The sequence below is a fragment of the Neltuma alba genome, unplaced genomic scaffold (genome assembly GCF_004799145.2).
Source record: "Neltuma alba isolate B1F8T4 unplaced genomic scaffold, ASM479914v2 tig00004239_pilon, whole genome shotgun sequence".
NCBI lineage: Eukaryota > Viridiplantae > Streptophyta > Magnoliopsida > Fabales > Fabaceae > Neltuma > Neltuma alba.
Window position 1 is genome coordinate 1735 of NW_021633616.1, and position 61566 is coordinate 63300.

A 61566-nucleotide genomic window follows, 5' to 3' on the forward strand; every position below is an offset into this window, starting at 1 on the left:
GATGGAAGCCATCGACTTTCCCTTGTATCAGTCCAATAGGAAAACTGCATCATGTGCATCAATCAAATCAGAAAGACGTCTACAATCATCAACTACGCTCTTCTCTTCTTGGCTAGGTATTGGATGCCCAGGCATTGGTATAGCCATTACAACACCTTCAGCTTCCTGGAAAAAAAAAAAAAAAAGGCATGCCAATATGAGAAAGAATGTTTGGATCAAGCATCAAGGCAGTTTCAGACCTAATCAATTACCACTGCTGGAAAGATCTGTTGAAGACTTCTAACTGCTGCTGTAGCTTTGAATTCGCCACCATTAAGGCAGTGATCCAAAGTATACAGGGATTGCCTCAGCGGGTTAGACATAGCAACCCTCCCATTGTCCAGTAGTGTAATTTTTCTGACACCCCATGCCTGCAACACTCACAAGCTTAACACTTGTAGAAGGAAAAAAAGAATCAAACCAAGATTTACCATACTCACCATGAGCATACGAGCAACCTGACATCCAAGTGTACCTGCTCCAAGAAGAAGACACTTGACAGAAGATAAGGCATTCAAGTTTAAGGAAGGCAAAGCACGCCATCTCATAAGCTTTAAATTCAAATCTGCAGCAGATATTGCCAACCTGTAAAGATACAAGTATGAAAATAGTAATGTAGAAGAAAGATGATACAAGTAGCAGAATAACACAACAAATAACAGGAAAAACAATGCAAATGAGATACCTAGCCGGATCCAAAGATTGAGAAAGGCTAATACGTCTTGGTGTTTTTCTCCCTTTGTTAACTTCCCATCCAACTGCATTAGGTACACTATCTCTCTCCCCCTAAACATACATCCCTTTTAAGTTAGAAATCTAAAAACCTGAAAAAAAAAAAAAGAGGAAAGAAAGAAAGAAAGAAGAAAGATCAAGTCCACCAAACAATTTCAGCAGTTCTACCTTGGGAATCCGTAATCAATGCTTCACCGACAAGGGATAAGTCCATATCTGCAAAACCACGATTCTCTCTATAGCAGATAAACTGAACTCTCTTGAGATTCCACTTTGCAGAAAGAAGTGCTAAGAAATTCCGCAGAGGCCACCCAGGATTATTTGGAAGATGACATGGGTCATAAAATCCAAAGAGGATCTGCGGAAAGAACAAAGTAAATTTCAGTCAAAAGGCATCTATAATTTCACATCCAGAGACCAGAACGAAGCAATTTCACAGAGGAAATACACAATTATCGTAATTCAAGACCTTGCAAGATTCACTCTGACAAGTCTCCCAATCCTTTAGGTGCTTGATAGTGGCGCAGGAGTTTGGATCTATGGTGACAAAAAAGAATGGAACATCTGCCACATACTCTAATTATTAAGTTAATCTCGAAAAGGTTAAGGGAAGCAACCAATAATAAATATTAACAATAAATTAGAGAGATGGTAATTTATGTACCTGCTGTAGACCTTGAGTTACGCCATTCGTTACAAGCTACAGAGAGGGATTCTGCCTGTCATTTTATAATCAAACAAGTCCAACAGTGACTTAAGAGCAGTCATTTAATCATATACGTGAGTGACAATAAATAAATCTAAAGCACCTCTTCGTTGCTCAACCACTGAGAAGCTGGCTTTAAATAGTTGACAATTGCAGGAGGATCCAGCATAAGAGCAGGGAATGCAAACCAGTAGTGGAAGGTCCATTTTTTCAAGTCGGCAAAAGAAATAAGAAGGAATCGTGACAATACTGCAGAGTCCTCCACAGCTTTTCCAGTTTGAATGTCCTCCCAGATCTATTTTTTCCCAAAACGGCAAGCTTACATGAGGATTTAATTTTATCAAGTCAAGAAACATAGTTAAATCTGATAACAATAAGCGGGGGCTCAAGATTTTGATATTAAAATGTTCTCCTTGCAAATAAATTTAATATTCAGAAGCCACTCAAGCTGAAGCATGTGCAAAACGTAGACCCAATCACCCAAATAGCTCGAAGAGTGGAATGGAAGGTCACTGACTTGTTTTAATAATATATCTAATACAACCCTTACACAAAAGCTGCTGAACGGAGACAATAAGGATTAGCAACTGGGTTTAAAAAGACTTTGATCCAATGCCAGGAACTGTTTCATCTCAAGAGCTTAATTTGTCATGCAAAGGCTTGGAATTTGTTTGATCAATACCTTTAACCAATTGGAAATTATTTATTCCTCAATTATCTCCCCCAGTGATATCTTTATAAATATTTACCTTGCTAGCTTCTGCCTTCAAGAGGTTCTTTTTGTCAAGTGCATGGAAGCTTTCTACAGTATTAGTATTGTAAAGTATGCCTGGAACAGAGCACCTGTTCCTGTTGCCGCGGGTAGTATCTGGGGACAATAACGACTCACTTGATTCAGAAGGCAAGGACTCAGCTAAAACAGTTAAGTGATTTGATACTTGAGAATGCGAGCAAGGTGCATAGAATCCTGCAACGAGATAACAGCAATATGAGATCAAAATTGCATTGTGCCGGCAAACTTTATTAACATAGCTCAAATTGCATCTTTAAAACTTGACAAAAAGAATCTGCATTTTCTAAAACAGAAAAAGAAACAGATGCATAAATCCTCAGTCAACGCTAGTTTGGATTTCTTAAAAAAATAAAATAAAAATAAATAAGAAAAAGGTTATACTTTGAACTTGGAAATTAGAATTGGAAAAGTGAAAGGGAAACACAATTATCAGACATGTGCAGTGTTCTTAATTTGTCCTTTCTCAGTTACATAAAGAAAAACCGAAAACTACGTAATCTGAATTAAAAAACAAGTTAAAAGGACAAGGGGGCAAGCAAAGAGAAGAACCATTAATTGGTATTGGAGAATCATCAATGCCAAGTTTGTTGAGCTTTAAAGAAGACAATCTGTGCCAGAAACCTTCATCGACCAAGCTCTGCATCGGTGCGAATTGCAGCAAGGATCCCTCCTGGGGATGCCCCGCCATAGTTGTTTCCTCCTTCTTCCTCTTATTCTTCCAATTTCGAAATTAAGTGAAGTTCCAAACCAGTAAACGGGTTTTGATATGCGCTTACTTGCAAATTTTGAAGTCACAAGTAGTTTTGACGAATTGAAAACTTGATAGGATGAAGCAAGATGGCTTCAGCATCGTCCGGGAATGATTACTCGGTGTTGTTGGGTTTGGATCCGGGTCTTCTTTCCGGGTCTACGCTCCGTTGCTTCTCGTCGTTTATTATTAGGACGATGATCGCTTTACGCCATCACATCTGGCTCATTCAAGGTTAGGACCCCCCAAACCTTGAATTTTAAATTTTAATTTCTTTTTAATACGGATCATTAATTTGAGGGTAAATCCAGTACCTAAATATTTTTTAGATATATCTAACATTTTAAAATATTTATATGGTGTATTCAGTACTCTAAAATGTTTTTTAAATGCTTCCAACACTTTAAATATTTTTGTGCTTTGGTGCTGAATGCATCAAAAAGTAATTTTCAAATTTTAAAATGTTGGATGTATCACAAAATATTTTAAACTATTAGATGTATTTGATAAAATATTTTTGGATGCTGAATGCATCTTAACTTTTAATTTGATCTTATGGTATCAACTAATTTTGAATTAGGTTGTCATAATTTTTTCTTTTTATCATGCTTTTTCTTTATGTTTTTATTTGTTTTTATTTAGGTCCTTACAATTTTTTTTATCAAGTCTTCACAGTTTCACTTAATTTTAACCAAATCTTTAAAGTTTTGTTTATTTTTTATTCTATAAATTTTAATAATATTCTTTTATAATAATTTATTTTCAAATTTTCAAAATTTTGAATTAACATATATTTATATTTATTTTATAATTGTAATTTTTACAAATATAAAATTCGAATTATAACAATAAAATTTTCGAAAAACATAACATAATTGAAATTAATTTATAATTAATTATTTGAATCAGTTGATAATTATTTATTAATTATTTTTATAATTATTTGAAAATTAATTTAAATTTATTATTAATATTTTATATTTCAATATTATTTATTTAATTAATTTAAGTAAATTAATAACTTCAATTAAAAAATACATAAAGGTCATTAAAAATAAGGTGAACTATAAGAACTTGATAAAATGAAATAAAAACCACAAAAACCTAAATAAAAATAAGTGAAAGTATAAAAATGTGATTTAAAAAAAAACCATAAAAACCTACTTCAAAATTAAGTGAAAGTACAATGACCTGCGGATTAATCATCCCTTTAATAAGAGACATGACTTTTTTTTAAAGAATACTTATATCAAATTGACAAATTGTTTATATTCATCATATTAAGTTCTCTAATCATATATGATCATATAGTCTTATTTTTAAAATATTAGGATTTAATAGTATTGAACTATAAATCACATAAAAAAAATACATGGCTATGTATAATTAGAAAACTTGACATAATTGATAAAAAAAAACTTAATATTTTTTCTTTTTTTTAATTGCCGACAATAATACAAATTCTTGAGAAGTTGAAATCCATATGATAGATATTCTTCAGCCTGAAAAATTATAATGAAGATTCTGACACCAAAAAAATAATATGAGAGATTTAATAGACTCAGGTTCAAAGGCATTTGACCAATATGCTATGCATAATAAAAAAATACTACCAAAACGGTGCCTTGTTGAAAATATTTATGGGATGCTACGCCTAAACTTATTTACGCTTAGAATGAGTTCTATTTTACACGCAAATCGTTGACAGCAAGAACAAGTTTCATGTTGTGATACTCATTTTTGCTGTTAATTATTTTATGTAAAATTAAATTTATTCTAAGCATGAATGAGTTTAGGTGCAGCATCCTAATAAATATTTTTAATAATTTAGCATTTCAGTAATATTTTTTTCCATATAATTCAAAGTATCATCAAACTATTCTGGGTTTGAGACTAATTTTTATCAAGTCAGAAGTATTAAAGTTATAACCCTCCTAATAAATACGCTTTTTAAGATTTAAACTTGTGTTCTTCTCTTTTTGCTAATTTTTTTATTGTGCATAGGATATCCATCAAAAAGCCCAAGTTCAAGTTAATTAACAGATAAAATATTGCATACCAAATAATTATAAAAAAGTATAGATATAAAATATTCTTAAAAATACATATGATTTTTATGTCGTATGTTCTTCTTTTTTTCCCCTTTTCTTTTGGGTAATGAATCTTAAGTATGTAAACTATCTTTATCTTGCAGTGTTTTTTTTTTTTTAACCAGATCTTTATCTTGCACAGTTTAATACAATTGGCGGAGCTGATATATAATTTCAACTCAGGTTTATGTACGTAACTCAGCTATTCGCATGCTGTAATCATTTTCGCTTGTTGAACAATTTAGTGAGAATTACAATCAAGTTCTAATAACAATCTAAATAGCTTGTAATGATAAGTTTTTGAGTGAAAAATGATAACTCTGAGACTTGTTTTATAATTTTTTTTGGACTTTATTGTAATTTTTCGAAAAATTTATTTTAATGAATTTTTATTAATTTTCTTTAAAAAAATCTCCAGCCACTGAAAAATAATCAGCCCAACCCAACCCAAACCCACTTTCCATTCGGTTCACAGCCCGTCCCCGGCCCCGGTCTGGTTTTGGATGGCATATTTTCTAATGACAATGATTTTAATATTTTCTTTTGAAAAATAGAATAATCATTTAATTTGTCTCCCAAATCGCCAAAAATTGAAATCAATATGTTAGTTAAACCAATATATAATCTTTTAATAAATAACTAATTTAACTAATTAACTTAATCTTTAAAATTAGTTATATATTTAGCCCTTGTAAGAAAAGAGTATCAATTAATTCTCGGTGACTACGTCCAAGGAACTGAGGTTTCTACTAAAGTTACGAGGATAATTACTCCTAATACACAGACACACACAGACACACACACACACACACACACACATATATATATCAAATTTAAGAGATGCAAACAAACTTTTTGTAGAAGAACGTCAAGAATAATTCAATTTAAATTTCAATATTATTATTGAATAAAAAGCAAAACATGTACGAAAATAAGGACTAAAACGCAAAATCATTTAATTACATCATGAACAACATATAACAACATTATATTCAACACTAGAATGTAATTAACATCCATTATATTACATTGAACTTTTTGGGGGGAAAACTATGATCACTTTACATGTAATTAACATCCATTAGAGGCGCAGGCAAAGGACATCAGTGTTTGGTTTTGGGCTTCTTGACGATCATCACAGTACAGGGAGCGTGATGAGCACAATAGTCACTTACGCTCCCTAACACCGCCCTGGAAAAATTGAATACACCCAAAACCAATATGATCATCATTATATTGCAAGAATTATAGCCATATAGCATTGTCTTCTTAAAAATGGTTTATATAAAATAAAAATACTTGAAAATGGTAGTGCAATAACATCAAGACAAAGCAAACTAAGCGACCATTGTCATAGCCAAGCTAGCTTTTACCACCTTCCTCCATTTTAATTAAAACAATTGCCTTGTTAGAGTTTCAGTCTTGTTTCAAACTAGTTATCCCTTTAATATGTTAACGAGCCATCTTTTTATTAAATCATGGTTACTAATGAAGATAATACTCCCTCCGTCCCATATTATAAGAAACATTATTGGAGCTCATCACGTATATCAAAATATTAGTTAAAATTAGTTAAAGATAATAAATATGTAAAAATTAAAAAAAATTTCACCAAAATGCCCTTATTCATAGGGGAGAGAGAGTATAAGAGAGAAAATAAGAAAATTATTATAATAAAAAAATTATGGAAGAAAGAAAATATGTGATGGAGAAATAATAATTTGAAGAATAAGATAATAAATATATTGAGTATTAAAATAAGTAATTAATGAGGGTAAAATAGGAAATTCACTATAAAAATTTAAGATAATTTGTATATGTTGTTTATATTAAGGGACAAGAAGAAGATTGTTATAACAGGACGAAGAAAGTACTATTTACCTCTTAAATGTAAAAGTAAATACCGATAGAGATTAAAAAAATAACTTAAGTTATTTATAAACTGTCTGTTGGTTAATTATTTACATTGGAAATCATATCATTCATGGAGATCCTCTTTTAATATGCGCAATAAAGAATAATTTAGGATAAAAATTATAAATGCAGGTGATAAAATTGATTGATATCCTACATTTATGATTCAAATAAACCCCTTTAATTAGCTCTTATATCTATGATTAAAGGAAGTAAATGATACTAAAGTTCTTTTTTGGTTTGGATAAGTAGTCGACTGATGATGGTTTAGTTCTTGCTGTACAATAAATTTTCTATCTGTATGCATGATCATAAATAACAATTATTTCGAAACAAAGAAAACAATAATAATCCCGAATACAATGTTAGTCTTTATAGTTTGATTTTCATTTTGATTTCAATTTCTCATGGACAAAATAATCTAAATTTTTATTAAAATTAAAAAAATTAACGTCTCATAATAAAAGAAGCTTGAGTAGCCAAACCCTATAATTTCAAACTATACAGCAACAACAAATGTCTTACTCCAGTGAGCTCACTAACACAATCCATGTATTAATGTGTACATACCTTTTAATAGCCCCATAACCATGACTTCCCACCACCAATAAGGAAGCATGATGTTTGTCCACAGCTTCACAAATCACATTTCTTGGGTCTCCTTCCGTTACTTCTACTTCTACGTCAGTCACCTGTTCATTTTGCTCCACCATAAATACGCACACACAAGCTACTTCAAGCCTCAAGCATTAGATCATTGCGTAGAATTTTCACCATTCACATGAAGAATCATATTTCAATTAATTTTTCTACGCTTATGCATAAATCATTTGAGAATTTTCTGGCAGCTGAGCGATATGGTGTTACTGTTAATTTATTCATGGCTGGTTAGAGACATTCAAAGTGATTCTTAATTAATTACCGATTTCTTGTGGCAAATCTCTTTAGCTTTTTCAACAACTTTGGCGGCCTTCTTCTTCAAATCCCCATCAACAATGGGCAAAACTTCAGCAAATCCTGCCAACAATATATTTGCAGTTTTCTCAGAAAATCAGAATCTAAAAGGAAGGAAACAAAGATAGAATCGACGGAAAAACCAAGTACCAGGACCGGGGATGCCCAGGGCGGAGGTCGCATAAGGTTTGGCATGAACAAGAACAAGCTTAAACAGAGGACTAGGCATGGGCGTGAAGAAATGACAAAGAGTCCAGTTGAGTGCGTAGGCGCTGTGCTCGCTCTCATCGATCGCCACCACCATCACTTGCCTTTCCGGTGTCGTCGCCATGGGAGAAGCTCACCGTCGCAGAGGATCGCACCGGTCAATTACTTCTCGTTGGCTTCTTCGGAACGCTCGCACAATACGCACCACGTGCTGCCGGATTGACGCCCGATGTATTCAGAACAATTAGATTCCGTTGAAATGACTGTGAATAATTATAATTTAGATGTTCCAGAGATATCTACAAGAGTCTGGACATTGGGGAATTCCAGATGCATCGCACAGTGGCATGGGTTCGTGGAACAATCTGGTAGGCGGAAACGACCCGCTAGGACAATCGGGTACCCGAGTCCGTATATATGTGGGCTACGCAAGAGTGGAACCGCCGGATTGACTGGACCGTCGCAATGGGCGGATCCGGTTAGCGCCAAATCGGGGCATTGTCGACTGCTATGTTGATGGGGCGACGAATCACACGGACAAACTTGTAATCGTAGTAGTTTAATAAATAATTATTGAAATACGTAAAATACAATAATTAAGATATACAAATATGCAGCGAAAATCTTCCAAGTTATCGTAAAAGAAAAGAAATTTAGATACTCCTCCGGTCCTTAATATAGGACCCAATTGTTGAGTTGGTTTTGGTCCTAAATATAAGACCCATTTCTTATATTTATCAATTTTCTCTAAATTACCCCCATGGATACTCCTCAACCATAACCAAGTAGAAGAGGAAGATGGGGTATTAAGAAAGATGATTATGGTGTTTTAGGAAAAATGTGTCACATTTCTTATAATTAACTAACTTACCTAACTTCCTTAATCTAATCAAATTAGTTAAATGGGTCTTACATTAAGGACCGGAGGAGTATTTAATAAGCATTATCTGTCATTTTATTTATGATAATAAAATTTTTCATTGTGCTCTTTTTATTTAATCAAAGTATGCCAAACCACCTTGAGTTTGAAATTAATCCTTTTGAACGCTTAAATGTAAAAGATTTTCACTTTTCCCAACGAGTGTCCTTCTTAAAATCTTCAAATAGTTTGTTGGTTTGTTGGATGTATTTTATTTCAGTTATATTATTTTTCAAGGAAGAAAAAACCGGACCGGCTCATCCAGAAAATCAGTGAACCAGTCTGATTTAACCCAAAAAACCGGCCCCCAATCAACCCGGGATGCATTGAAATGAATCGGACTAAATTGGTAAAAACCGAAAAACTGCAGGGTGGACTAGGTTGGCTGGTTCCCCCCCCAAAACTGCTCTCACTGTTCGCCGGAGAAGGAATGGACATCTTATTGTCTGCAAGAAACCATGGACACTGCAGAGATAGGCAGTAGAAGCCGAGGAGATCATGGAGGTTGAGGAAGGGAAATCTTTGTTTGTGCCGCTTTGAGGTATATTAGTAGAAGACTGGAAGAGAAGGAGAAAGATAAGAGAGAGTATAGGATGGATGAATAAAGTATAGAGAAGAAAAATGATACTGACCTTTTGCTATTTCTCCATTTCTCCATTCTATTTGAGGAAGAAATAGAAGTGATCCTTGAGGACGGCAGGAAGTAATTTGAGAAAGAGGTGGAAGAACTGGCGATGCGTGCTCAAGGAGGCAAAATATGCTGCTACAGTGCTACCACCCTAGTCTACTCTGCTTGTTCAATGTCGTATGAGAGAGATGTTGCTTCATGATGTGAGATATAAAGAGAAAAGTGGTCATGGCACGTGGGAGAGAGAAGATAGAGAAAAGGAAAAGAAAAAAAGAAAAAAAATAAAAAAGAAACCCATTTAAAATTAAATATTATTTTTATAATTACAATATGAATATTTTACTAATTTTAATTAAATTATATCATTTTAATTGTTACTGGTCTGACCTCGATCAAACCCATTAATCCTTGAACTAGTATCTTGACCGGTTCAGTATCCGATCCAATTTTTTGTTCCTTGTTATTTTTCTTGAACAGTTTTTTATTGTGAAAAAAAAAGACCATAAATTTCTCTTTAAAAATTTATTTAGAGAATAGTTCTAGGAATAATGTGAAACACTAAAATCCTTTAGGGGAAATAGATAAACATATGACATGATCACGTTGCTATTAATGACCATAAATTTATGCAATTTATAATTTTTCTTATTTGCAATTCATTTTTCTTTATGTCAATTATTTTTTATGTATTATTTTTTTTCTGTGTGCAACCTTTCTTGTTTTTTTACTCATCAAGGGATTCCTGTTATTCGTAATGCTTTTTTTTTTTTTAATTTCTCCTAATTTTCATGAAAGGATTTATGACCAATTTTGTCTTTTTATTTGATCGTCAACATGTTTATTAAAGGAGTTTAAGAAAATTTTGTAATCAATGCATTGGGTACTGATGTACATGGGCAACTTTTGGTTCAACACGCTTATCACAAAGCTCACTGGTCTTGCTCGCTTTATAAGGGTCGAGTTTATTGGGAGTTTGCACAAGGCACCCATGCTTTAGTCTTAGTATTAGAGGGCCCAAGTGAATTTGATAGGAAAAATTTCGTTTAAGGACGGCAGTACAGAATTAATTTTAAAGAGCTCTCAAAACATTTTGAAATTTCAATGCAGGATCAAGGGGGCAAACTGATATTAATTCCATAAAGAAAATGATACTATTGCCCCTTATAATACTTATTGCCCTTCGAAAATGAGACTTATATTTTTAGTGGTGTAAAAGAGAGAACAAAGATGAAAAGGGGGAAGTTGGCATCATTTCCTATCCTCCCCTATGCAGTGCAGTAATGGTGAATGGAGATATTTCACTACGATGAGTTGATAAAACGCAATGGCGGAGCTTCACTTTAAAGGTCCGTCCCTTTGATGTCTGTCGAAGTCGAAGCTAGAGTTAGTGCAAGAAAGAGAAATCGCAAGTGTGCCTTATGGTGTTGCGTCTTCTTTGGAAGTGGCATCATCTTGGCATGGAAGGTAAGATTTTGTTTTCAAAATTTTTATTTTGTTCGTGTGATTTGGTGAGCACAGGTGAGTTGTGATGGCCGAATAACATAGAAATGAGTATTTAAGTGTATGGGTACGTAGGTTAGGAGTGACTTGCAAATCTAACAGTGGTTTTGGTTTTAGAAAGAAATTTTTATCCTCATCTTGTTTTAAGTTGTTAAACATGTGGTGTTTGTGATTTTTGAAAAGTGGGTGAGAATAGGTGCACATTGAGTATAATGCGTTGCTGAAAGAACTTAGATAGGCAGAAATGAAAGGGAAATGGGTGAGTGTGCTGGAGTGGGTGATATGACAGGTAGATGTGCAGGTGAATGTTGAAAATATGTATTCGAATTGTAAATTTACAAATTCAAATTATGTAAGGGAAAAAGCAATTTATTGTTGTGAAAATCCATATTTTTGTTGTCAATGTTCAAATTCCTGATATAAACATACACTATCTTTAATTGCTGAAACTCAATTGAAAGTGATACTTCAATGATGTGTAACAGCAAAGGATAAATGGATAGTAGTAGTGGGAAATAATTATTTTGCATCTTTCATGTTGGAGGGCAATTTGTAAAGACCTCAGAAAGAAAATTCATCTATGAAGGGGGTATCATTAGCAGAAGATTGATTAGAAAAGGAATGACATATGAAGAACTACAATACATGGTCGCTTATGATGTCTGGCCAGGGACTTATGAACATAAAATGAAGTACAAAGTTATCTTTGACCAGGAAACATTCTTAGATTTTGTTGACGATATCAGTTTTGGACAAGTAATTGAGTACATAGATAGCAGTGGCCATGTTTATGTTTGTGAGAATGAGAAAGACTTGACACAAGTGTCACAGTTGGATAGTGCACAAGAGTAAGTTGTTTTCAATTGGTTTTATTAAGATTGTGTGTATATGATAAGAAATTTGTCCAATTTTCATAAACTGAATTGTAATACTCAGAAGTTGAACTTGTTTATACAGGTTAGATGATTTGGTTGGCCCTTGTAAAATGTTAGTATCTCCAATTGAATTGGATTTGGACGCAGATAACATAAATATATCTCCTGTACAAGGTGTGCCAATATTGATAGGAAGTTTAAGTATAGAAATGTTGCCAACCCCAATAGCAGTGATGAATTCTTTAAAGTAGATAGATTTGTTGATGTCAAAAGGACAAACTTTTATTAATGTTAAACATTTTAGAGAGTCATTATAGTATAGCTTTGCACACAAGTTTACATATCGATATGTAAAGAATGATAAGCATAAGATGATTGTGAAGTGTTGTGTGAATGGTTGTCCTTGGGAATTTCAGCATATGATGTAGATGAGAAGAATGAATTCCTAGTTGTGAGAATATTTGGCAGTGAGTACTTGTATTATGCACAAGACAACTTAGTTGCTCCTCATAAGAAGAGGTGCAGACTTACTTCAATAGTCATAGCAGATAAGTTGAGTTCTAGAATAGACGGATCTCCAATTGACATTAGACGGGATTTGGAAAGAGAGTATGGGTTGAGCCTCAACTACTAACAAGCATATAGGGCGAAAGAGAAAGCATTGACACAAATTCATTGTTATCCAAAGGAGTCTTATATATTAGTCCCTTGGATATGTGAAAGGCTAAGGGAAAGTGATCCAGAAACGGTAGCATAGTGGGTTGCCTCGTCAGATAATAGATTTCAAGCTATATTTATTGCATATGGTTGCTGTATAAAAGGATTTTTAGAAAGTGGTAGACCTATATTATATGTGGATGGATGTCACTTGAGTGGTTTATACAAAAGGATGTTATTGGGAGCACAAGTATATGACATGGATAATGAATTATTCCTACTTGCATATGCAATTATTAGAGGTGAGATATTTGATGAGTGGGCATGGTTTTTGGGTAACATAAAGGATATTACGGGATCATTAGAAGTGACAATAGTATCGGATAGGCACAACTCAATAAAAGGTACAGTCTAAGCTGTGTTTAGAGAAGATCGACATGCTTTTTGTTATCGTCATGTGAAGGAGAATTATAGTGCTGATTTTTTAAAAATGATCAGAGGAAAGAGAAAGACCAGCCCACAAACAAAGGAAGTTACACTAAAATTACTTGATTTTGTTGCATATGCAACACTTGATAGAGACTTTGATCATAGTATGGACAAGCTAATGGGATTTTGTTTAGAATTGGGACAATGGCTTCAAAGGAATGGAGACATTGAGCATTGGGCACAAAGCAAATTTTCTTACAAGAGGTGGGATAATATCACCACAAATTTAGCTGAATCCTTTAATGCCTGGCTGCTTCGTGAGAGGAAGCACAACATTGCTATCTTGATACATGAGTATTGGGAAAAATTAGCAAAAAAAATGTATAACAGCAAACTAGCAATGAGGAATTAGACCAATGGTGTGAGATCTAATATAAGGAAAAAGTTGATAGATCATGTGACCAGATAAGAAAGAATGCATCTGTAAGATTATGGAATAAACAATTTTAAGGTCAGATAGGGAAACATAGATGTGCGAGTAAATTTTGTGTTACGTGAATACACTTGCAAAGGTTGGCAAATGTCAAGACTATCTTCCCTACATGCATGTTCTGCAATCAAGAAGGTATATAGTAATATATATGCATATGTGGAGCATTGCTTTTTACTCTCAACCCAAAAAAAAAATTTATGACAGACTCATGATCCTAGTTGAAACCCATGACATTCCTAAGCTAGATTCCCTTCGATATGAAAATTACTCATCCACTATCTTCCTATAACTATTAGTGACAACTGGCCGTGTTGGAAGGCCTAGAGTTAGGAGGATTGAGTCAAAATTCCAGTAGAAGAAACTGTATCATTGCTCAAGATGTGGTGAAGTTGGTCACACTAGAAAGACTTGCGATAACCTGAACCCTGAGTGACTTTGATGCTGAAAATAGTCTTTTTTTTTTTAAAATTTAATACACAGCTACTTTTGTACATAAATGAGCCCACTATGTATTTCTGGAGTTGTTGGGGAAGTAGCTATCACAACAATAAGTTCCTTTGGTAAGTTCACACAGTTGCGAGCAACACAAATCTAGAAGATGCATGAAGTGATTAACATATAATTCAATACCTATTGTTGTATAACAAGGCATGGTGAATTGAACTCTATCATTCTCTTATGGGTGGGGCCACTTTCTTAAATATGTTATGACATGAACCCCACAATCATTATTGAAAAATTAATACATAACAATGTTGGCTCATCTATGTTCGTGATAATGTATGACAAAAAAATTACAATGAACTAAAAACTCACGTATTCTCTTAAACATGAATTGTGGGATACAAGATGATATTATTTGAATCTAGGTTGGCCAAAGCCTCCAGCTTAGGCTTTACTCTCTTTAGTGTTTCAATGAAGTGTGACATTTACACAATTACAAATGACTATCGCACAGGGGACGCTATGGTTGTCCAGAAAAGTAGACGAATAATTATAGTACTTACACATGATTCTACCATCATTTGCTGCCTTCCTAATACTGGATCATATTTCTTCTTCTTCTTTTGGTGCTTCATTATGTCCTCATCACCACGCAGTGAGTCCAACACATAAAACTTTAGTGTGCTCAGTTCAAACACAAGGCAAAACCAATGTAGTGTAAACAAAACAGGTAAAAAATATATTCATATTCAGCAAACTGTACCCCAAGTGTTCTGGGAGTACTTGTTTGAGATGTTTTTTTATTTGCCATGCTTTGTGTTCCTTTACCATTCTTGTTTATTACAACCAAAATTGCACAATAATTTTATTGTCAGTGAAGAAACTGTACTTATTACATGACTAAACAATTTAAAGCACTTACCCATTAGCAGGGGATAGCACTAACCATGGAATTTGTGTTAAATATGTGTCTTTTAACCACAGAAGCATTCTCCTGTTAGTTAGTATTCATTTTATGGGCAATTAAAGTCATGATCTGCAGGTTAATGGAACTTCAAAATTCAAAATCTAGAAACATTTCATATATGCCCCACTTGGATGTAAATTGAACATCGCATGTATTTTGTTGCTTATCCATCTTCTAGGACCCAGTGCTTGTAGGTCTACTCGTCTTGCAAAATATCCAAACATATCTACTATGACCCTACAACAAATATGAAAGTGCAAATATATAGTCAGTATTGCATACTAGTATTATTCACAGGTTATCCTTTCTATAACAATTGAGGATACTTACTCTTCAGCCCCATCTGGTTGACACCACTTAGTACACACTGTATAAAATGTATCCTTGTCACTCATTTTCACCTTTCTAGCATAAGTAAACATGCATGGAGATTTCACTACCAGGACTTTATGTCTATTTGACCTACTTATCAGTAGTTCCACCACTTTTGTCACCATTTTCCCATCTTTGTTCCCTTGTTCAGTTTCTGCCTCCTTTTCTACAGCTTCATTTTCTCTAATATTTTCATCTTTGTCTTCATCTTCATCTTCATCTTCTTCTTGTTCATCATCATGCCATTTCTGACCATTTTGATGTTGTTCTCCTGTCTTTGCAGTCATAACTTCATCATCTTGTGGCTGCTCATCTTTATCCTCATCACTATAGTGTTCTTTTTCTTCTTCTTTATGCTCAACTTTGTCACTTTCATCCTGCTGTTTATCATTGACTTCTTCATTGCCTCCCCGGTTAAGAATTTTGGTTTCCAACTTAACTAATTCATCACAAACAAAACTTTGAATCTTGGCCATTTCATTGTTTAATGTGTTGTTGAAATTAACCCAAAACTCCTTAATGTCTTGCACATTAAAGTGTATGTCATCAAACAGATATTAATTGTGACCAATAGACATTACCACGTTGGTATTACTCACTGGGTGATGGAAAGTTCTACTACTTCCCAGCTGTGTTGATAATTGAACTTCAGCAAAGGTTGGACTGTAAAAAATACGATGTCGACTCTCCTTTTCCACCTCAATTCTACCCTTCACTACCTTATCATCCTAATGTTTAATGGCATCTTTGTCTTTTGGTTCAACTCTCTCCAAAGGGAACCTTTGTAGGACGTATAGCTACAGAGAAAAAAAGCATTGCTCAAAAATTAAATTAGACAATACATCAACAATTTAATTGTCAAACCATATCCAATATCATTTCTTTTGTAAACAAATATGCAAGTACCAATAAAAAGTAGATGCACCCTCTGATAACTCTAGAGCCCTCTTACTACTCTTATTGCACCATTTTATTTCTTTACTGAGTTTATCAAGCATAAACGAAGCCTAGTCAAATTTTTGCCAATTCTTTTCTATGCAGGCCATTACCTTTAGCACCTTCTTACTCACACTTGCACTTCCCGTGGAACTAAGAAGAGTTCCCAGTGTGAAAAGAACAAAATAGAATTTAAACATTCCATCTTCTTCCTCGTTCATTATCTTTTCCCCAATTTGAGAATATGTCAATGGAATATAGTCCTTTTTCAACTCATTTACTTGATCCTTGAAGCCATCCAACTTCACTTTAGAGCTCTTATTTGGTAACCCAAGTACTCTCCTCACATCTTTAGCTGTTGCCTTCTTTGTCTTCCCCCTTATGGTCATTTGTTTACTTGGAGGATCATATGCATGAATCAACTCCAAACATAAATCTCTAGAGATCTTATTCAAAGTAATACTAAGAAGATGCCTAAACCCCATTTCTTCTACCTTGTGCTTTAAATTTTCTTTCCCATTTATAAACTCAACCACTTTCTTGAATTTCGTGGGGGAGCAACGGGTAGAAAATAGGAACACATACTTCTCCTTCTTCTTCTTCTCTTGTATCAGCTCTAGCTCCTTTTTCTTGTACGGCTCCCTCTCCGCATCACTCATTTGATTCCATATTGCTAAAGCTGCATTTATGATTGCTTCCATTCTATCATCTCCTGCTTCTTTTGTTCCCAAAATTCACCCTTGGATACTTTCCATCCAGTAACTTGTGCTTCCTTTTTTGCCATCTTCTTAACCCTTTACATAATAATTACGAAGTCATTAATCATTAGACTAAACAGCACTTCAAAATTCATATTGTCCAACATTTCTTCTTACGTTAACCCCAAAATTGTATGTACACTAATTGTTATTGTTAAATCTTTAACTTTACTTGTTATATGACAACACATCAAATAATTATATATAAGTTAAGTGGATAATCAACTAATTTCTCATGTAAATTGCCTAATTTTCATTGTGAGGCCACTACATATGAGATTTTAACAAACATAAAATTGTGTAATACAAGTGGTTAATTTACTGATTCTTCATGTAAATTGCCTAACTTTTAGATTCCAACAAACATGAAACTATTAAACAGAAGCTAAGTAGATAATCAACTAATTCCTCATGTAAATTTCCTAATTTTCATTGTAAGCTCACTATATATCAGATTCTAACAAACATGAAATTGTTACATAGATGCTAAGTAGATAATCAACTAATTCCTCGTGTAAATTGCCCAATTTGCATTTTGAGGCCACTAAATATCTGATTCCAACCAACATGAAACTGTTACATACAAGTGCTTAATTAACTAATTCTTAATGTAAATTGCCTAGATTTTAGATTCCAACAAACATGAAGTTGTTACATACAAGTGGTTATTTAACTAATTCTTCACGTCAATTGACTAACTATCATTGTTAGCCTACTAAATGTCACATTCCAACAATCAACGGGGTAAACCAAAGAAAACCCACTCATTTGCCTAATCCATACAATAACATTTGCCCAATCCATACAACAACATTTGCCCCTCCTGATTCTTTTTTTAATTCCCACACAATGCCTACAAATTATAGCAATACAGTTAACTACCAACACTAAGTTTTTCCTTTATAATAAATTTATACTAAGCTCCCACAAAAACTCTTAAGGCTACACTCACAAGCTTTCTCTCACTAAATCAGGAGGATTTGCTAAAATGGGTGATGGGTGAACATTATATGACGCATTGGTAATCATTTCTCGGTTAGAACCCAAATGTCATTACCAAACACACCTACCTTTTAGTGGGTCATTATATTCTTCCTTAACCTCCCATGAAAACAAAATCGAAGAAATCTACAACATTTAATGTAGACCAAAATGCTTACCAAAGGAAATCAATAACTTCTTCTTGCCCTCCTTCTTCCTTCTTTGTCAATAGCCTTGCAAGTTTCTTCCTTTGTTGACCTCGTCTTATTCTTCTTCTGGTTGTAGCAACTACCACGCACCCGCAGAATGAAGGTGACAGAATTTTTGGGGGGCACGTCCTACAATTTTCACAAATTGCGAGAGAGAAGAGTCTTCCCATAGTGGTAGTATAATATCCTTTAAAAAAAATTCAAAAAAAAAATAATTGAAAAATAAAATAAAATAAAATAATATAATATAATAATATTTTATTATATATAAAAAAAAGGAAAATGTCCAACTTTCCACCGATATTTCGGTGGAAAGTTGGAGGGGGGTGTGGAAAATTGAGGGGGGCGGTGGAAATTGGGGGTTGGGTTTGAAAAACAAACCCCTCCCCCAATAATTGTGTGGGGGTGTTAAATACCCCACAATCCATTCTCCCCCACGGCAGGCGCAAGAAGGAGTGAGAGAGAGGGAGAGAGAGAGGGAAAGTGTGTTTGAGCGAGAGGAACATACTGGTGAAGCAGAGGGCAAGTTTTGAAGATATTTTAGGTACATGAAATTATCTCTTTTCATCAAACTTTCTCCATAAATATTTCATATATATTTTATGCTTCCTAATAGTAGTATTATCATAGTGATTAGAGAAAATTTTGAGACTTGTATATGATCTAACTATTGAGTTTTGACAAAAGATGACTATAGAAATTTAGAAGTAAATGAGTTGTTAATTTTAATCGGTTTAGATTTCTCTATTTGTTGGTTTTTAATATTTAAATTAATTTTTCTAGTTGAAAAATATGTTATATATGATTTATATTATGTTTTTACCGATTAAATTCAAGTTAAGCAATTTATTTGGATTGTTTGATATATTATTAAGTTTTTAATCGATTTAGTTTTATTTATTGGGTGATTGGAGGTTTTAAAATAATTATTGTAGCTAAAAAGTCTATTATTTATGGAAAAATATATATATGGTAGTTGTACCATTAAAGTTTTGATTAGATTATTTAGTTATAAATATTTGAAGTATTATTGAATTTTTGATAGTTTGATTTTGAGGTTTAGACTTAAAAAGAGTGTTTTTAGAATTTAGAAAATAATAATTTTATAGTTAGAAATTGTTGAAAATCCTTTTTATTAAGGTAAATAATTTGGAGATGGTAAATAAATAATTTGGGGTTGTTAGAAATTTTAAGTTGTTTCTAAAATACTTAATAATTTTTGAGTTATGAGAGTTGCGGGAATTTAGAGTAAAAATTTAAATAATATAGAGAAGTTTAATTAATTAATTAATTAATATTAATATGTGGTTATATTAATTGTGTAGATTAATTATTGGTTGAGCAAAGAATTGACCTTGTGGTAATCCTTAGTATTGCTTTGGCGAGAGGTAACTACTTTCCACTTGTTATATGTGCTAATATGTTGTTTGTGAGTATTTTGTTGTTTTTAGAATAATATTTGATATTTGGAATTTGAGTAGATATGTTATATCTTTTGAGCTATGAAAATTGTCTTGTGGAATTTTTGGAATTGTGATTGAGAAGTTTGGAAAAGATATATAATTTATATCTTATGGATTATACTGAGAAAAGATTGAGACATTTTTCATTATATTGTGAATGGTTGGTTGTTATTTGGATTTTGGATTGAGTCCTATCCTACCACGTGGTAAGGTCGCCATTGGTGCACATTGGTTGGCTTATTCTTTCGTCCCCCATAGTGAGGGATAGGCCTTTGGAGCTTCTTATTCGTCCCTCAGAGTGAGGGATAGGCCCATATGTTTGATTGATCCCCCAGAGTGAGGGATAGACTTATGTGGCTTGTGTGTTGGCCCCCATAGTGAGGGTTTGGATGATTGAAATTATATTTCTATGGATATATCTATAGTTCTCAAGAATTAATAACTGTTCCACTTGACACCTCACGAGCACGTGTTAGTATGTATGATGAGTTGGAAAGTTGGTTACTGAGGCATTTGTCTCATCCCGTGGTTTAACATTTTCAGGCGATAGTTCCGGTGGTGGCCCATCAGGGAAGACTCCAGAGGCATAGTGTGCTGTTATAGCTTGTATAGCCTCCCTGCTTTTGTCCTATGTGCTGACTTGTTATATATTGCCACATAGGGCTCATCTACTATCATAATGTAAAATAATACTTTTAATTACCACTATCTGGTATGATAGGGCCGTGAGGAGGCCTGAGACATTTTAGACTCTGCATGTAACGCTTCTTTGAAAGTGTTAACTTTTGACTAATGAGCTCCATAGTTTATATTAAACTGATTTATCAGTTCATATGTTTGAAAATATAAGTTTGGTTTGGGCTAATGGTTGATTAATATTTCTAGACTTTGGAAGTCCAAGGTCCAAGGTAATGATCGATGTTACTCTTATTATAAGTTTATTTCTTTTAACCATAATAGTGATTTTAAAATTTTAAGGTTTCTTCTTTTCTATCATGGTTAGTCATTCGAATAAATTGAAAATTTTGATCTAAATGGGTTTTAAAAGAACGGTTGTCACAGGTAGCACGTTCGCAAAGTAGGAGGGAAGATTTTTCGAAGAGTGGTAGCATGTTGGCAGATCAGGAGAGGGAAGAGTTTTCACAAAGTGGGATCACGATTGCATAGAGGGAGAGGAAAGACTTTCTGACCATCATTTTTTGGCTCTTAGTTTCAAATTTTAGGGGAAGTATTATGAGGGGCAATAGCATCATTTTCTTTGTGGAATTAATATTAGTTTGCCCCTTTGGTCTTGTAGTGAAGTTTCAGAATGTTTTGGGACTCTTTGAAATTAATTTTGTACTGCGATCCTTAAATGAAATTTTCCCAGTTTTATATCAAATTTTATCTCGGGTTTGCACGAGTCACTCATGCTTTTGTCTTAGTATTATACTATTATAGGGTTCAATCAAGTTTGATAGCAACTTAACTCATTATGCAAACACAAAAACAACTAGTAAGAATTTTTTTCCTTTATTATTTTTTGGGTGCTATTTTTGGGCTTGAATATGCCCTTAATGGGTTGGAGTATTTGACTCAGTCAAACATTTTGAATCAAATCCAATCAGTTATGATATAAGTTAAATTAATTTGTTGTACAAATTAAATATATATTAGAGATATATATTTAGAATTAATTAAGGTTGATTTTGGATTTAAATGCAAATTCATAATCTTACCAGTTAAGAGATATTTGAATATTCGAATTCAAATTCAAACTGATAAGTTAAGTGGATATTTTGCATTCCCAAAATACCCCTGGCCAAAGCTACAAATAAAGAGATCAACCCGGATCTGAATATGAATCCAACCCAATATGCTTTATTTGTTTATATTTAGGGTCCGTTTGGATTAGCGGCAGAAAAAGCAACTTATTCTCAATCTGACTTTTAGAAAAGTAAGATTGAGTAAAAGTTAGACTGAGTAATATAACTTATGTTTAGATTGACTTTTATAAAAGTTAGTTTGTAAAGTAAAAAAGTTATTTGGATTATGATTAAATAAGTAAGTTTAGTTTCCAGAATGACCAAAATGAATATGACTTTTATTAATTAATAAAAAATGAGTAAAAATATGAATTTATAAAGTATAATAATTTTAAATTATTATAATATGAAGAAGTTATATTTAATAAATAAAATATATTTAAATTAGAAATCATAATAATGTGAAAATTTTTGAACCAAATAATATTACATAATTAATTGGATGATATACTCTACATAATTTATGTAAACATAAAATGAAAAATAATATTAAAAATTAAAAATATTATAAAAATGTAGAAAATTATTTTCACTTGAGAGAATATTAAAAATAAATAACTAAAAACTGATTAGAATATTAAAAATAAATAAGTAAAAATTGATTGGAAAGCATAAGGAATATGTAGAGAAGTATAAAAATATCATAAATATAAGAGTAAAAATGTCTTTTAATTTTAAAAAGCTGCTTTTGTAAAAGTCATAAGTAAGTTTTATGTACTTTTGTAATCATGTTTAAAAAAGTAGCTTTTGATTTGAGTCAGATTGGCTAAAAACTGTGACAAACAACTTCCAAATTTGTAAAATGACTTATCACCTTTATAAGTTATTTTTCCCTCCTCAAACGAGTTGCCAAACAAGCACTTAATATTTCTGACATACAGGTATCATCCCATTTGAGGCAATTATACTCAAGATACTATCACCAAATGTGAGCATTTCTTATAATGGGGATTTGAACTTTAGTTTATTATGGGGACTAATTTCTTTCACCAAGCCTAATTCTTATTGATCACTTGTAAGAGTTGAGAGTGAGACACACCCATTTTTTCGTCCTTCTTCTTCATCAACGCTGATTGTTCTTTACTGCATTCCTAATTATATGGGGCTATGAGGTTATCTCTCCCTTTCTGTTCTCAATCAATTTGGTGCTGAAGGAGATAATCTTTATTTTATTTCTTTGAGGGGATATTTTGGACATTTGCCTAATTTTATATTTTTTTCCAGAAAAATTAATCTTTCAATGTTTAATTTTTAACTTACTTATAAAGCAGAATTATTATGAGATCCTAAGAAAGAAATTGATTACTAGAAAACGCAATTTGAACTTGTTGTCATTTTTTACTCTGAAACTTATTAGTGCATGCTCTTCAGCTGTCAATTGACATTAAGGTAATTAAATCCCTTTGTGCTTGGTCCCTCAATTTAGTGTTGGACTCCATTTTTGAACTTTTGATTTATCCATTAACTCAATTTTTTATGTTTTTAATTTTTATATTATTATTCTTAAGGAGAAGTACAATCAAGTCTCAAGAAAGAGAAATAATCACTAAAAAATTCCAATAATAACCTGAACAGTCTCTAATAACAAGTTAGTGAAGAATGACAACATCTGATACCTATTTTGAGACCTTATCATAATTCTTCCTTAGTGTGCCACTGGTCAAACCATTACAAGACTAGTCCTAATTAAATTAATTTATTTTAAATATATACCAGCTAATTTAAATAAAAATATTAAAAATAACAACATACACAACAGATTTAAAACTTACTTCAGATAAAAACAGCAAAACAAAGTTACAAATATCAAGGATCTTCTCAGATGGAGAATCTTAGCCTCCAAATATATGAATTAACAAAGTTCAATTAGTAATCCCAGGTTTGTGAAGAAAGTTCAAGATATAAACATCTTCAACATATCCTAAAATAGATGATTTCTCTGTAAATAGAAATGTCTTTCTTTTCTCGAAAAAGCTCTTGCAATTGCACATGATCACTTTTAATTTTCTAACAAGTAAATTTTTATATATGCGTGTATCTTTTCATATACGATTAGCAGAAATCAGTGAAAGAAACTATGCGCTGAGTACAGAACCCCGAAGAAGAAAATCCTTCTGCTGATAATATTTATATACTGAAGCCTAAACTCTTTTAATTCCGGGAAAAAAATAGAAATTTGAGACGGATTTTGAAACAGATTTATGTGACTTTTTGTTTTCTTGATCTGTTTGTAAGTTTTTATCTAAAATCTCCTTTTTGTTTTTTTGGAAATTGCAAGAGTTTAGGTCTCAACATAAAAGAAATTTTCTCCTTTTCAGACTGCACTCAGTTCATAGTTATTTTTTTCACTGATTTTTTTTTTTTTGCAAATCACATATGAAGATATAAATATACACACATAAAAAATTACTTGAGGGAAAAATTAAACTGATCATTAGCAAGAGTTTTTACGAGAGGGAAGAAAATATTTTCTACTTACTGATATGATAATCTGTTTGAGAATGTCTTGAAGCTGTTTATTTCTCGAACTTTGTTCACAGAGACTTGGAGACATCATCTTGAACTTCATTCACAAATTTGGAGGCTAGGATTCTTCATCTCAGAAGCTTCATGGTTCTCTCTCTTTTTTAATATGAATCTGATGTTCTTGTGGTAGGAAAGCAAATCACTATATATAATAGTGTTGGCAGTTCATAGATGGGCATTAGCTATTTCATCGTTCACTTTATTTCACATGTACATGCATCGTGGACATTCCCTTCATGGTTTTATTACTTCTCCAGGAAAACATTTTTGTTTTTGGAAAAAAATAGTTATAGTGCATTTTTTCCCCCTTGAAAGCTGGCAATCTTGGAGGAACTATATATAGGAATCCGAAAGAAATTGTAAAGCAACAGTATAGTGCAAAATCTTTCAAATCCGGTACAATGTTACCTTTTTTTTTTTTAAATAATCATTATTAAGTTAATAGTAGGTGGTAAAAAAAAAATTCTTTTTATGCGGCTAACTCGACGTTGAACTTTAAAAAAAAAAAAAAGGTGTCGATCTTGCAGAAGTTTTGAAAGATTTCGTAATCTATTGCTCCATAATTTTTATAACACTTCTTAGAATATTTTTTGAGCGAAAAATCATTTTAATAAAAAAATAAATACTTTGTAAAACAATTTTCATTTTCTGTCAATTTTCTCTCCATGTATATATTTTTTGTCTAGAAAAGCAAAGTACATTTAATATAATGGCACGATATCTGTATAGTGAAGGTAATGTGTGTGCGCGGGTGCGCGCATGGCGGGCATATACAGTACATATACTCAGTTTATGGTTTTGCTACTTTGGCATGATTTTATTTTTATTTGTATTAAGTCGAAATATCTCCAACATGAAAATAGGTTGCTGCATTGTTTTTAGCGGAAAAAAAGTTTCTATGTATCGAACCCCCAATTAAAAAAATTGCTTTGTAAAGAAAATCCATTGTATAGATCATACGTTATTTGCTGATTTTTCTATTATTCTCTTGGTGATGACCTTGAACCCTATAATTATCTTGACAGCTCAGCATTTATGGTTTAGAACATATTTCTTCTAGTAAATAAAAAAACTGAAATAATTTAATTATTTGTATTTTTTTTTTGGGATAATAGAAAGAGGCCTCGGGCCTCAAAAAACCCAAAGACAGCAAGCCTCAACCCGCGTCCATATTCCTCACATCAACATGCTCTTCCAATGAGCTCATCTCTTCTCTGCAACCTCCTGACACCTTATCATGTTGCAAATTAACTTTGCACTTCAGGTTGGGATATTATCCTAAACCTGACAGCCTCGGGCCATGTTCCTCCTCATTTTTGCCAATATATCAGCACAATAGTTCGAACCCCTACCAATAGGGCAGATCCGAACTTTCCACTTCCTATCTAACATTTCCAAGATTCTTCTTTGTATCGCAATGGACAAACCCACTTCCCTTTCAATTTCCTAGCCAAAATGGTCGAATCTGTCTCAACAGAGATCTACACGAACCCTTTATTCAAGGCAATCTCCAATCCTTTGAGGATAACCTCGCTCTCCATGTCAAGGACATTATAAATTTTGAGCCTTTGAGCAAAACCACAGATCCATTCTCCATTTGCATTTCTCAACACTCCCTTACAACTCACCGGCCTGGGATCACCCCTATATGAACCATCTGAATTCAGCTTAACCCAACCCTGCTCCAGTGGCACCTAACTCACAGAGCTTGAGGAGGAAACTTCCTTCAATCTATTAAATACTCCCTTTGCATTAGCAAATTCAAGCGCTACAGCCCAAATTTTCCGAACTAGCGAGGTACTATACGGGTTCAAAGCTTTGAAGATTGTTTCATTATGTTATCTCCAAAGGCTCCAGCAAGTGACTCCAAAGATCACACACCAACGTATACCTCTGACTTTTTTATTATTTTGAAGGCTTTCAATTACCCAATCAGTCTGTGTTGCTGAAAAGAATCCTCTTTGAAAATTTTTGTTACAAAGAATCTTTAACCACCTTTCTTGCTAAAGGACAATTCCCAGTAACATGTAGGGAGGTCTCCAATCTACCACAAATCTCACACGAGCCCTTCGCACCTCATCTACTCGATCAAAGTACATTAGTATGTAATCTATCAAGCAACTGGAGCTAGAGAAAACAATGTACTCTTTTCGATCCGTTCCTTTCTAGATTAGGTTCCAAAAGCTCTCTTTTACCCTAAGCTTGTTTCCCCTAATTCTTCTATAGCCTTCTTTAACTGAGTACTCACCATTTCTACCTTTCCAGAGGAGTTGGTCTTTACCATCACCTCGAGGAGGATGAATTACTTTGATTCTCTCTATAGCTTCTTGGTTCAAGAAACACTTGAGCCTTTCCCGATTCTAGTTACCATTAGGATCCACCACATCCACCACAGTCCATTCTAGACACTCCTCAGCTACCTCTTGGGAGCAATGATTGATCAAAATAAAGTCTTTCTTGATCCAAGGCTCAAGCCAAAACAAAGTGGTTCTTCCATCAATTACCACTTTCCAAGAATTTTCATTAAGAGTCTCCCAAACGGCATCTATATCATGCGAAAAGGAAGAGGCACTCTTTAGGATTTGGAGGATTGAAGAGAGCTTATTTCCCGAATTGTACTTGTGCAACAAAACTTCTCCCCACAAACCTCCCCTTCCATTTCTCAGTTTCTATATTAATTTCAAAAAGTAAGCTTGATTAAAAGAGTCCAGATTCAAGACCCCCAAACCTCTATACTGCTTTGGCTTTTGAATCTATTACCAACTAACCAAATGAATCTTCCTAACATTTTCTCCATACCCCTAGATAAAGTCTCTCTCACTTTCTGACTAGGCAACACACCAACCTTCTTCAAACAACTAAATGCAACCCCAATATGTTCTTCTATTACTTCCCTAAATAACATCAAATTATCACCAAACATTAAATGGGAGATTTCTGGTCCATTTCGTCCTATTTTAAAAGCTTTCCACAAACCCTCGCTAGTCATCCATTAAATCAAATGTGTCAATTTCTCCATAGTTAACAAAAATACGGTGGGGATAGGGGGTCCCCTTGCCTGACCCCTCTAGCTGGCAAAAATCTCTTAGTCTTTTCTCCATTCCATACCACTTTCATTGAGAAGGTCATAATACACTTCAAGATTAGATTCCAAAAATCATCCACAAAACCCAACTTATGAAGAATTTTATCAATAAAACTTCATTTAGTTTGTCATAGGCTTTTTCCAAATTGATTTTCATAACAAAATAACCCTTCGTCCCTCTTATATGCTACATAGAGTGAATAATTTCTTAAGCAACCATAATATTATCCTGGATATGGCATCCAGGAACAAATCTAACTTGATTAGGGGCTACCACCTTATTCAACACTCCCTTCATTCAACTCACAATGATCTTAGTCACGCATTTGTAAAGCACATTAAACAACCTAATTGGTCTCTATTTCAAAGAATCAGGTCTTTTCACCTTAGGTATTAACACTAATAAAGTGTGATTTATCTCCTTTAAGTCCTCTAAACCTTTCCATAAACAATAGACATATTGAACAACATCCTTTTCTACTATGTTCCATTCTTTCTAAAAGAAGATTGTAGGGAATCTATCTTCTCCAGAAGCTTTAAACGCTCCTATTGAAAAGATAGCCTCCTTTGTCTCCTTCTTAGTAATCTCTCTATTCATATATGCCAACTCTTCTTTCTGTAAGGGGAAAAGGAGACAAGACAATTGTCAAACACATTTTCCTCCTACACCACCTTATTAAGATCTTCAGAGTAAAGAGAAAAGTAAAGCTCTCTTCTCATTTGTCTCAAGACTTCCTGATCCTCTACCCAATTTCTATTTGCATCTCCCAACATCACTATCTTATTCCTCTTTTTTCTTGTCACTGTTTGAATGTGATAAAACTTTGTATTCTTATGTCCATCATTCACCCATTGCCCTCTAGATTTTTGGTACTAAAGAACTTTTTCTTAATTAAGAACCTCTTCAAGCTCTTTTTGTAATTCAGACTCAAGATTAATAAGAGCCATACTAGGTCTATTAAAATTACTAATCTTCCTTTGAATTCCATATAGTCTCGCCAACAACTTCCTTTTTATATTCTATGTGTTGAAATACTTCCTAGTTACATTGCAGCAAATTAGGATGAAGGTCCATCAATCTATTCCTCAAACCCCCTTCCTATTTCTAGGATCTTTTTAGCATCGCATCAAAATCTAAGTACATCAACCACATTGCTTCAAATCTAAATGGTCATGGACCATAACCATACCCTTTATCATTAGAACAAAGAAGTAGAGGATTGTGATCTGAGGAGTTTAATCTAGTAAGATTTTTCATAACACCATTTTGAAAGAGACATCTTCAGCTAGTATTACATAGTCCCCTGTCCAAACACTCATATACCCTCTCATAATCATGGATGAGAGGCCTTTTCTAAGTATATTTGTCACCCAAAGCACCTTAATCCAGTAGGCTATAGTTACTAATTCTTTCTGCAAATAACTCACACCTTTAAGGATTACAAGGAGCTCCCCCCTTCTTCTCACTCTCCTCTATTATGTCATTCAAATCCCTTAATAGAACCAGTAGCTCCTGAATAACTTGTGCAAACTATGACATATCTTCCCAGAATCGCTATTTATCTTTATCATGAAGGTAAATATAAGTAATAGTAGCAAGCCAATCTTTCTTCCCTTGACTATTGAATCTTAAATAGACGTACTAAGTGTTCTTCTTCTCCACAACACACCCCACTCCGTCCCTCCAAGCCACCTAAATGCCTTTAGAGAATCCTATCCTTGGAACCGCCACCCAATTCTTAAAGCTAAGCCTCTGAAAGACCTCACCAGCTCTGGTATAGTTGACTCTAGTTTCTAGAAGCCCAATGATATCGGGATTCCTTTCTTGAATTAAGAAACATAGACCTTTCTCAAACTTCTTACTCCTCACTCCCCTATAATTTCAAGTCATGATTTTAAAATTAGTCAGCATCATATAGAAAGATAAAGAAAAACTTCAAGTCAATCAATACCCATAGACATATCAGGCCCTTCCTTACCATCCTTACGTAACCCATGGTTATCTTCCATACTATTACCAATAGAATTCTTCAAATCAGAAGGCCTACTTACCGACCCTGCTCTCACATGCAACATGTCCTTTGCAATTTTTAGTGTTTCATAAACTACAATCACATTAATTTCTTGCAAGCAATCCCTGTTATTGTTAACCATCAACTCATCTCTACTGCCAATATTGCTCTGTTCCCTAATCTTGCTTTATTTCACAGCACTTGAATGTCCCTAAGATGCTACGATGCCCTTCTTCAAGCTACTTCTGGATCCCTTAGGAATATGCTCAACAGGAATAATACTAGAAGATATCTATAAATCTCTTCCTTGTACCCTTGCATTCTCTTTTTGTACCAAACTTTCTCTTTCCCATAACCCGTATTAGTTTCAACAATAGCATCCCTAACATCATGACTATTCTCTTCCTTCGCCATCAAGTTAGCAAATTGAGATCCTTTCCCCTCTTCTTTTTAAAACCCAGAAGAGTTAACCTTCCCCTAAAATGAACCATGTGTTCTTCTTCTGTTATGCACCTTAGACGATTCCCCAAAACATACTCCTCCTTCCCTTTCTCATTTTTGTGCATCTCCTTATCTCCCTCTAAGTACCACTTTCTTTTCTTACATTCTTTTTCTGTATGACCATACATTTCATAGCAGAAACATAGTAAATGCAAACCCTCATATATTATAAACCTTTCCTTCCTATAGATAATGTAAGAGGGTACTAAAGGTTTCCTTAGATCCACTTAGACTTCCACTCTAGCATAACCCCCTGTCACCTACAAAGCAGTTGACAAATCTACTTTAATTGTATGACTACTTTCATTACCCATGGCCTCTAATATTCCTTCATCATAATACTCAAGTGAAAGGTCAGGAAATTTAAGCCAAATAATAGCCTCCTCAATCGCCTCATGCAAAACTCTTTTGTTATTTAAGAGTATAAAACTCGTCATTTAGCCACTATTATGGTAGGAAAGGAAAAACTGATACAACAAACTACCATAGTAAAAAGAGAAGCTAGCAAGCATTTGAAGCTGACATTCAAATCCATGGGCCAAAACCCAAATTAGTTGCATACAACCACAAAAAGAATCATCCATTCATTCTATTGGGCCTTCGGGCCTCTGGCCTTGGTAACAAAAGATACCATACATAAGCCTATCCTGTTTTCCACTAAACATAGACTAAGGTTTCATAAACCAATATGAATAGCCTTCGGCCAATTAAATAAAGAGTTAAAAGTATCCCCAGTTTACAAAAATTTACATCAACAAAATATTATCAAAATGACCCTACATGTGGCAATATACATTAACCATACATAGCACACACAAGCCAGAGGCATTATAGTGACGTAACTTAAACCTCTGTGTCCCTTCCTAGCGGCACGCACCTAGAACCTTTACCTGAAAATATTTTAAACCATGAGGTGAGACTAAAGTCCTAGTAGCCAAGGCTCCAATTCAAAATACAGACTGAAAGGTGCTTGTGAGGTGTCAAGTAGGGAAAATATCAAGTACTGCCATAAACATTAGCCACAAAACTCATGCAAGTGCAATGATGCAATCCAACAACCATATCCCTCACTGTGTGGGATTTTTAAGAGCTAAACCTGGCTTATCCCTCACTATGGGAGACGTAAGGAGCCAAACAGCCTATCCCTCACTATAGGTGATGTAAAGAGCCAACCATTATGCATTAATGGAGGCCTTACCATATGGTAGTATCAACCATGTCTCTCACCATTTCCCAACACATAAATCATGCTTAAGCATTTACCGAAAGGTATATTAACATTTCAAAAGTAACTTCAATAGGTGGTATAATTTCTGAATTTTCCCAAAACATTCAGTATCATATAAAACCCCACAAGACAAATTTTTCCTTCTCAAATATTGACAATACATTCAGATCACAATTTATTACTAGTAGATAGAAACAACAAATCTACTGACAGTACCATAGTGGCATGTACAAAGAATTGGAGAGTGGTTACCTCTTGCTTGAGTAAGGATTTACAAACCACTAGCCTCCTGCACCAACACTACAAGCAACCAGTGTATACAAGCATACAAACACACAACCACTATGTACTAGTTTTCAAACTAATAAAGTGGCCAAAAAATATTTGGGGACTCAAAATTCTTAACCTTAACCCAATCTCTACCCAATTTCAAAAGCACCAAACCATCTTAGCAACACTCCAAAAGCCACAAGAGTCTATTATAACCTTAACTCCCATCCAAACATCAATTAGGATTCAAAATCTTAAAGACCTACTCTAGGAATTTAATAGCCAAACACCTAAAGAGGACAAATTAAGTCTTATTAACATTTTAAACCGATTAGACAAAAGAATGCATCTTGCTCATTGGTAATTTGTTTAGCATAATAGCTTAATTTTGAAGACAGACATTTTTTATGCTTGTATTCATCAGTATGCTTTTATGCTATTTGTTCAATTAGATTTATGTCCTTAGGTCTGCAAACTTCTTTCTCTTGTTGGTCATGAACACATTTTCTTTTACCATTGCTCCCCTCAGGTATATTAGAGCTCACTCGTGATTGAAGCATTTTTCTTTTATTAGTACTTTCTTCAACATAATTATTTGAAGTCTTTAGAGCATCAGAAAGAGGATAATAACTTGGATATATTTCAAAATAGGAGTTATAATCTGAGGCTGCCATTTCCTAAATAAAAAAAAAGTTAAAAGAAAGAAGAAATAAATGAAAAAACACATTTATTTGCAATTTTTTGTACAAAAAATGTCACAAAAAATAAGCACATAATATATCAATTTGTAGCTCATGATTTTAGAAGTTTTTCAGGCAGAACAGGGTCTAAAAAAGTGTTACCACGTGCCTACAAGTGCCCCTAGAAGCCCTCCTTAAAAAAAATTTAAAAAAATAAAGGAGGAAAGGGCGAGTGTTTTCTCCGCTATCACACCTACTCCATTTGATTCCTCACAACTTGAGGCGTCCAATCATGTGCTCATTATGACCTAAAGGGCCCTGGGTGGACCCCACATAGTGTTTGAGAGAAAATTTTTTAAAATAAAAATTTTATTTATTTATTTTTTTTTTGGGTCGGGTTGGTCCACTAACCCGACTCCATCGTGGATCTAGGTCGAATAAACTCAAAACACAGTCTTTCACTTAAAGTGAAACACTGCATCCTGGCCAGCCCAAAATGACATCATTTTGGGCTGGTCAGGTCATCCCTGATCTCTAATCGGGTTGCCTTAGAGCTGACTGGAGCTCTGGCGGGTCCATCACGACATGCCAACTTCAAACCTCCATAACTTTCACCTCTGAGCTCCGTTTTATGCATTTTAAATGTCTATGAAATCATCTTTTCAAGTTCTACAACCTTAGGGTTCATTTTCTTTAAAAAAAAAATCTTGTTTTTACAGAGCCAAGAATCTATTTCACATGGCCGACGTTGGAGCTTGTGGAAAATGGATTTTGATGACATTTTTGAACTTTATGGCAATGCAGATTTTATTTTCATGCTTCAAATATAAAATCAGAGTGTGTTTTTTGGAATTAAATTTGCAAGCATATCATCAATGCAAAATACCATACAATCAACGCAGCGAAAGAATTCAAAAATGTTAGTCCGTATAATATACACTCACATATATATAAAGCCTCAAGATCAGTAGGGCTTTGATACTAATGTTAGATAACATAGAGAATGGATTAGGAAATGCACCTGGTTAGATCTTAGGTTGGGTTGGCTGGATCCTCTGAGCTCACGTTATAAACAAGGCTATAAAAATCTAAGCTTTAAGTGCACAGCAGAGCATGTTTTGCAAGAGAGAATAAGAGAGAGAGAGAGAGATAACAGGAAAGCTCAACTACTGAAATGTGTTGAATTGATGGGTGGAGGCCTCTATTTGTAACTTTTGCTAGGGGTATTTTGGGAAACCAAAATATTCATTGAGCTCATCAGTTTAAATTTGAATTTGGATATTCAAATATATCTTTGAATTATAATATTATAATTTCTTGAATTCAAATCCAAAATTAATCACAATCAATTCTAAATATATATATATATCTCTAATATATATTTAATCTATACAATATAAATTAATTAAATTTATATCGTAACCGATTAGATTTGATTCAGGATATTTAACCGAGTCAAACATATTATAATCTTGCTTGGATATTTGATGGTTTATTCTCTTAATATCCAGTCAAATAGTCTGGCCCATCAAGGGCAGATCCAAGCCCAAAATCCAATATCGATTAATGTAGCAGCTGAAATGGAGGTCATAGCAGTTGTTGGTGTTTTTTTTTGCCTTTTGATTTGTCGAAGATCCACTTAATGGTGTTGCGCGCCGCCTCTTATTTTGGAACTTATAAGGACCTGTTTGGTTGAATTCCATTGCAACTTACAGTGTAATGCAGTGCAGTGCAATGGGATTGTAATGTAATATTAATTACAAAGATACTATTTGGTATGTTTTTTAAGAAGGATGCAATGAGTTTTTTTTTTTAAATAATTATCTAAACTTCATATATAGTAAAAGTACCAGCTTACCCTTAGTAATAATTCAAACCCTCAAATGTTGGAAAGCTCCTTCAAGATTCTAAGCCTATCGACCCTATCATTTCTCTCTTAATGGAGGACAATTTTCTAATGGAATAAATGGTCTACCCTTGTTCTTTGTGGGTTCTCGCTTTATGGTTCTTCTCTCTTTGCTAAGACAATATGCAACTTTGTACATCATTTTCAAGTTCAAATTGTCGCTTTATGGAATTTTTCCCTACGTTTATTTCTTCTTGTTATTTTGCTCTTTTTTTGTTTCCCAAGTTTTGATTTCCTATTCTTTCATTTTCTGCAACTTGATGGGCTTTTTGTATCATTTTTATGAAGTTTGGATAATGACGAGCTATTAGCTTCCTTGGTCTATGAGAAGGGATAAAAAAAGAATTTATCAACTTCTAATGAAATCCTTTGAAAGTGGCTGTAATGGGAAAATGGTTATTAAACTTGTTGTGAAACTTCTGAGTTATGAAAGTTCTGCGTAGCAAGGGGTAGATATTGTCTTTTTACCTAAGTTAGTGAGGACAAAATAGACATTTTATAAAAGATTACATATCTGCAATGAGTATTCATAGGGGGTCCCCTATAAATAGACATTACCAAAAAAATGTGCTATCTTTATTACTAGTGCAATGTTTTTTTACCATCATTAGTCCAACCAAACAGATCATTTATGGTAATGCAGTGAGGATTACCATCGCACACCTGTATGGCGTTGAACCAAATGGCTCTTAGTCATATTTGGTAGAAAAATAAAGCAAAAACAACTATACTTGCTTAGTAGAGTTTTCAAATTATTTCATGCTTTTTGTGGCAAACCTGAGGTTGACTATGGAAGGATATTACTCATAGAAGATCATGGATTATGTCTTCCTCTCTTTCTTCCATGTATTTTTGGTTGGCTAGCGATTTGATTCTTTGTGACCAAATTGGGAAATTGGATTCGGAGATGCAAGAAAATAATTGTTTAAACTTCTCCAATGCATGTTCATCATCTCAACCAACCATCGATGTGGAAGAAGAAGATGATAGAGCAATTCTTGTGGTTCAATTGTGGTATGAGACATAGGAAAAGAGAAGGGAGGGGGAGAGAAAGGACAAGGGAGGAAGGGTAGTTGAGGAATGTGCTAAACCTAGGCATTTTTACTTTCTAAAACTCTAAAATAATGAAAACAAATTCACATGAGATTCAAAACCTCTAAGTTGGAGCATTTTGATTGGGTAAAGCACAGATGAGTGGATACTTTGAAAATATCTAAACATTTTTTAGGGTTAAGGGTCAAAATACCCATGAACTTGTACCAAAAGTTCACCCAACACCATGAACTTTCTTCAGGCTCAAAATACCTATCGAAGTTTAAAAAAGGGTCAATTTTGACATCACCGTGAAAGCTTTACTACGTTAACTGTGAGTGAGACACCGTTTGACTGAGAAATATGATGTGGAGGCCCACGTCAGTTCTGCAAGGTGCATGTGGCGATGACATTTGAAAACAAAAAATGAAAAGGAAGAGAAGGAGTCAGACAAAACAACATTGGCTGGAAAAACACCATGAACCAAAGACGAAAACGTGAGAGAGAGAGAGAGACAGAGATTTTAGAATTTAGGGTTATGGATAAAGCGAGAAATTGAGCTTGAGAAAGTGAGACAGAGTAAGAAATCAAGGTTACAAAAGTGGGACAAAGCGAGTTAGAGTGGCATGTGAGTTGATTGTTCAAGTGACACAGTGTACAGATTGCAGAAGAACCACAAGAAGGAATCCTAGGTAAGAATCAATTGGACCTGTGAGGGGAGGTTTTTTTTTTTTTTTTAGTTTGGCTAAAGTAAAATGGCATTAAAGCCCTTGTGGTAATCAATGGGTTTTGTCTTCACAGGGGTAATGGCACCGAATCGTGAGCATGAGAGGGAGGAGATGTACGAAAAGAAGCACACAAGGTTGTTGAGAAAGGTAAATGGCATTTTTAAGTTAGCAAAGAGTAGTTGGAAGCACAATAAGATTGTTCTAAGAGAGGGTCGTAGTAGCATCTCAGAAGCGATTTTATTAGGTCCATTAGTATGGCTGAATGAGAATGATATGCCAATAAATGACTTACATGAAAACGAGAGAGCCTACATGTAGGGAATTGAAAGACGACGCGCAGTGGAAAAACAACTCAAAATTTTAAAGCTTTCAATCCCTTGCCTGGATCTACCGATCGCGTTTAAGTCAGGTAGTAAGAAGCATTACCTTCGGTGTTCGGTTTCCAGGTGGCTTGGTGATTCCGCCGTTCAGGATGCCTTTGCTCGCCTCCTTTATTGTTCGAAGTTGACAACTCTGGTCGGCTTCCTCTACCGGTATCCACACGAATAGCTCTCTGGTTATAGACGGCGTGCTAGTGCCCTTTTGTCCGTCTAGGGTTTTCAGAGAATCCGTCCACTCTTATCTCTCTTAGGCCGTCTCTTATCTGTTGGTACTCTCACGCTTAAAACCCTAGCTCCTCATATCAAATATATAGGATGCTATAGGTTTAATGAACAATATTTAATTTCGAAATTAATTCTAAATTAATTCCAAAATTAATACAATATCAAATATTGCCTAATCAGATAAGAGAATAATTAAATAAATATGGTTTATATTAAATCTGTCTCACAGATTTAATTCACCTATTTATTTAATTCAAAAATAAAGATATGACGGAATTAATTTACATAGATCTAATTTATCCTTATAAATTAAATCTAACAATTAATATCTCTTATATTTATATAATATATATACGAATTTATATATATATATATATACACACATCCACCCTATATTATTCATTGAATCTGGACATATCTTAGATTCAATGAATCTGGACATCATAACTCATGTTGGGCTATTTTGTGTGCGACCCTATAGGCCCATATGAAGTTGGTAGTGGGCCATTAACTATAATGACTCACAAGTCGTAAGTGGTCTCTAGCAAGACATCACGACTACCCAAATCATATGAGGATCGTTGAACGATGTAACCTTTCATACAACCATATCACGTCTCTTTTGTCACACGACATTTTGGTCATGGATGAGGCATGGAGAACGTCATCCTCCTATCCATGACCGTTACTTTCTCGATCCCTGAGTAGTCTGAGTATAGAAACGGAACTACCTTTCCATTATAGTATGGCCATACATTTCTCAGACTCACTCATCGAGGGGCCCAGTAATGTCTCTCTACGAATGTGAGGGACAAATTCCATCTTGACCATTCACATTCCTCCGCATGAAAAACCACTAAGCCTGAACATAGTCTTTATGATCACTCGGTCAAAAGTAACTTTTGACTAGGTCAAAGCTAAGCGTTTCTCATGTAGGAATCCATGATGATCTCAGGTCAAAGGGCACAGTGACATGGTTTGTATATGAGAGAAGCTTATGACTTAACCCATGCAGCTCTCTCATAGCGAGTCGGTCCAACACCTTGTACTCTTACATGTGCCTATGACTTTAATTTATATCTCTATATATCTTTAAAGTCATACTGGTCTTATTTCATCTCTGCTCCCACATAAATGACCGACCAGGGACATTTAGGATAAACCATGAGTTATCCAAGGATAGTCATCACAGTAAACATGCAAATAATATGATAACGTAATTAATAAATTCATAAATTAACAATGTTCAAAACATAATGATTGGCCCCTAGGGCACAATTTCCAACACTACAATAACAGAGGTGAAATTGTGGTTCAAGAGACATAAGAGCAAGAGGTAATTGATGTTAGAGATGATAACCCTGATGTTGGTTTAGAAGATCAAATTGATTTTAGTGTTGAAGATAACCATGTGATTGGTTTAGCAGATAACCCTGTGATTGGTTTAGCAGATGACCATGTAGTTGGTTTAGAAGATGACCTAGTTGTTGGTAATGATAAATGAAAACGCAAAGTGATTGAGGAATATGAGAAAGAGGATGAGACTAAATATGATGAAGAAGGTAATGGTAATGAGTCTGATAGGAGTGAGGAAGAGGATAGTAATGATGAGAATTATGTTGCTGAAAGTAGGAACTTTGATACAGAAGAGAGTGTGTTTGATGATTTTGAATTGGGTGAAATATCTATGGAAAGTGACATTGATGATGAGGAGGCAGAAATGGGCCTTCGTAATGATAATGGGCCAATGGAACAAGTATTGGGCCAAGAGGAAAGTGAAGGGCTGAGTAGTAGGTCGTTGTTCATGCTAGGCATGACTTTCATAGACAAGGAGGAGTTGAAGAGTAAAGTGGATAGGTACACCATAGAGATAAGGGTTAAGTTAAGGGTAGCCCGAAGTGATAGGAGGGTTTTTAAAGTGGTGTGTGAGAAGGGTTGCCTGTTTGTGTTGTATGCTTCTAGGGATGGATTGGATGTCGGCTTTCAAGTAAAAACATTGTGCTATGAGCACAATTGTGCTTAGGTATATAAGAACCCAAGGGCTTCTGTTATATGGCTGGCTCAGCACTTTAAGGAGAAAGTGCAAGAAATGCCTAAATTTAAGATTAGTGAGATGAAGAAAGAGGTTGAGATGGAGTTCAAGGTGCATGTGAGCATTCAAAAATACAAGAGGGCCAAGAGGAAAATAATGCAAGAGATGAAAGGGAGTTATAAAGATGAGTTTGCAAAGCTAGAGGCTTACTACAATGAACTACTCAAGTCAAACCCGGGCATAGATGTTAGTGTTGAGTTGAGCAATGAGGCATTAGAGCAAGGTAGAAGGGTTTTTCACAAGATGTACTTATGCTTCAATGCTTCCAAGGTATGGTTAACTTAAGAAATGTATATTTAATGGTTTTCCAATTAGTTGCTTTTTGTGTGACAACAATTGATAATAATGCTGTGTGGCAAGTTGGATGGAGACAAGGTTGCCTACCTTTCATTGGTGTAGATGGCACATTCTTGATAGGGAAAGCAAGGGGAATACTATTGGCTGCAATGGGAATTGATGCAAACTATCAACTGTTCCCCTTAGCATTTGGTAACCCAAAAGGAGAATGGGAATAACTGGACCTGGTTTTTACAATGGCTTCAAAGATCTCTGGATCTAGGTGGTGGTGAGAGAATGACGTTGATGTTTGATATGCAAAAAGCAAGGAAGAAAAATCATGTTATCAGTTCACTTCATTGGTTTCTATCTTAAGTTTATGTTTTTTTGGTAAACGATTTTTGTTTAAAGCTTAACTAAGGTAATTGGTCTATTTCAAACTCTTCTTCAGGCCTTATGTCAAGCAGTCACAGATGTCCTCCCACGAGTTGAACATAGACTTTGTGCAAGGCACATATACACAAACTAGAGCAAGAGATAGAGGGGAAATGAACTTAAGAAAAAGTTCTTTACTTGTGTATGGAGCACGTTTGAGGAAGAGTTTAAAGACCACATAAAAGCTGTAAGCCAATTGAGTAAACCAGTAGCTCTTACTCTCTCCACTTATAATCCCAGAGCATGGGTAAGAGCTTATTTCACATGTAGAAGTGTTGGATGGTTGATAACAATAGTAGCGAGTCACTGAATGCTTGGATTGATGACTATAGATACCTTCCTGTTATTAGAATGTTTGATGGGATTAGGATTAAAATGATGGGCAAGTGGGCTAAGAATGAGAACATTATTAGAAACTGGAAGAATGATCATAGTCCTAAGTGCTTAGAATTGTTTGAGGCTAATAGGTACCTAGCTTCCCAGTGTAGAGTGCATTTTAGTGGAGATGAGGGTTATGAGGTTAGTGAGGGACAAGACAGACACACAGTTTACTTGGCAAGGAACGTGTGCACGTGTAGGGCATGGGATTTAATAGGAATCCCATGCCAACATGCAAGTTGTGCCATGTGACATGCTAAAGTCGATCCCAAAACTCAAATATCACATTTCTATCACAACGACACTTATCTTGCTTCTTACCGAACTAAGATGCAACCAATAAGAGGGAAACAGTTTTGGGACTTGGATAATTTCCTTCCAATGCAACCTCCCCTAGTGTGTACTTTGCCTGGAAGGCCACTTAAAAAGAGGATTAGAACTAAAGAAGCAGATCGCAGGAAGAAGAAAGCTATAACTGTGACCAATGTTTGTCAAACTCCACAAGCCATTCGTCTTGAGCAAGGCCAGCATGAGAAGTTAAGTAGGGGAGGAAAGAATAATAAATGTAGCATTTGTAAAAAAGAGGGCCATAATAAGACTACATGCAAAGAGGTAATCTTTTGTGACTCACCTATATGTTTCACTTGTTCATTTCATATTTCAAATTTCTAGTTTTGTACATTAACTGAGCTTAATTTTGTGATATGGCTCACCTATATGTTTCACTGCAATCTGTAGGCTCCACCTATGAGCACACCACGTGTACTAGGAGACAGAAAGGGCAACCACAACAACCACCACAAGCTGAAGCCATCCACATGTCTCAAGAACCACCACAACCCTCCCAAGCCTCTCAAGACACACCACCAACATACCAACCATCTCAACACACATCACCGCATACCGCAAGCATGCCAGCCATCTCAACAAATGAAGCTAAACAGCCCCCACACAGAAGTGTAAGGATCAACTCAAGAGTTCAATATGGGATGGGCATTAGAATTGATGAGAACACAGGAAGAACTGTGTATAATGTGAGTATTTCTATGTTCTTTGTGGCATTTGAATTCAGGGCCCAAACTTGATACTTTTTTACATTTTTCATTTATGCAGCCAGGCTTAAGTTCTAAAATTTCCTCGAGGAGGGTACTGCACAGGAATATATGCATAACCATGCGGACACAACCATAAAATTCCCCTTGTCAAATGAGAGAGAATTGAGGAAGTCTAGGGTTAGAACTCAAGTACAGGACAAGGAACCAGGAAGATTCAGCTCAGTGTGCTTGGCACCCCCCACCTGCCATTCAAACCACTAGGTTTGCATTGGAAGGGACAACCATCTGTTACAACTTCACAGCTATTGGCAAAGAGACAAGCCATGATTTCACAGACCAAAGACAAGGCAAAAAAGACTAAGCTATGATGTAGCTTATGTATTTAGGAATGTCTTTTGGGGACCTATTTCAATTGTGCTTATGTATTTAGCAATGTATTTTGGAAACTACTCCTTGCTACCATATCTATTTTGGCACATTAAGTTCTTTTGGTAAATCAGTCACAATGTTTAGCTCGTATTGGTCTCCACATTTTGTATAGATCCACATTTTGGGAACTACTTCTTGTCTCCACATTTTGCAAGTTCATTTGGTAAATCATCAGTGTTTATTGTCTATCATTAGTATTGTCAAATTGATGGATAATCAATCAACCGAAGCTGTTCAATACTAATGAGCATTGTTTGATTGTCAAATTGGTCAAATTGTTCGATTTTTGAAGAATAGGGACTATTATCCTCATATGCTACATAATCCCATGCTGACAACATCCAAAAAAACCTGCCTCCATCTATTTTAATTTCAATTTCTAATAACCAAGCATTGTACAATGTTACCATGGCCAAACAACTACAAAAAAACCATAACCACTACAACAACTGATCAACTCCACAAAATAATTCCACCCCTTTCTTTTAGGTTTTAGCTTCCCACCCATAGTACAAAAATGTACACCCATGTCAACACCACTATCACCATCGCCACTCTGAACTTCATTTGCCCTTTCCTTCGTTCTTTCTCATAGTCTTCATCTCTCCTTTTAAACTTTCTCACCTCACCATGGATTGTTGGTAACTCTTCATACAACCTATCACCATCCTTTCCTCATCGAAGCACAACATTCTCATCATATAGCTTATCTATCTCATCGAGAAGCTCCTTTATGACAGCATTTGCCCTCTCACCCAAATCATCATTATGCCAAGCGAAGAATCCACAGCCCCTGTCCTGTCAATAATAGTCTCCAGTGTCACAATTCGATGGCCATGACACTCAAATGCTAATAACCAGTAAAAAAACAAGAACCACATTACCTGGTTGTATCTTCGACATCCATAAAACCTTCGACCCGGGTTTCCTTTAGTCCACGCTGTCCATCTTGGAGCTACAACATTGTGGTGGTAGTATCTCTTGGGTCCTTCATAGTCCAGCTCGCGAGTTGCCTTCCTTAATAGCGCTATGTGTCTTCTACTTCTTCCTGTGGTCATCGTTGAAGAAGACGCCATTTCTCCCCACCTACCTTCTCATTCTTTCGTCATATTCACAGATTCAGTTTCTACCTTCCTAGATTTATTGCTTCCAGTTGGGTAGTTGTTGGTGTTAATGGACAGCTATAGAGACATTAACACATTCCCATCAGCATGTGTGATTTCACACCTGTACACCACCGTGGCAAGATAAGAAAAAACTTAACGGACGTTTCCTGACTTTCATGGCGATGTCAAAATTGACCCTTTTTTAAACTTAGATAAGTATTTTTTAGCCCGAAAAAAGTTCATGGTGTTGGGTGAACTTTTAGTATAAGTTCATGGGTATTTTTGACCCTTAACCCTATTTTTTAATAGGTGGATACCTGTGTTTAGCCAAAAAAACAAAAGCAAAATCTTGGTAAGATACTGTTTTTTTGTGTATGGATAATATTGGTAAGATACTTTTTGAATACTTGTACAATAACTATATATCGTTGTAGGGAAAATCCGCTGATGACAAATGCACATGCATTCCGATTACACTTTAAATCCTGGAAATCAATATGGAGGCAGATATTCTAAAACTCAAATTTGCAACCATAGCATCTTTCAAAGACCTCTAAAACTTTGATATGAATCTTAGTTCTTGATTTAATACAATTCTTTAATACTCCATGAAACCTTACAATTTCTTTAGTATACAATGGAGCCAGTTTATTTCCTATTTACATCTGCACTTTTCACAAATTACTAGTTTGTTGTGTGATTTTTAATTCAAAGGACTGTTAGTTCTTTTTAAAAGAAGAATGTTTCCATTAACCTCTATCTCCGTTTTCTCTCCATTTGTTATATTCATCATCATATTAATTAACAGTCACCAGTTGGATTTAATATCTTTTCAAATATTATTATCATATTGAATAATAAAGATATCTATAAATAAACGTAAAAAATCATATTTATAAAGGATAAAAATTGATATTTAATACCTTTTTAGTTCAATTAATTCAATCTAGGTGTTTGTTTCGATTCAATCCGTATTCATTTTTTTAATAAGAAAAAAATAAATTCATTTTATGGAGCCGCTGGAATGAGACAAAATGCTCACATCATTAATGAGTGGTGCTGGGGGAGGATTGGGACAAGGCATTGACTTCAAGTCAACCGTTGTTGATTTCTTTGCTTATCAATTGCAGAATGACTAAAGTCAGCCAAAATTAGGGTCAAGCCGCTTGCATTGACTTGGACAAATTTTGAAAACTCGGAGTCACTCTATTTTTTTATTCCAATTTTTCATATAAACATTTTTAAATCCAGAGAGACTTAAAAGAATAAAACAAATTCTCAAAACGTGGACTAACTTTTTTTTTCACATTTTATATACAATTCCTGTGAACATTAAGAAATAGAATAAAAATAGATCTTATTTATATTTTTAATTAAATTCCACAAAAGAAGAAGGCTCGACATTATTCCAGTACTTCAGTCCTTAATATTAGAGTTAAATAATTAATTTATGAATATTAAGATAATTCACTAGTTTAGTTAGTTATTTATAACAAATGTATTTTGATTTCTCTAAACTACCCTATTGAATTAATTATGTGAATTGGAACTAACTCTTAACTCAGAGCCCCTTAATTGATATGTGTAAAAAATTATACATTTAAGAGGCAAAGTGATATATTTAGAACTAAAATAAATCTATTGTCTATCTTTTCTTATCTTAAGGATCAGAGTAGTATTAGTTATTGTAGGCACCCCTCACTACTTTATTGACAAATATAGTATAATGACCCAAAATTAAAAAGGTAAGGGTGCAATATCCTGAATTTTATTTTAAGATTTAGTAAAAAAAAATTTCAAATAATAATAATTTACTACTCCATCCGTTCCTTATTACAAGAGACAAATAACTGAAGTACGTTAATAAAAAAAACAGTTAAAATTAGTTAAGAACAATTAATGTGTAAAAAGTATAATTTGTTTTCCAAAAATGCCCTCATTAATAAAGAAAGAGAGCATGAGAGAGAATAATTAAAATATTAAAAGAAAGAGAAGTGGGAGGGAGAGAGAGTGTGAGTTGGAGATAATAAATATGGGTAAAATAGGAAATCAACACAAAAAAGTAGAGACAACTTTTAAGTGTTTCTTATATATAGGAACATACCATAAGCATCAAATGTCTCTTATAATAAGGAACGGAGGGAGTATTATTTATTATAATAATACTTTATTATTAAAAAAAGGATCACTTTTTCTACCGAATTCGGTGGAAAAGGAGGCAGCATTCAATTTGAAGAAGAAGTTGGGGATGGATCGTTGGGGAGAAGAGTTAATGCGTGAAGAAAAAACATGGAGAAGCAGGTGAATGTTAGAGATAAAAAGAGCGTGAGGGAAAGAGAGAGAAAGAAAGAGAGAGCAAGGAAGAAAGAGAGAAAAGGTACGGGAAAGGGCAAGAAGCTCAATCAGTAATCATTGTGAAGGAGAAGATAAATTTTGAAGATAATTTAAATATATAAAATTACTTCTTTTTATCAAATTTTTTTATAAATTTTTTTTATATATTTTACGCTTTCTAATAGTAGTATTACTATAGTGATTAAAGAAAATTTTGAAACTTATATATGGGATAAGTTTTGAGTTTTGGTAATAGATGATTATAAAAATTTAGAGGTAAATGAGTTGTTAATATTAATTAGTTTAGAGTTTTGTCTTTGTTGGTTTTTAGAACTTAAATTAATTTTTCTATTTGAAAAATCTGTTATATATGGTTTATATCATATGTTTACTGATTAAAATTAAGTTAAATAATTTACTTGATGTGTTTAACATATTATTGATATTTTAATCGGTTTAGTTTTATTTATTAGGTGACTGGAGGTTTTAAAATAATTATTTTAGCTAAAAAATTTATTATTTATGGAAATATATATGATAGTTATACCATTAAAGTTTAGATTAGATTATTTATTTATAAATATTTGAAGTATTATTGAATTTTTGATGGTTTGATTTTGATGTTTAAACTTAAAATGAGATTTTTAGAAGTTAGAACATAATAATTTTATATTTGAAAATTTTGAAAAAAATCCTTTTTATTAAGATAAATAATTCCGAGGTTGTAAATAAATAATTTGGCTTGTTAAAAAATTTTAAGTTATTCCTAAAATATTTAATTTTGGATTTTGAGAATTACGGGAATTTAGAATACAAATTCAATTAAATTAGAAATTTAACTAATATATATAAGCTAATTAATTAGCTTATATTAATATGTGGTTGAATTAATTGTCTAGATTAATTATTAGTTGAACAAATGATTGACCTTGTGCTAATCCTTTTTATTGCTTTAGCGAGAGGTAACCACTTTCCACTTGTTATATGTGCTAATATATTATTTATGAGTATTTTGCTATTTTAGAATAATGATATTCTATTTAGAATTTGAATAGATATGTTATACCTTTTGAGTTATGAAAATTGTCTTGTGAGATTTTTCGAATTGTGATTGAGAAGTTTGAAAAGAATATATGATGTTATATCTTATAGATTATATTGAGAAAAGATTGAGACATTTTTGTTATATTATGAATGATTGGTTGTCATTTCCATTTTGAATTAAGCCCTATCCTACCACATGGTAAGGCCGCCATTGGTACACATTAGTTAGCTTCCTTCATCCCCAGAGTAAAAGATAGATCTTTGTGGCTTTTTATTCGTCCCCCAAAGTGTGGGATAGGCCTATAATAAGAGATAGACCTTTGTAACTACTTATTCGTCCCCCAAAGAGTGGAATAGGCCTATATGTCGGATTGATCCCTTATATTGAGGGATAGACTTATGTGATTTGTGTGTTAGCCACTGTAATAAGGATTTGGATGATTAAGATTATTTAAATATATATATTTTATATTTCCATTGACATATATATTGAGATTTAATAATTGTCCTACTTGACACCTCACGAGCACATGTTAGTATGTATAATAAGTTGAAAAGTTGGTTACTGAGATGTTCGTCTCATCCCATGGTTTTTACTATTTTCAGGTGATAATTCATGTGGTAGCCTATCAGGAAAGACTCCGGAGGCATAGTGTGCTGTTATATCTTGTATAGCCTCCCTACTTTTGTTTTATGTGTTGATTTGTTATATGTTGCTATATAGAGTTCATTTACTCTAATGTTATAAACTAATACTTTTAATTACTACTATCTGGTATGATAAGGCCGCTGGAAGGCCAGAGACATCTCAAACTTTGCATGTGACACTCTTTGAAAAGTGTTAACCTGTGACTGATGAGCTCCATAGCTTATATTAAAATGATTTATCAGTTCGTATGTTTGAAAGTATAAGTTTAGTTTGTGTTATGGTTGAATAATATTTCTGGACTTTGAAAGTCCAAGACCCAAGTTAACAATCGATATTACTCGTAATATAAGTTTATTTCTTTTAACCATGATAGCGATTTTAAAATTTTAAGATTTCTTCTTTTCTATCATAGTTAATCTTTCAAATAAATTATTAGATTTAATCTTAAAAGGTTTTGAAAGAATGTTCATCACAAGCGGGATGATGAGTGCATTATTTGATATTGCAAGCAGGCATGTGGATGCAAGCAGATCCAGCACCTCCGCTTGTAAACTAACTAGCTTGTTTCTTCCTTCACCATGATAAAGGAAACCTTCATAATCATCTTCCTTGCCTTTGCTCTAGCTTTATACTGTTTGAATAGACCTCTCTATATGGAATCATTTAGCGAATCCTGCGGATATGTGTTCAACGTCTCCACAAATACACACTCTTATTCCGGCAATTGCTATGATCCCAGTTACGAAGTACGCTGCGAGAACAAATGAAGTGTGTTGTACATAAACTATGGGAGGCACTTAGTAGAGGCCATTTATGCCAATAACTCCAACGCTCTCCAATACATCACCGCTGGAATCGACAACAACAAATGCCCAGCGATCTCTCGTCATTCTTCTCTCACATACAGCAACTTCAGCCATGCTTTCACAGCCAAAAAGGCAGAACTAAGCGCCCAAAAATACGATTACGATGAGGGTGGATTAGTGTTTGTCAGCTGCCAAAATCCACTCTCACCTGATCTGTATTGGGATATTATGGCGCCTTGTACAAATGAAGCGCCGGAAACGCTTCATTCTTATGTGTTGACGCGGGATTCAACTGATGTGCCAGAATCTTGCAAAGTAGATTTGATGGTGAAGATGGTGCCATGGGGACCGATGACATGTAATGAGAATTGTTCATATCCAAACGTTCAGAGCCAAGAGGTGATGGGGATTCACATCAAATGGCGCCCAAATCGTTGTGGAGTTTGGGAAGGATCAGAGGAACGTAGCTGCTGCTTTGATAATGCCACAAATATGGTTCTTTGTCATCGTCCACTACAACTTGCGGATATTTCAGGTGAACTTCACAGATAGTTATCATGGCATTCTTTAGAAGAAAATATTGAACACAATTGTATATTTTTCATGATGATATCTAATTGTAATTGACACTTCTGTTTTGAATTTTAACAACGCAGATTTGGCTATGGGGCAATTGGTGATTATAGGTGAGCGCCTTGTCCTTCAATTTCATTTCTCACACTTTTTGAGATTTCTTATTAGTTTGAACCAGAAACCGTTAACAGTTACAGAAGAAAAACATCCGTTGGATAGTTTTCCTATTCTTTATTTTATTTTGTGGAAGTAGGATTGTCTCCTTTGAGGACATAATATGGGCACGCTTGAACGTCTGTCCTTGCTCCTTTTCAAATTGGAATTTATGATGAGTAAGAACAGAATCATATATAACACAGATTCAAGTCCAAAACTATGGTGATACATGTAAGGACAAAAAGTACACATTCCATATATAATATAAAAAAATTAAAATGCCTTTTAACTCAAACATTCAGCTTGGATCCATGTTATGAAGACATATATCTGATCATATGAGTCTATATTATATAGGAAGAATTGGTTTAATGCTGATTACTTTTGAAATCTTGTGTACAGTAACTCTCTGGTCTGCAGCTAAATTTATACTAGGTGCACCTTGTGTTTTAATATTCTTGATTCTTCGATGGAGAAGAAGACATCAATCTTATTATGACAATGTTGAGGACTTCCTCCGAAATAATAGTAACCTGATGCCCATCAACTACTCTTACTCAGAGATCAAGAAAATGACCAATGGCTTCAAACACAAGTTAGGAGAAGGAGGCTATGGTTATGTGTATAAAGGTAAGCTTCAAAGCAATCGCGATGTAGCCGTCAAGTTACTGGCAAAGTCCAAAGCCAATAATGCACAAGATTTCATAAGCGAAGTTGCCACTATTGGCAGGATTCATCATGTCAATGTGGTGTAGCTGATTGGATTCTGCACTGAAAGAAATAAGCGAGCTCTTGTTTATGAATTTATGCCTAATGGATCACTTGACAAGTACATATTCTTGGAGAGACAAAGCAACACGCCCATCAATTACGAGAAAATATTTCACATTTCTCTTGGGATTGCTCGAGGAATTGAGTATTTACATCGAGGATGTGATATGCAAATTCTACACTTTGATATCAAACCTCACAATATCCTGCTTGATGAAAATTTTAATCCAAAGATTTTGGATTTCGGATTGGCTAAGTTGTACCCATTAGATAATAGTATTGTGTCTCTGACAAATGCAAGAGGAACATTTGGATACATGGCTCCTGAATTCTTGTACAAGAACATTGGAGGAATATCACACAAAGCTGATGTTTATAGTTTTGGGATGCTACTGATGGAAATGGCTGGTAGAAGGAAGAACTCGAATGTCATTGAGCATTCCTGGCAGACCTATTTTGCGAAATGGGTTTATGATCAATTTGAGGAATCAATAGAGGGGAGCAATATCTCAGATGAGGAAAGGGGAAGTGCAAAGAAGATGATTATAATAGCTTCACATTGCATACAGATGTATCCTAATGATCGACCCTCGATGAAGAATGTGATAGAGATGCTTGAGGGAGAAATGGAGCTTCAAGAGGCTCTTCCTCCCTAAATTTATGTAACTTGGTGAGAGATTTTAGGAGAAAATGTTGCTGCTACTGACGACTTGTGTTTCGATTAAACTACTTGCAAATAAGTAAAACTAGCATTATGGTTAGTATCTTCAATGTTTTCTGAAGTACTCTGATTTACTGGACTATTATATGTAGGTCATTGTTGGAAGAAGGTTGTTATCCTAGTAAATAATGAAATTTTTATGTTGCCACGTTTTTACATGCTCTCTTATGACGTAGCTATTTCTTCAGCATATGAAAATTTAAATTAACAAGTTTTCTCTACAGTTATGCATTTTTAAAAAGAATTTGCTGCTTGCCGGAACTCTAATTCATAGTTTATACAACTTGCATGATGATATGAGGAATCTAGTAGATCTGAATGAAAAAAACGAGTTAGGAAAGATAAAACTAAGTTTCAAATTTAGTATTACTTCCTATCCTGATTATAAAAATCTAGTTTGTATTACAATGTTACAAATTAGATTTTATAGTCATGGCAGAGTATTATACTTTTTTTTTTTGGTGGTAATTTCCCATATATAATCACTGTCACTCTTTCCTAGAAACTGCTTGGTCCATCTGTCTTATCACTTTGTTGAAAGTTTGTCGCCAATAATGAATTCAGTGGTAGTAAAGCACATCAACTGTGGTTGACTTGGAGTCAATATAATTTGGCTTTTTAAAAAAAATTAATTTCCATCATCTTATGGTTCCATCCAATCAATTGTTACTTAAACATCAATCCTTGCCGACAATATGTAGAATAGTATAATGTGACTAAACAATTTCAGAAGGACTCCTCTTATCCTTAATATAGGATCCAATTTTTGAATTGGTTTTGGTTCTAAATATAAGATCCATTTCTCATATTTATTAATTTTTTCTAAATTACCCATATGGATACTCCCTCAATCATAATCAAGTAGAAGAGGAAGATGGGGTATTAAGAAAGATGATTATGATGTTTTAGGAAAAATGTGTCACTTTTCTTATAATTAACTAACTCACCTAACTTCCTTAATCTAATCAAACTAGTTAAATAGGTCTTATATTGAGGACCGGAGGAGTATAATATTTTTTTTTTCACTTTAATAAAAATGAGAAATTAAATAGAAGCCAGGAAAATTCGCTGGGAAGTTACTTATTTGAGAATATTTTGATTAAAATGGCTTGTATTCAGTAGGCGTAACTCATCTTCAACATATGACGGTAATTTTTCTTCAGCTATATGCAATAGGTATTTCTTTTATTTTCTAGTTAAAAGAGTTGTAATGAGTTGCAGCTCTATCACTACTAGAAAAAAGACATTTAACGTCGTAAAATAATGGCGGTTAAGAAGAAAAACACCGTAGAAAAAAAGTGGTGGTATTTTTATAAATAAGTGGCTTGATGTTTGATTTTTCACGGTGGTTATTAAGAAAACCGCCATGGAAAGTTTTAAAATAACCCACAATAGGGTTCAGTTTTACTCATTTTCACAGTTTTGTATTAGTGTGCCGTGGTCCCTTTCTGTCCTACCACTAACGAACTTCTATTACCGGCCATTCCCCAACCTTTCCCCTCGTTTAAACTCCTTCATTTAGCTTGTAGTGTCTTGTTGCCATCCACTGCCATTTGAACGGCCAACTTCGCGCCTTTGAATCGTCTCTACTATGTGAGTATCCTCTTCTTTCAATCTTTTCAATTTTTCTTAGTTTCTTGGATGTTTTGACTATAAAAATTTGTTGTATTTCAAATAGGTTTATTAGTTTTACATTGTGGTTGGCTTATATTGTTGATTTTGCGTTTTTTATGTGCTTGAGTTGTTGATTGGTAACATTTGGTGCGAGAAAACCTCAATTCCTTTCTATATACGGTATTAGAAACATGTTTAAATGTTTAAAATTGATTAGTTTTGAAGTTTTTTATTTTTTAATAATTTTTTGATATTTTTTTTGAATTTTGAGTAATTTTTTTGGTAATAAATTTGATAATTTAGTAATAAATAATTTGTTCATTGTTTTGTGAATTTTTTTTTTATTACGAGCTTTGATTGATGATAAAGTGTTGTTTAAAATTTCATTACAAATGGATATCATTTGTATTCTCGTTTTGGATTCAGAAGTTTTAGCTTTAAGAATCTTTATTCATTGAATTGATTTGAAATTGAATTCTTATTTTTGTTTTATTTGTTATATTTCTTCAAATTTATCTTGTCTTTAATTGGTTTATTACATTGTTAAGTTGGTTTGGTTGATTGATTGATTTATTTATTTTTCAAATAATTCGGGATTTGTTATAGGAAAAATTAGAATGGAGGACCTAAAGGGAATAATATTCTTACAAAAATTTACTTCTTTAAGTATATATGTGTTTTAATTTATTTTTATAAAAAGCTAAATTTTATATACAAATCTATTTTTATTTTTTTCTATAACTTTAAATTAGAAACAAGTGTTTGAAAAGAAATTATATTAAATTAGTTTAATATTTTTGTAAAACTTTATGCATGTTGAAATATGTTATAAAGAATAATTTTAATTTTGATTAAAATAATTTTTGTTTAACTATTTTACAAAACTTATATATGTTTGTTTGATTTTATATTTTTATCAACATTTTCACTCATTCACTATATATACTAATTTTTAAGAAATTAATTAATCTAATTTTTAAAAGTAATTATATATTTCATTTTTTATTATAATATATTTAATATAGTTATGATCCTTTTAAATAATTATAATTTTTAAGATTCTTTATAATAAATATAACTTTTTCTTGGTCATTCACTCTAATTTTCCCTTTATTATATATTTAAGGGGAAATTCTGTGGAATTTTTTATTTTTAAAAACGAGACATTTCCTTTAATTTGTAATTAAGTGTTAGTAAATTTTAATTTATTGACTAACATTTAATTATTTAATTATTTTAATATTTGAATTAAGGAGTTAGAATTGGGCTTGACAACTATGTTCATTGAATCGGTAGAACAATGGATTGTAGTTGGATGAAAGCTAAGAGAATTAGCAAAGAATATAAGGATGGGATTGAAAGGTTTCTTGAGTTTGCTCAAAGAAATGTCCCTAGTAAAAGAGATGGATTGTACTATTATCCTTGTATCAAATGCATAAACAATAGTCGGCAGAGTATTTCTGAGATAAAGGAACATCTTATTTGTGATGGGATAAATTTGAGGTATACAAATTGAATATGGCATGGAGAAATTAAAAAGACTACACTGTTTGGAAAGGATAAGGTTGTAAATGAAGACTTTGGTGGTAGAATTTTGGATATATTTCGCGATATAAGGTTTGAATCCTCTATATAGTTCTCTCCCACTTTTGAAACTTTGTGTAGTGATGCAGAGACACCTTTATATCCAGGGTGTAAAGATGATTACACAAGGTTGATGACTGTGTTGAAATTGATGAACTTGAAGGCAGAAAATGGTTGGACCGATACTAGTTTCATAGAATTACTTGAACTACTGAGCGATATTCTTCCAAAGGGGAATTCACTTCCAAAACGAATGTACGAGAAATGAGTATGAAGGGTTGAATAAGTGCCCTAAATGTGGGACTTCAAGATACAAAGTTAAGAAAGATGATGGTGATTATAATGAGATGACCAAAGGTTATCCTTTGAAGGTTCTGTGTTATCTTCCAATAATACCATGATTTAAGCATCTATTTGCTAAAGCCACAAAAGCAAAGAACTTGAGATGGAATTTCGATGAGAAAATATGTGATGGAAAGTTTTGTCACCCAACAAATTCTCCTCAATGGAAAACAATAGATCAAAAATTTCTTCAATTTGATAGCGAGCCAAGAAACCTTCGACTAGGGCTTTGTATGGACAGAATTAATCCATATGGTAATCTTAGTAACACACACAGTGCTTGGCTGGTGCTCCTCATAATTTACAACTTGCCTCTTTGGTTATATATGAAAAGAAAGTATATCATGCTATCTTTCATGATCTTGGGGCCAAAATAGCCGAGAAACGATATCAATGTGTATTTAGTACCTTTGATTGAGGATTTGAAGAAATTATAGGAGGAAGGTGTTGATGTGTTTGATGCATATAAACAAGAGACCTTCAATTTACAAGCTATGATCTTCACCACGATCAATGACTTTCCAGCATATGAAAATTTGTCAAGATACAGTGTTAAGGGGCATAAAGCATGTCCGATGTGTGAAAAAGGCACCCACTACATGCAACTTAAGCATGGCAGGAAGACGGTCCACCTTGGTCATAGAAGGTTTCTTAGTCGGCTTTACCCTTACTGTAGGTTGAAGAAGGCAATCAACAGCTCACAAGAATATCAAATGGCTCCAATACCATTAATTGGAGAAGAAGTTTATCAACGAGTGAAGGGAATTAATGTGGTCTTGGGCAAAAAAAAGAAGAAGACTGCCGGTGAGAGGAATATATGGAAAAAAAGATCTATCTTTTTCGATCTTTCATATTGGCAACGTCTTGATGTGAGACATAGTCTAGATGTGGTGCATGTGGGGAAGAATGTGTGTGTGAGCCTTGTTGGTGGAATCAATGCAAGACGAGACTTGGTCAAAACTGGGATAAGAAAACTCCTCCACCTACAAGAAAGAGATAGTAAGAGGGCTTATTTACATCCAGTTGCACACACGTTATCAAAAGAAAAGAAAAGAATTTTCTGTGGTTTTGTCAATAGCATTAAGGTACCGCTAGGTTATTCTTCTAATTTGAGCAAACTTGTTTCAATGCAAGATTTGAAGATAACGGGGATGAAGTCTCATGATTGTCACATGTTGATGTAACAATTACTTCCATTTGCTATTCGAGACATTATGAAAACCGATGTGAGAAGTACTATTACAAGACTTTTTATGTTTTTTAGTACCATTTGCAGCAAAGTCATTGATCCTGCTGAGTTAGATGAATTAGAAAATAAAGGTTATGTGATCCTCTCCTAATTGGAAATACACTTTCCTCTACCATTTGTTGACATTATGGTCCACTTGATAGCTCATCTTATGTGAGAGATAAGACTTTACGGCCTTGTATGTTTAAGGTGGACGTACCTGTTTGAGAGATATATGAAAATCCTAAAAAGGTACTCCAAGAATTCTTATCGGCCTGAGGTATCAACTGTTAAGAGATATGTAGCTGAGGAGGCAGGTGAGTTTTGTAACACATATCTTGCTAGGGTAAAGGCAGTTGGACTTTCTCAATCTTAACATGATCAGGGGAGAAGCAAGGGAACACAGTATGTCATAGTGAGGTCTATGTCAAGAGAAGTTGTAATGTAAGCACATCTATACATTTTAAACAACACGGATGAAGTTTTACCTTACTTGAATGCTCACAAGAATATGTTGAAGAACTTGAATCCAACAAAGAACGATATGCAACTAGCTAATGAACATAATAAGTCATTTGCAGAGTGGTTCAAGCAAGAAGTGTTAAAAGATGGCAATCTTTCTGAGACAATACAAAGGCTAGCTACATGGCCTTGTTTTGAGGTTTTGTGTTGGGGTAGATATGACATAAATGGTTATTCATTTTACACAAAAACCCAAGACGATAAGAGTACCGTGCAGAATAGTAGGGTGATGGTAGTAGCCAAAGCTATGCATTTTGCTAGTTCTAAAGATAGAAACCCAACGTTGGCAGCAATGTCCTATTATGGAATAACAGAAGAGATATGGGAGGTTAGCTATACCAAGCTTAAAGTTCCCATCTTCAAATATAAGTGGGTTAATAGTAATGCTGTGCAAGTAGACGAAGAGTTTAGATTTGTTTCCGTCGATCTTGAGAGGTTTGGATATAGAAATGAGCCATTTATTTTAGCTAGTCAAGCGAAACAAGTGTTTTATATGCCCGATCTAGGAAAGAAGAAATTTTCTATCGTGCTTCAAGGTAAAAGGCAAGGAGTTAGTGGAGATGATGGTGACTCAGAGTTTAATCTTGATCACACCCCGCCTTTCACAACTACTCAACCTAAAACAGTTGAATTAGATTTGGTAGATGATGACTATGCTGTTAGAGATGATAATTGTGAAGGAATTTGGGAGGATAATCATTATAAGACCTAAATAAATTATTTGATGTTTCTTATTAAATTCATTTCATATTTATTATTATTCACAATATGATATTTTTTGTTAAATATACTTAATATTTTATATTAACTTGATATTTCTTATTCTTGCATTTATTAATTGGTTGTTCTTTGAACAGTAAATGGACGGATCCGGTCAACAGGGTTCTGGCGATGACAGCTCCTTTACTAATAGCCAGAGAAAGGATAGAGGGCCAACCCGTATAAGGCATTTAGCTTTACGTGATGAGACCACACAACCCGTGAAGATTATAGTGGAGTTTGATGATGATTTGAAGCCTGTAAGAAAGATTGGGGCTTAATTTACTAGTTATGTGGGTTATATCACATGCAGTAAGATTGGGATTGATATTCCTAGCTGGAAGAAGGTGGACAAAGATTTGAAGCAAAACATTTGGGAGGATATTTTGGTACATTACGAATTCTTTTCTCTATTTGTTTCAATTTTAATTGCTTATTTACTTATAACCCTATGCTATTGTATTGCAGCTGACATTTGATATTCCCACCACTGAGCAAATGAGAGACTGTCTATTTAAGCAACTTGATGAATGGTGGAGGGATTTTAAATCCATGCTCACAAAACACTATATTCGTGGAAAAAGAAAGGGTAAGCATCTTAAGGAACGATACTAGTTTATTAGCAACGAGGCATAAGAGAGTTTTGTGAAGCAACGTAAAGACCCTACATTTCAGGTTTGATTTCTTCAAACTTAGTTTTTAATCAGTTCATATTTTATTTAACTAAACTGACTTTGTTGAATTTGTTTCATTGTCATAGGCATTGAGTCAAAAGAACAAGCAAATATCTAAGCAGAATGTGTACCCATATATCATGTCTCATGTAAGGTATAATGGGTTGGAAAGAAGTATGATGGAGGAGCGGATGAAGAATGCACAAATAGCTATTGCTTTAGATCCTACTGACTACATTCCATCCATTGAGCGTCATTCTTGCCAAGAAAAATGGAAGGCAGCGAGGATTAAAAAAAGTCAATACATTACTCCAGAGTCTGCTGCTGTTGCTGAGAGGATTGTAAGTAATATTTATACATTATGCTTCAAATTGCTTTTTTCAATTATCTTAAATTGAATTTGTTGCTTTAATGATACAGGATACACTTGAAGAGCAATTATCCCAAGGTACATTCGTCCCTTAAGGATGGATGGATATCTTAGCCACTGCCATTGGAAAGGCTGACCATCCCGATACAGTTAGAGGGGCCCCTAAAGGGATTGGTGTTAAACAATTTTTTTGGTTCTGGTTCACGAAGAAGCACTTGATCATCTTTCGCTAATATGGTATCTAAAGAGGAGCTCGACAGCGATTACATGAAGAAACAGAGAGAGTTCGAGCTGAACTCAGTGAACAACACAAGGCAGAGATGCAAAAGATACGTGAGGAGTTCGATGCCAAGTTTCAAGAGGCTATGATGATGATGGGCATGATCGGATTCCAGGTGCTCTAAGTGTCTAAACCTTCCCAGGTAATAATCACACATCTTTTCAAATCTTCTAAAGGTTCATTTGATCCATTTAAACTTATTTAATGTGCCTTAACTAATTTCATATTATATTTCAGGGTTCAACTGTGATAAAAAGTGGGAATGGCAGTAATAATCAGACGAAGCAACTGACAGTATATGACCCTGACCCTAGCCCTGACCCTGTCAAAGACGATGGAATACCTTGTGATCTTTATGTGGACTTTGAAGATTCAGCTATTCATGTCGCTAATGGTTGAGCATTCTTGGGCACAACGATCCATGGCATGAAAGTTTCGAAGGATCAAGCGAGGGTGATGGTGGATAGGATTTTTCATGTTCATGGTGGTACACCAGTGCCCAACCCTACTGATGAGGTTCGACTATTAGCTCAGGCTAAAAGGACATTTTATTTTATGGCCAAAGAGACTTGTTGCAAAGCCATTGACGAAGAAGTCGACAACAAAGAAGGCCACAAAGAGTGCATCATCAGATCTTGTACTCCTGCCTTTTTCTGGTGATCTTGTGATTATGTATTCTAGTTTGGAGGTTCTTCATTCTGTAGTGGCAAACATGGATAAGCCCGTTACTTTCAAGATGCCGCTGGGGATTGTGGGTTCAGATGTCACATATGACTTCATCATTGACAAGAAGGACCTTGTTCAGTTCCTCAACTTTGAGGAGTTGGATGTAGTCTTCATACAACTGGCTATTTTGTAAGTTACAATATCATTTTCTTAATTCATGTTATACTTATGCATGTCCTAATATTTCTTATTTGAACAACAGACTGTTCACCAAATAACTTGACCGCAAGTGGACAGGTCGCAAGTAATATAAAAAGTATCGTTCTCTCAGAGACTAAGGCTAGATGAGTTGAAAAATCATAATTGTGTATTTGATTAGGTTAAGTGAAATAATTGTTCTAAAAGAGTTTGTGAAATGAAAGTTAAGAAAAACAATGTTTTAAAGCAGTATAAAATCAAATCGACCTTGAAACAATTAATAGACTAGTGTTATTCTTCACTAAAGTACTTCATGAAACTAGATTAATTACTTCTCAAGTAGTGCTTTACAATAATTTCAGTTAGCTTGGGTTTATAGAATTGATTAAGCTTTCTCAAGTCAAAACCAAATGTTGCAAACACAATTAAAACACAGCAATCTCTTGCATTTGTTTGAAAAGGTTGCTCTTTAAAAACCAAAACCCATTTAGTCTATGCTAGGTCAACAGATACATCTCTGATCAATCGACAAACCATCTATTCACTCAAATAAATTTCTGGACTAGCATGTTTTTACCTAAGTTCACGAATTAGATTAACTTTCTCAAGTTAAACTAATCAATCAATCAATCCAAATGATGGCCAGACAAAAGGAAGCATTAAGCTCAAAGTAAAAACAACTGAATATTATCATTTACACTAAAGAGATAGTAAAACCCAAGTCTCAATCCATACAATAGATCAAAATAACCCTAGAAAAACGGATTTAGCTATACATATCAAGTAAAGAACTACAACTATAAGAGTATCTAGTAGTCATAGCAGAAACAAGAAGGGAAGAAGAAGGAAACCCAGAAAATTCAAGATACAAGCTTTGAATCTCTTCTAGCTTCAAGCCCAAAAGTTCCAAGCCTCCAAAACTCCAAACCCTAGCAGAGCCAGCCTCCAAAATTGCTCCAGAAGTCGAACTCTCTCTAGAAAACCCAGTGTCCACCTCTATATGCCCTAATTTTTTAAGTTAGGAAGTAAAACGCATAGCTGCGAGGGGCCAGGCGCCGCGGCGGATTCCTTCAGGCGCCGCGGCGCCTATTACAGAATGGCATTGTGACTCAGGCGCCGCGGCGCACGTGTTAATCGGTCGCGGCGGATTTCACCGAACAGGTTTCTTCCGAGATAGCTTGGGCGCCGCGGCGGATTAGCAAGGCGCCGCGGCAGATTTCATAGAGGCGCAGTCCTCCCTTTTTGTGTGATCCGCCGCGGCGTTTTCTTCCATAGGCCGCTGCGAATGGCTTCTTTTTTAGCTCTTCTCCATTCTTTACTCTCCTCAGGCTTTGTTTCCTGCAAAATTGACTTATAAACCCAATAAAAGAATGTTAAATCAGCTTAATTCAGTAGGAATTTTGAGAGGTTATCACACCCCCAAACTTACACTTTTGCTCGTCCTCGAGTAAAACAACAAATAAGTGACTAAGTGACAAAATTGAACATTGAAGATTGTAGGAACAGTTGTATCCTCATTAAATGCTCAAGACACTATATAGGATAGGAAATTAGTGAATCACCCAAAGAAACAAGTTTCATGAACTTAAAACAAACTTTCAATGATTTTGGAGTGTGAGTGTGTGTATAGAGTCAATGAGCATCTCTTAAGATACTGTTTCAGTGGAATGAGAGACTTTAGCCAACATACACCTTCAATCGTATCCTTTCATAAGCCTAACTTCTTTCTCTCTCTTTACAACTCACCCATATACATTTGAAATCAAAGGGACTTTTCGGCTTATAACGTGGCCAAGAGGTAATGGTAGGAAAGAAAGGGGAAAGTAGATCATACAAATACTTTGAGATAAATAGATATTCCAATAATCAGAACTTACTTCAACCACTTTCATTCTCCCAAACTTGTACCACAATTATCGTATATAGATAAGTATATATACACTTTTTTTGTGTTTTTTTTGTTTTTTTTTTTTTTTTTTGTTTTTTTTTTAGAACAAACAATTACAACAACTTAGCACTAACACTTTAACTTTTCAGAATAATTGGCTACCCTTGCCAACCTTTCAAAATCTCCACATTTCATCAACCCCTTATCCTTTTAACTTCTTCCATTTATCTCAAAGCTAGGGATTTCATGGTTTTTCTCTCAATTGGTTTTGGGTTAGGAAGAGGTTAGGGTTTGAAACACAAACTTGAACATATATACTTTTTTTTTTTTAAAGCTCAAGCATGGGTTCAAAGGATAAAACCTATAAGGTCAGCTTGAAAGGCTCAAACGCATTTAGAACTGCCCTAATCCTTTTTCAAATTCATATAGAACAAACTATAAACTTTTGAGAAATCAGAAAAAGGTTATGAAACAATTTAGTTGACACAAAAGTAAAAGCTAAATTATCCACTCACTCAACCTCAACATACCCCTTGAAATGTCTTGACCCTTTTAGTGCATTAGTTTCTCCAAAATAAGAACATAGGTTTTAACCTCACAAATCAAGCATCGAAGAGCAATTCAAAATTTCCTATCAAGCATAGTAACCAAGCATTTTTTCAATCATTGGACCTTCATACATCCTCAACTACAACACTTGCCACTTCAGCTTATATTTCATAAAATCAACTGAGCAAAAATTTAAGCTAACAAATTTCTACTGTTTCTCTGTTTCAGCTGTTTCAAAAGTTTTCTCAACAAATGACCTTTCAAAAATTTTCAAATATAACCCTGTTATCCCAAAATTTTCAAATATAATCTTGTTATCCACAAATTTTGTCCTGATATCCACACCAAAAATCCTATTATCCAAAAATTTCAATCCTCACCCCAAACTTAAAATTGACTGTGTCCTCACTGTCAACAAGGGGAAGTAAAGATCAGGGCATGCAGGCAGAATTGAAAAAAAAACAATAAATTCGCTGCATGAAAGGTCAAAATTTTCGCTTTTCTTCCTGTACAAGTATATCATTATGCACAACTATCAATAGTATCATCATCAATAAAGCATTATGAAATCATCAATACTAAAGACATCCACAAATTAATCAATCAAAAGATCTGTTAACCATTCACATTTTCAATCATTTCGTAACAGTTAACGCTTGAAAATCAGCAATGATAGATATTGGTCAACAGTTAGAATCAGTTCAACAGGCCATCAGTAGCCTTGCCAAATTAGAGAAGCAATAACACACAAAATAGACCAAAATGCAAGAAATTCATAAACACACAAAATGACAAAAGCAGCAAAGCAAGCAACAACAGCAGCAGAAAAATGGCCCCAACTAGTCCTCCTCCTCCTCAGAATGTTGATCCCCCTGATCCTCATCACCCTCTGCATATGGATCAATAGCCATATCATCGTCCGAGCCAATACCAGCCCCAGAAGTTCCAGCTTCAGGTTCATCTTCCGGTGACTCTGCCTCAGTGCTTGTATCTTCCACATCTGGCGCGTCAATGTCCAATTTCCTTGCAATCTGGACTAATAGTTCCTCCATGCACCTTTGTCTATGTCTCCTGTGACGTATTTCTCTATCTAATTTCTCATGGAGGAGATCCAAGCTTTGAGTGGTGGGGTCAACACTGGCACTGGCTCGAGCTTCTTGTTGCCTCCTATATTCCTCGGGGAATTGTTCAGCAAACATGGCTTCAGTGATCCATTATTGTGCTCGTTCAGGAACCAGAGTAGAGTAGTTGAATGGTGAAACAGGTTTGAACTTTCGGTCTTTGTCTTTCCCACTCTACCCCTGCTTTAGATAGCAGATCCGAGATGAGGTGAGGCATGACGAGATTTGTATTGTGGGCTCTGCAGGCATCCCAGATAGCAATCAAAAATCATTTTGGTACATCTACTGTTGCCTTGATCATAAGTAGATAAATCAGGAGTGCCAGATTCCTTGGGGCTTCACTGAGATGCATGGTTGGCATAATGTTTCTTTGTGACAATATGCAACAATGCAACCTTCTGGCCTCCGGTATCATGTCTTTTCTCATAATATATGCCTGGCCTCTTTTAGGCCGCACCCACATTCCAGCAGAACCTGTGAGTGTTGCTGAGATGGCACGAGGGGAATCTGCTTCTGATTGCTGAGATAATACTGATATTGGCACTTGTCCACCTCGAAGCTCATAGTGATCTCTGATGCTCACCGGAGTAATGAGGAAACGCTGGTCCGTTATAAACAAACATCTCATTACTCCAGTTTGTAGCCACCCTAACATAGAATTTTCTGACCAGCTTCTCATTCCCTTCACTTTGGGACCAATCAAATTTAGAAGATTGAGCTTCCTTGCTTTTTTATAGAACCCGAATTTATTTTT

General features: G+C 34.3%; 2 protein-coding genes and 2 pseudogenes across 2 annotated transcripts; 2 read left to right on the forward strand and 2 right to left on the reverse strand.

Moving 5' to 3' along the window:
- The window catches only part of LOC114744025 (ubiquitin-like modifier-activating enzyme atg7), a 4046-nt pseudogene extending 847 nt beyond the window's left edge, over positions 1–3199 (reverse strand).
- A 2784-nt stretch (positions 3200–5983) lies between these two features.
- Positions 5984–8537, reverse strand: LOC114744026 (universal stress protein PHOS34-like). The gene is made up of 4 exons (XM_028932206.1): positions 8127–8537; positions 7945–8039; positions 7593–7714; positions 5984–6299 (listed from the first exon to the last, which is right to left on the reverse strand). The coding sequence occupies exons 1-4, from the start codon at positions 8305–8307 to the stop codon at positions 6212–6214; spliced, it is 486 nt and encodes a 161-aa protein (XP_028788039.1). The 5' UTR covers positions 8308–8537; the 3' UTR covers positions 5984–6211.
- Positions 8538–39274: 30737 nt separating this feature from the next.
- Positions 39275–39625, forward strand: LOC114744023 (uncharacterized). Its single transcript, XM_028932204.1, has one exon. It carries the CDS (start codon positions 39275–39277, stop codon positions 39623–39625), a length of 351 nt encoding a protein of 116 aa, XP_028788037.1.
- A 7399-nt stretch (positions 39626–47024) lies between these two features.
- On the forward strand, positions 47025–48952 carry LOC114744024 (PR5-like receptor kinase; annotated as a pseudogene).
- Positions 48953–61566: the final 12614 nt, after the last annotated feature.

Bases quoted from the DNA above. Each gene is read 5' to 3' on its own strand.
- LOC114744026 (XM_028932206.1), bottom strand. From the start codon at position 8,307: ATGGCGACGACACCGGAAAGGCAAGTGATGGTGGTGGCGATCGATGAG. The intron at 8,040-8,126 runs GTACTTGGTTTT...TATTGTTGGCAG, and splicing joins CCTGGGCATCCCCGGTCCTG to GATTTGCTGAAGTTTTGCCC. The intron at 6,300-7,592 runs GTATGTACACAT...CAATTTTTCCAG, and splicing joins GGTTATGGGGCTATTAAAAG to GGCGGTGTTAGGGAGCGTAA.
- LOC114744023 (XM_028932204.1), top strand. From the start codon at position 39,275: ATGGTTGATAACAATAGTAGCGAGTCACTGAATGCTTGGATTGATGAC.